The sequence below is a fragment of the Centroberyx gerrardi genome, chromosome 1 (genome assembly GCF_048128805.1).
Source record: "Centroberyx gerrardi isolate f3 chromosome 1, fCenGer3.hap1.cur.20231027, whole genome shotgun sequence".
Lineage (NCBI taxonomy): Eukaryota > Metazoa > Chordata > Actinopteri > Beryciformes > Berycidae > Centroberyx > Centroberyx gerrardi.
In genome coordinates this window covers 22,055,810-22,119,002 of record NC_135997.1, presented here as the reverse complement: position 1 = coordinate 22,119,002, position 63,193 = coordinate 22,055,810, and the positions used below count along the sequence as shown (strand labels likewise).

At 40.7% G+C, this 63,193-nt stretch overlaps 6 protein-coding genes across 10 annotated transcripts in view; 3 read left to right on the top strand and 3 right to left on the bottom strand.

Moving 5' to 3' along the window:
* Positions 1-9,286: 9,286 nt before the first annotated feature.
* zdhhc7 (zDHHC palmitoyltransferase 7) lies at positions 9,287-30,815 on the top strand. Of its 2 annotated transcripts, XR_013504918.1 has the most exons (9): positions 9,287-9,415; positions 10,624-10,726; positions 16,293-16,643; positions 18,935-19,059; positions 23,063-23,159; positions 25,534-25,615; positions 27,103-27,233; positions 28,363-29,423; positions 29,456-30,815. XR_013504918.1 is itself a non-coding variant. In XM_071900019.2 (8 exons), exons 3-8 carry the CDS (start codon positions 16,299-16,301, stop codon positions 28,543-28,545), a joined length of 963 nt encoding a protein of 320 aa, XP_071756120.1. In that variant the 5' UTR covers positions 9,287-9,415; positions 10,624-10,726; positions 16,293-16,298; the 3' UTR covers positions 28,546-30,815. The 2 variants fall into 2 exon arrangements, 1 of the variants encoding a protein (XP_071756120.1); XM_071900019.2 differs by having other exon boundaries at positions 28,363-30,815.
* A 3,475-nt stretch (positions 30,816-34,290) lies between these two features.
* Positions 34,291-47,380, top strand: terfa (telomeric repeat binding factor a). Of its 2 annotated transcripts, XM_071900029.2 has the most exons (13): positions 34,291-34,454; positions 36,105-36,200; positions 36,806-36,936; positions 37,769-37,852; positions 39,022-39,162; positions 39,653-39,783; positions 42,209-42,766; positions 42,997-43,104; positions 44,121-44,243; positions 45,391-45,537; positions 46,111-46,193; positions 46,296-46,354; positions 46,935-47,380. In XM_071900029.2, exons 1-13 carry the CDS (start codon positions 34,292-34,294, stop codon positions 47,091-47,093), a joined length of 1,983 nt encoding a protein of 660 aa, XP_071756130.1. In that variant the 5' UTR covers position 34,291; the 3' UTR covers positions 47,094-47,380. The 2 variants fall into 2 exon arrangements, with proteins under 2 accessions (XP_071756130.1, XP_071756131.1); XM_071900030.2 differs by lacking the exon at positions 37,769-37,852.
* A 319-nt stretch (positions 47,381-47,699) lies between these two features.
* nip7 (NIP7 nucleolar pre-rRNA processing protein) lies at positions 47,700-50,237 on the bottom strand. Its single transcript, XM_071900021.2, has 5 exons — positions 50,098-50,237; positions 49,890-49,976; positions 49,622-49,760; positions 48,823-48,963; positions 47,700-48,412 (listed from the first exon to the last, which is right to left on the bottom strand). Exons 1-5 carry the CDS (start codon positions 50,151-50,153, stop codon positions 48,293-48,295), a joined length of 543 nt encoding a protein of 180 aa, XP_071756122.1. The 5' UTR covers positions 50,154-50,237; the 3' UTR covers positions 47,700-48,292.
* A 71-nt stretch (positions 50,238-50,308) lies between these two features.
* On the top strand, positions 50,309-55,210 carry LOC139912261 (CDC42 small effector protein 2-like). The gene is made up of 5 exons (XM_071900020.2): positions 50,309-50,357; positions 52,660-52,907; positions 53,635-53,736; positions 53,836-53,914; positions 54,547-55,210. The coding sequence occupies exons 2-4, from the start codon at positions 52,854-52,856 to the stop codon at positions 53,908-53,910; spliced, it is 231 nt and encodes a 76-aa protein (XP_071756121.1). The 5' UTR covers positions 50,309-50,357; positions 52,660-52,853; the 3' UTR covers positions 53,911-53,914; positions 54,547-55,210.
* Positions 55,211-56,207: 997 nt separating this feature from the next.
* On the bottom strand, positions 56,208-57,810 carry LOC139912270 (GTPase IMAP family member 7-like). Its single transcript, XM_071900033.2, has 2 exons — positions 57,586-57,810; positions 56,208-57,303 (listed from the first exon to the last, which is right to left on the bottom strand). Exons 1-2 carry the CDS (start codon positions 57,644-57,646, stop codon positions 56,450-56,452), a joined length of 915 nt encoding a protein of 304 aa, XP_071756134.1. The 5' UTR covers positions 57,647-57,810; the 3' UTR covers positions 56,208-56,449.
* Positions 57,811-60,234: 2,424 nt separating this feature from the next.
* The window catches only part of irf1a (interferon regulatory factor 1a), a 10,616-nt gene continuing 7,657 nt past the window's right edge, over positions 60,235-63,193 (bottom strand). For 2 of the 3 annotated variants that reach the window (XM_071900025.2, XM_078283502.1), the window contains one exon: positions 61,140-62,264. The gene's annotated coding sequence lies outside the window, so the exon portion shown is untranslated. Of the gene's footprint in view, positions 60,306-61,139; positions 62,265-63,193 lie in introns of those variants that run through there. The other variant, XM_078283504.1, reaches the window with a different exon arrangement.

The following is a 63,193-nucleotide window of genomic DNA, read 5'->3' as shown; positions in this document are numbered from 1 at the left end:
CGTCACCTCTGGCAACCACTCTTCTGTGCGTTAGAGAAGATTCTCAAGGATATCTCCAGTTATTTTTCACTAGCTATTTAATTACTCAACAGTACAGTAAGTTGCCGCACCAGTCCTCTTTGTCTGCAGTGTTTTGTTTAGACCTGTGAAAAGTCTAGAAGAAAAGAAAGACATCGATGAATAGAAATGAATTAAATGTTGGACCAATCTGACCAATTAAATTTGGTTTGAAGGAGTTTTGAGTGCTAAAATACTGTTACCTTTTACAGTGTAGATGTCTCAAAATTGAAAAAAAAAAAATGTGAAAAAAGTCAACTCAAGTTGTGAGTTTGGAATTATAAAGTCTGACGTTTTTGTCCAAATGTATCTATCCACATATTGATGACCTTTGAATGTTATTCATGTTTGTGTGGTATTATAAAAAATAACTTTTCAGGGTTAAATATTTATAGAAAGAAGTGCGTAACAGTTTTGCCAGATGGGATGCCAAGTCTTTGATGCTCAGTATCTCAGAACTGCGCTTCACCCAGATAAGACCTTCTCACGAAATGGCAGTAAGTCTTTTATTCCAATCCTAAATTAACAAGCATTTAAATCCAGCCTAAGTCAATAAGAGAAAGAAGACCTATGGCCTCCTGACAGCTCCAAACTTGGGAATCCTGTTGTCTGGCCTCTTCTTTTCTTTATCACTTTTACTCGGAACTGTGGATACTGAAAAGGCTGGATTGTAGGATTACTTTGTCAGATTGGCCATGCTGTCTGTCTGTCTGTCTGTCTGTGTGTGTTCCTAGAATAAGACTGATGATAAGCTGGTCGCTCAGATTCAAGCGTTAGGATGAGTCAGACATGCTCTCAGAGTGGACACTTCATGGAAAGCTCATTGTGATTTCCTCTGATGACGCTCACAGTATTTTCCTGTTACACTGAGATGAGCATCGAGATGGGAAGGATTTCAAGGTGCTGTAATGAATTTAAAAAGAAACATTATCACTTGAAATGTAGGTCTCAGTCATTGAAAAACATCCTTAAAAATTTTACTGTTTTGCACATTTATGATTTTACCATAACTCTTTCTGTATTGATCAGGTAAGACCAAGATCAGAGTCAGAGTCCAAGACTTTCAAAACAAGACTAAAACTGGACTCAGGTTCTACTGTTTTGAATATTAGCAATAAAGCATAACCTCCGCATAGGAGGAGAGGCATTAGCTAGTGTTTGTGGCAACAGCTGCCGTGGACTTTTACTCTACTACCTTTTTCATGGTAACTGACAGCTGACACTGGCCTCCATGTGAAGTAAGCATTTCCCTATCCTGTGACCAAGCCAAACTATTGAAATGATTAGAAATTATCAAAATGTATGGGCATCAATGAGAAAAAACAATTACTTTTTCTCTGTTCCTCTGTACCTGTAAAGCTGACTTTTTGGATCTGCAAGGTTTTCGCAGGATATCGACAATTTCAAATGAATCGCAAACAAAAGCAGGAAATGCGATGTAACATGGTTTTTGTTACATTGTATTTCCTGTTTTTGATGGTTGTTTCTTCTGTTTTTTGATGGCCTTTATCTAGCAACTACCAGACCTAGATCAAATAGTATTTGCAAATACTATTATTCTTAAATTCTTCAAGTACCAACAAAATTACCACATCAGCATCATGCAGATAAAATCAGGTGAATGTCAGTCACAAGAAAAGTAAATTGAGTTTTGTTCACTGTGATTGTCTAGACTGTGTGGTTACTGTATCTTCTTATGTGGCAGACTCCATCGACCTGGCACCATAAGTAGGCTAAAACAAACCATAAAAAGTATTTACAGTATTTGTGAATACTGTTCGACGTTGGTCTGCTACACAAACCCACCTCATCCTCTGCTGTGACATTTAAAAACGGGACTTGTTTGTGGGCCACAGAGGACGCCGAACACTTAAAGTGCCTCACATTTTAATGTGCTGGTTGTCTGCTTAGGGAGCCTCTGCCTTTTTGTTTACGCATACAGCCTCAGATCAGTAAGCAGAGCAGGCTGTGAAGATGGAGAGAAAAGAAGATAACTTGGTGTGGGGGGCCAACTGCAGCTATAACATGATCTACCAACTCTATAATCCAGATTATCGGGTTCGAAGGTCCTGGGATTAGCACTATAATGCCCACTAATGTATCTTTTAATGGAGGCTGCTCTCGCTCTCGCCTCTGCATCATATGGAATCAGTGGGCCGTGCAGGAAATGGAGCATGCCACCACTTGAATTCTTGTGAGAGAATTGTCAGAAGGGCACACACACAAATATGTCTCCTCTCAAAGTGAAATAATGTCCTGAGAAAACTCCTGATAACCCCTGTCACCCCTCTTGATAATCCCGCTGAAAACCTGCATAGCTTTTTCCTCTAACATCCAAGTGTGCTGCGTTCTCAGTTGTGTAGAATGGAGCTCTCTACATCTGCTCTCTTTAAAATAGTAAGCATTATCCTACAGATTTACGGATAGTAGATAGCTTCAAAAGATGGAATATTTTGTATACATTGCATGCAATAATGTGCTGCTGCGGCTCCATGCTTGAGCAGGATTGTATTAATTTTTGTTGTTTTTGGAAAAAACCTTTGTTGTCCAGGTCTGACAACCTGTTGGTGGAGGGATATGAGATTTGAATTACAATTTACCTAATAAACTATTTTAAACATTAGGCTTCACTGACCGCTGCAGTAGATGCTTCCTACATTTGTTATTCTGTTGCATTAAGGGAAACAGGCAGATCACCATCCCATGATCCATCAAATATATGAGTGACAGATAAAGTGGCTTTGTGTGGGAGAACTAAACTGCGGTCAAGATATTATCGCCTGCTAAAATGCTCTAAAACGCTGTTCGCTCAACTCCTCCAAGATTGAGGCGACGCTCTCAGCGGTGCCCACATCCCAACTCAAACCAGTGTCTCAAACAGGATTACATAGCACAATGTGTAGCCCTAATCTTACATGATGGTGAAAAGCTGACTGGATGTCTTGTTACGAAAATAGAAAACAATCCCCTAAAAGCCCAGCATTACTTGGGTGTGTCTCAGATTTAGATTTAGAAGTGTGCTGCAGCTTGTTTTAAGTGGTTTGGGACGGTGGGGTTAGCGGGGGGGCAGGTGGGTGAGGGAGCGCAGACACTGAGGAAGTTTATGGAAGTAAGAGGAAGATTCAGTGAGTTAGAAACAGAGGCAGAGCACCAAGGGGAGAGGCGGGGTGGGGGGCCGGGGGGGAGAGAAAGAGGAAGTCTGTCTTTGTTGAATTATTGATGCGCCTCATCCACTATGTGGTCTCTTACACAGCGCAGCAAGCAGCAGCAGGGTGAACCATGAGTCACGCCTCCACTCCACCAAGGTCCTGACTGAGGAGGATCTTCACTCAACCCTAAAACAAACATGCACACACACACACACACACACACACACACACACACACAGATCATGCACACACCCATATGCACAATGCACACAATAATGATCCATATCCCCCTCCCATGAGAAGGAAAGCTAAGCTCACCCTAAAAGCTCTCGTATAAACTTTGTATTGATCGCAGGCAGAATGTGATGCAGCAGTCTGGAAGGAGGAGGGGGGGTGGGGAGGGGGTGAGCGGGGTAGGGTGCCGCCTGAGCGCCTTGATGAAAGCCCCAAAGAGCATACAGTGGTACTTTGGTGGAGGGTTGCCACCCCAAAGATGTTCAAGCCGCCCACTTTAAAACTAATGCTGCACAAACTAACAGAATCCAAATAAAGACAGTCAGGAGGAGCAAGGAATGACGATGCGTCGTCCAGCTGGTTGCAAGACACGGCTTTTGTTGTACTACATGCCTGTTCAGTTCTACTTCGATGATGACTACCACTGCAGAATGGTATTGTCCCATAAAAAGATGCATAGAGAAAGATGCCTGGAGTTCCTTCACCGGAAGCAGTAATGGATGGGCCAACACTCATGCATGTAGGTCTTTTTTTTTAAGTACAGTAGAGTAAGCCTCTCTAGTGTGTTATATAGTAAGCTTCCCATGCTAAACTGAGATGAGCCAAAAGGATCCATGGCATCTGTTGGTTCCAGGCTTAGCTCTAATCCTATCACATCGTGGCAAACTCCGTAGACCCTGAGGAAGGTCTGGCAAGAGCAGAAAGCTGCATGTTTTGGGGGAATAATGGCAGCACAGCGGGCTAAGATGCGTACGAGTTTGAACCTGCTTCATGACCTCTGCTTCAGGTCACCCCGTCTCCGTCTTCGTCCATTTTCCCCGTCTCTGTCCACGCTGTGCTCTCTAATAAGAAGCAAAAATGCGTTACAAAGTAATACATTCCACTGTTCTGCCCATTGCCGCCACCCTCCCCTCTCCCCTTCATCTTCTGTGCCTGTCCTCCAATGTTGGCCGCTGGCATCCTGGTCATGTGGTGTGTGAAGGAGGTACTTGAGGTTTGGCCGTCGGCTCCTTCGGCTGAAGCCTTAATGTGAATCCATTGTAAATTTCCCTTTGTGCAGAAAATAGAACAGCGCAGTGAATGGGGGAAACAGTGAGTGGGTTAAGAAGATGCCCCTCGATGGGCTCAAAAGACGTCCTACTATGCTGCTATATGCAGAGAGTGAATAAACAACAACAACCATGACAAAAGAGTTTACTACAGCGAATAAAAGATAGATTAGTGACCTTTTTCAGTCTTGGGCTGTTTTACCCTACCCATAATGCTCATACTTTAGCCAAGCATTTTGTAATGTGCACACTTGTTTGTGCATTTTTTTTTTCTGTCATTACCCATATTTTTGATTTTAAAATGAAACCGATTGCTTGGATTTTTAATGCTCATCAAGGGACTAGTGTTGGAAATTAGCTCTGGCTATACAGTATATACATGTACAGCACATCAGACGCTGCAACTGTCAACGTTATCTGTACTTGTACCTGTACCGTACAAATAAACTAATAAACTAAACTAAACCATACATGCAAGGAGGCCTGGGAGACTAAAGATCATGGCCTCCACCCATTTTACCCTTTAGAAAAGCCACCAGATTGCCCTTCTTAGAAAATCCCCTCTAAAAGGCTTCTGGGCTGGATTTGTGTGTACGGGAGAGAGTGGGTGGGGCGAAGGTGGATGCGGCAGAGATAAGCCTGTGCGGGGTCAGAGGTCATTCCATCACGGCCAGGGTCTGTGGTGTTTTCGGTGTCACTGGGGACAACAGGCCGTATTGTCACGCCTGTGATACTTTCAGTAAGCCTGCCGTCTCCCAGCCATGTTTGTTTGTTTGTTTGTTTGTCTTGAGGGGAGTTTGCATGCGTACATCGTCTTGGATATTGACCATGTAGACAGATGGGAGCGTATATAGACACTGAGGCAGCAGCAGAGTTGGCACAGTTGCATGGAAATATATGTATATATAATATATATTATAGCTATATAATAGATGATCTCTGTAAGAGTATTCACTCAAGGGCTCGCGAAATATAATTTAGCAAATGTTACAGTGTGTTTGTGTTCAAACATGGTTGTGTTTATTATTATAATATCACGTGTGAGTGATATCACAGCTTGGTGGAGAGATTTGTATTTGTTAATGTAATTGGGACTTCCTGCTTAACAAGAATATAGATTAACTAAATCAATCCCCATCATCCTATGCTTGCATATACCCATCATGCACTGCTCCCAAACACATCTCTCTCTCTCTCTCTCTCTCCCTCTCTCGTGGCATTTAATTCAAAATACCGAGGCAATTTCTCTTGATGTGCTTCTCTTTTTAAGAATTAATGAAGAGGTTTCTACGTACTGCTGCCTCTTCTAAACAAGACGCGTCTGCCCAGTAGTGAGTCTCAGGCGGCCTCCACACACTGCTGCACTCAGTTCTCCCACAGCAGCTCCGCGCAGGGTGGAGACAGTTTGCATGCAATACAATTAGGCTACGGAGAAGGAAGATGTCCAAGTAATGCCTGGTGGTGGGGGAATGGCTGGGGGTTCTGTAATCAAGAATGTTTAAATCTTTTTTTTTTTTTTTTTTCATTAAATAAAATATAACCTAAAAGCACTAGTCCTTAAAGTATCTATTAAGTAGTTTTTTCCTTGTAAAATGTCCTTTATTATCCCACACCTTTCAGTTTCAGCACTGTAATAGAAGTGACTAAACTAGCCCAGTTTTAGCTGTTTGTAGTTCCTGAAGCATTAAATAATACACCATCTTACACCATCTATATTCATTAGAAACAAGAAACAAGACGTTTCTCTCTCTCTTCCTCTCTCTCTCTCTCTCTCCAAAAGTGATCTTGCATCATTCTTACACACAAATGTAGAAGAAACAGACAGTAATGTAATGTAATGTAATGTAATGTAATTATTATATTATATCATATTTCATTATATATTGCTACTAATAGATCTGTGAGTTATGCCATGTGACATAATCCCAGCGGTGGCTCACAGCCTCACACCAGTCAGACTGGAGTGACTTGCAGAGGTGTTTATAGGTGAGGAGATGCCAACAGATTCTTTAAACACCCATATCATCTTAATCTGCCATTATGATATATCTGGGAGACTGGCCAGCCGTGGCTCTGTTCCCAGGCCAAATGAGAATAAGACAGTCACTATTGACAGACCGATTTGTGTGATAATGACTCTTGACATTGGTCTGGGGATCTGCCATCCTGTCATGAACTGTCTCTCTCACTCCACTCATCCCCCACCCCACCCCCCACCCTCCCCCCTCTTACGCTCTCATAGTCTCTCTTTCCCTTTCTCTCATCTGTCCCTTGCTTTCTTTCTTTCTTTCTTTCTTTCTTCCTCTCGCTTTATTTCCCTCTCTCCCTCTTTCATCCCCTCTGATGTAAGCCAAGCTCCACATCTGCCTCTCTCCTTTTGTTCCTGCAGCAGCACACACTGACATGGGGACCAGCTACAGTCACATCACAGACTTGCCTGCCTCCAAACCACTCTGCTCTCCACTATGCTTCACTTCATTTCACTCCAAAAGCCAGCCTGTCAACAAAAAAAAAAAAAAAAAGAAAAAAACCTGTGCCAAAATAATAATGCGCATGGGAACCCTGAGGCCCCCGTCGGGAGATTTTATTTGGTACATGAGCACTTAGCATTCATTATTCAATCGGATACAAGAATCCTGATTACATCAAGAGTAAAAAATCAAATACCGCTGCTCGTCTCGGTGGCTATTGACAGTCTCTAATGCCCCTTCTGGTGCATCCAAGCAGAGGACGTTTTGGGGCATGTATTTTTGCGGAGGTGGGGAGAGCCCAGCAGACAGTTTGCGTGGGCCACTCCGGCTGCTCCTGTGGCAGTCAGTCAGATGCTCATCTTGCCATAATGGAGAGAGAGAGAGAAAGAGATAGAGATGAGAGGTGAGAGCAGTGGTTCTGGAAATGGAAAGGCCTTCAGTCCCCCGATTCAGCCTTTAAGCTGCTTTAGTGGATTGCTGGGTATTTTTTTCTCTCCCTCTCTCTAAAACAGACAGCTGATATTGGCTGTGGACCAGAACAGGAGAGGACAGAAGCGGCGGGTGAGCCGTCACTGCGCAGCTGCAGCCGCGGGGCAGGGAAGGGCCAAGCTGCTTTACCCCGGGTTTATAATCCCCTCCTGGGAGGCACGTGATGGCATGAGGCCGCGACTAGGCGGCTCCTGCTGCTCCCTGCTGGGAAACTCTGCAAAGATCCAAAGGGACACAAAGGCCTACGAAACCAAACCCCTTCATTATAGCCCTGAAATGTCCTTAATTTCCCCATTACATAAATAACATAGTTTTAAAAAATTAAGGTTATTGTATCATGGGTTTTTGAGGCATTTATTCATGGGTTGATTCGTGGAAACACTCGTAATTAAGGGATTTTTCATGCCTTTTATGCAAGGTTTCAAGGGTTATTAATGAGTTATTAATGGCAAGTTCTTGTCTCCCTGAATTTTACATTAAATTGGAAAGTAAGGAGTCAATTAAGGGGTGTTTAAGGTGGTTTTGATGGGGTCTCCTCCATTAATAACTCCCTTAATTAATTTTAAGGGGATTTTGCATGAATTAAGCGGTGAATTCATGTAAATAAGGTTATGGATTACTGGTTCGTAGAGGCTTGGGTCAGGTTGAGCTTCACTTAAGTGCTTGGATTTAGGTTAAGTTCAAGGTTAAGGTCAAGTTTTAAATATATATATATATAGTTGCAATTCATTTTATGTAAACTGTTACTGTTACAAAGTCAAGTCAGATCTTCATTCACACTTCTGCAGCCAGGTATCCTACGAAAAACAAAAAATCTAATTAGATTTTGAGATGAACAGACTGTCTCCCCATGCACCTGAAAAATCAAATTTGACATTATGTCTCAATGGTGCATCCACTCATTGTGTATTTTACAATGGCTGTCATTGCTAATAATTCCTCATATGCTGGTTTTCTTCTTTCTGTTTGTTTTCTGTTCTGTTTGTTTTTCCTTTTAGGTTTTTTTATACATATACATGGCTATGTTGGTTTGTTTTTTACTTTTTTGTAATGTTATTCTAAGACATTCCCTTCATCTATCTACTTCTTTCTGAAGTTTTTCTGTAATTAATGTATATTATTTTTTGTTTGCTATTCTGGAAAATAATAAACAGATTGATTAAACAAAAAAGATTTTGAGATGAAGTCATCTCAGTATAAATCATCATTCATAATCTGTTAACACTACTTTACACAGATAAGGTCGAAGAGGTGCTCAAGCCCCTGGCCTAACCCTTTGCCCTGCCAACACAAAGCAGCTTACCCTCTTAAAATAGATCCAAAATGCATTCTTTTTAGAATTTTGTGTTCATTCTACCTAAAGTAAAACAGGGCAGGATTAGTGAAAGAAAAAAAGTCCCTCCTCCAGGATTTAGTGTGTTACTTAACAGATACAGTAGCCTACATATGAATTTCAGTCGAATTCAGTCAGCAATTCCCATACACACATCTTAAATACACATACATTTTATTCGATGACATTGTGCACGTGTCTTCATACAGGTGATGTCCTGTTACCAAAACTATCTGCAATATTTCAGTAAATAGATCAATAATTGGATGAAAATTGCAGTAGCCTATTTCAATTTTATCCATGCAGTGTAACGTATTTAGCTCAATATCACCCTCTAGTGGACAATTAACGCTATCGCTTTTTTTAATTTTTTTTTTTTGTAGTTGCACGTTTATCTTAATCCACGGGGTGGCGCTGTTCAACCACACATCCCACCACCGGAGATTCACGAGCGAGACGGACGGACGATCGCGAGGCGAATCCGGAAGCTCTGTCGTCAATCTCTGTGTGAGAGATGTGCTGTTGGGGACATGGAGGTGGATATAGGCAACGTCTGAGCTGGAGTTTAGCTCATGTAGGACACCAAAATGTATCGCGAAAGTGTTCTTAACGAAACAAACAAGGAATATTAAGGTAAGCCAGTTAGCTGGCAGTTGGGGAGCCCTGCTTTTGCGTCCATCGCTTGCATTCACTGTTAACGTGTTAGCTAGCCTGCGTTACTAGCAAGCGAGATTTACCAGTCAGTTTGGTCGCGTTCAGGGTTCTGCCAGAGAAATATCAGACTAGCTTCGCCGGCTTTAGCTGGACTGTCTGTGTTTCAGGTGCTCTGTTTTCAGTCACGACCTCAGAGTTACAGTTAATGTTAGAGTAGCAAGGAAAACCTAGCTTGGTGCCTTTAGCTTGCCTTTGTTAAGTGATGGGTTACTATTTACGTTAGTTGTTTTTTTTAAACATCAGCAAGGCAGATTCGATCAGTATTTACGTTAGTGATATGACTAAATATACAATTGACGTATGAATGAATGAGGTTGGTGGTGACATGTAAGCTAACCGATAGGAAGAAAGCCTCTTACCACAGTCGCACCTCGGTAATCTGTTGTAGGCTTCAGTTTGTGTCTGGTGTGTTCAAGCCAAATTACTGGCTAGCTTTAACGTTGATTAGTTGTTAAACTAGCTTCTTCGCGAAATGAATATGGCAGATGAAGGGATGTGACTGCAGCTGGAATGACTGTAATGTATTAGGTAGATACAACACAACAACGTCGTTACACACGCACACCCATACACTGTACATGGGATATTTGTGCTAGGTTAGGTAGCAGCACCGCCAGTGTGGTGGGTTTAGCTTGGGAAAGGGGTAAGACTCCTGACGTTACAACAATATCTAAGAACAATCATGTTATTAGAGCTCATAACTGATGCAAGGAAAAGATGGAGGGCATTTCATGGTGTTTGTTGATATATCAGTAATCACTGTGCATCAGTAAAATACTACTATTACACTTAGATGGTTTAGACTTAAGACCTACATTCAGGTGGCCAAAACACTGTCTCTGTCTACCACCTAAGAGTTTAGTAGACAAGGAAAACGCTGTAATTGTATTGCAGCTTATTAGCAGGAAATTCATGCAGTATCACGAGATTGCTATGAATAGCCAGCATGATGGGTGTGTTATCTGAGAGTAAAAGAGGCCACTTGCAAAATCTTGGATACCACATTCAGCCAGGAAGAACACATTGTACCACTGTGGCAATGTGTTGTAACTAGTAGGTTTATAGTAAGTTTCAGTGACATGTTTACCTCCTCTGCCCAAGACATATATGTGTTTGTCTTTTTTCAGGTATACAGCCTACATGCTAGTCTACATATCTGCTACATCCTGAATGCTGGCCCAGGAGGTGCTACACATCACAGCATGTTATTGTGAGGAGGGAGCAAATTAGGTAGGTTACAGCTGAATAAGGACCAATGTTCTTCTTAAACATCATTTGTTTTTTGTTTTTTCACCCTTATGTAAACGCTGGAAAAGTAGCATTCCTTCCGTTAGCCTTCCCAAACAAAAAGGAAAGCTTTTCCAGGGAGGCACTGAGTAGTTTGATTTAACAGTCTGTACCATGAACAGACAGGATATACATGATAGATAAATTGTGATATGTTTGGATCTTTTTTTTTAATTGCTAGTCCAGAAAAAAGACAACAGCAACACTGAATGCTGACAACATATTTACAACCCAAACATATAATAATGGAAATCTCAGAGGAAGGGGGCTCAGAGCTGACATCCTTCACACCAACAAGGGAAAATAAACCTTCAAAGGTTCAGATGCAATATTGAGAAGAGTTGCAGAATAGCCTGAGTGTAGCAATGGCTCATCAAATGATTTTCAGTATTAGTAGTCATGACGGATGTTCGCTTCAGTTGTGCAAGAAATAGTCTTTTTAAATTCTAAACATGTTTGTAGAGGTTTTGAACTGGATGACTCTTGCTTGTGATCCTTCATGCAAATGTCTTAATTTGGTTGTGGATGGAATTGGTTGAATTGCCATTCTCCTACAGGCTAACAGTCTGTTTATACATAACAGGCCTTATATACATAACAGGTCTTTCTTTTTATTCTATTTGTAATGTTTTTAGCCATTCGATTCCTTCGCGATTTGTTTAGTTGTGTCAACAATCCCAGCCAAGGGTGGTTTTATTTTTGGTGCTTAATGTTTTCAGGAAGAGTGACATTAGATAGGCCATTTGGCTATTCAGCTACTGGATGTGTGACACTGAAAAATAAAACAAAACCACTTAGTCAATCGAAACCTATTTCTCTCAGCAATATTTTTTAATTTAGCTATTTTTTCATCTAATCTTTGTAGACAGTAGACACCAGCTCTCGCTATGATGACTTGGCAAGAAAGTGACCCTGCAAAGTGATCTATGCAGGATGACATTGAGGTGTGGGCTGGTTGTGTGTGTGTGTGTGTGTGTGTGTGTGTGTGTGTGTGTGTGTGTGTGTGAGAGAGAGAGAGAGAGAGAGAGAGGGAGAGAGAGAGAGAGAGAAAGAGAATACTGAGGGAATGGTTGGCCCTTGTGTCCTGTCCTCAAAGAGGGAAGGGGGGACGGCTGGCCAAGCAGCTGGTATGGCTTTAATGGACCTCCCTTTCACTGGCCGTAGAAAAATCAATACGCCTTAAACTGTCCAAGAGCACTTTCTGCCCCTTCAAGAGTGGAGTTCGCTTTTTGGTTTAACAGCAAAACAACATGGCATCCAAAACCAATGGTGTCTGTTAAATAACAGTTTGTAACTGAATACACATCTCAAAGTCATATTGACAGAGAGACCCCTCGGCACATATTCACAAAGCCTCTAAGAATAGCACTGCTGATATGTGTTCACTGGTCAGGTCACAGAAGCAAAACGATAATAATCCTTGACATGTTGAGGTTTTGTTTATTAATTGTCTTCTCCAGACAGTGGACACAATGAAGGGGAAAGGTTTGTGCATTGGCACTTTGTTTATCCAAAAAAAAATGCTTGTTGGCATTGTAAGCATTTTTCATGCAAGGGGATGCCAATCTAACAAGATGCTTGCTGGTCACATCGATTTCTAGCATAGCTGAACAATAAACGCTGGATCTTTTCCCCCATAATGTGACGCATGCCTAGTGAAGAAAATAAACAGAGTAAAATTCAAAAGGTCAAGGTGTCCCTTTTAAAAGTCAAACTGGATGCAAATCAGCACTACTATATATGTATGCATACAACTTGGTATACAGCATGGCATAGTGTACCCCAGTCCTCTAAATTCGTCTTTAAAAGTCCAGTCAGGTGAAAATATTATACTGTGCGTGGCGTTTTGGTATCTATCCACAGCAGGGGTCATTTTGGTTCTGGGACTCTTCTTTCTTTTTCGTTCTTCGTTCTTTTCTAGCCCTATTCACACTACCAATTATAGTACTTGCGTTCATTTAAAGTGACTCCTAATCAACCAACAACAGTGAATGGATTATTGTAAACTACTAAACTTAGCCTAATTGTTTTGGGCAAAGAACAATACCTGTTAGGGTTAGTAAGGGTTAGTTTCCAAAATACTAGCTATATATCAACTTCATAAAAATCATTACCTGAAATTTCTCATTCAGTATTTCAAAAATATGCAGGATCCAGTCTCTGAAGGTGGTGTCATTTTGCCAACCAAGGACCTTAAATTACATACAAAAAGGGTCAGAAATGTTATCAGTCTTTTTTAAGCCTAGTTGTTACTTTTTTCTCAAATTCTAATCAGCCTCTCCAGATGGATTTCAGGGAAACACTAGTTTGTGTGTCCACCCAGAGTGTTTCCACTCAGTACAACTGAATTAGAGATGCCATTGAGAACTGGTCTTCCTGGCACCAAGGTCAGCTTTGGCTGAGACATTGACCCAGCCATGAACCCCCTACTGCTCATTCTCATGTCTGTAGCTGAGGTGGGCTGCCAAGCAATCAGGTCTACCATCCTGACACATTTTCTTCGTGGTATGTTGACACAAAGGGAGTTTGTCGAATAGATTTGTCACAAGACCGCACTTTTACCTTATGATACTACTCCCGCAGTGTTACCCTGAGATAAAATTTGATGTGTGGAGCAGAGTTAGGTCCTGAAGCTGGCTGTTGGCACAAACTCACAGCATAACCAGCCAGATTCAGGGCCTAAACTCTGCTCCACACATTGAATTTTGTCGAATAGGTTTGTCAGAAGACCACAGTTTTACTTTACGATACTATTCCACTCTGTAGATAAAATTTGATGTATGATCAGAGTAAACTCCTGAAGCTGGCTGTTCAAACTCACAGCATAACCAGCCTTTACTAGCTTGTCTTGTCATTATATTATTTAAAATTGATTTTGACATTGGAAGGCATCATCTTTTTCTAATGTTTTAATGCTATAAACAAATATAAAATTGTATGTTCTAAATCTCTCTTTGTTATAGGTATCCTTGGGCTTTGGTATCATGATATTAAAGGTTATAGTAACCAGGGTCCTAAGTTCATGGGGCAGGGATATTGTTGTCAAATGTACGTGATAATGACACATCAATTAGCCTATATTTTCCAAATGTATTTATAGAATGCATCCATTACTTCCAACCCATTCCCTTCAAATCGCTGCGTTCCCTGAATTGGGCTTCTCAGCAGAATAGGGCCCCCTGTGTTCCTGGCCGTCATGCATCCGTCTCCGCTGGTTTTGGCTGTGCAGGGCAATAGTCTATAGTCCCTGTTGGCATTTCCTTTTTGTCCCACACAAGCAAGCCATTCCAATACCCCCCATTGACATGCAAAGTTTTTAAATATCCTTTTTTTGGATGCAAGCAGAAACAAACAGCAGTGTGATGTTTGGAAGGCAGCCTGGCTGGCCAGTCAGCTAAAGACTGACAGCTCGGCTCTGCACCACCCGTCTCAGACCTAATGGAAATGTCTCATTTGATTTAAATGGCTGGCAAAAAGTAGCAGTCGTCTGCTTCAAAGTGTTCTATGAAGGAGTCTACCGGAAAACCACATTAAAAAATGCAATAAGTAGCCCCCACCTAACAACTTGAGTCTTCGAGTTCTTTAGTTCAGTAATGATATAAGTGGTTGGTCAGGTGTGAAAGCATGGCCAACACGAGTCTTGAATGAGAAGCTCTTCTTTCTGCTCCATCATTGACTTGCATTGCTCTATGTGTCACACCCGTCGCTGGATGTTTGAGGAATAGGAATGGAGATACGAAGGAGTGTTTGTGTGTTGGTGGATGGTTGCTAGAGGAGACTGTATCATCACAGCCAGTCAGAATTGGAGATACAACACATGTGCAGAGGAAGTTTATAATGCCTTGGCCCTTGCCTGTATGAGACTGTGAACGAGTGCCAAAGTCAGAGAGGAATCTTACTGCTGTGTCTCATGGTCTGGCTGTTTTTTTATCTTGTCCAGGGAAGTTTGCTGAGCATGCATGCTCTTTTTCAGCAACATCCTGCTTCACAGTTGTACAGTCACACACATTCACACGTAGACATGACATTGACCACATTGATCATCTATGTCAGTGTTTCCACACAAGTCTCCTGAAACAGCATTCCATGTGAATGAAACAGATACTGAAACTGAACTGAAATTCTTTTGGGTGGTTTGGCAGCTTCTCTAGGCAGGGTGGCACACCCTGTTTTTTCAATGGTCAGACAAATACGGATCTCAATAGACATTCATCTGGACCTGGACTAAATGCGTACTATGGCCTAACTGCTAAGTTGATTGGTAGTTAACAGGGATTTTTTTGGCTCTGATGCTAATTTTCAAGCAAAATTTAGGGCAAAATTTTCAATTTCAGTTATATCAATAACTCCACAAATATGTGGGCAGTGACAGATTGAAGTTTTGGCTCTGAGATCTTATTACTCATATTGCAAATTGCAGTTTATTTTGATTCGCAGTCACAAAATTGCTAGCACCTTGAAAGCCAGCTTTGTTGTTAAGGAAGTGTATTTTGGAACTTCTTTGTTCTTTGATTGGTTTACTTTAGCCCAGTGGGTCACCATGAAGCCTGCCAGCAGGAGGTAACTGGGTCTACAGATTATTAATAGCCTGTATTTCTCACACACAGCCACCTCAGCCACAGGATCAGTTTCCTAAAGGGACTAGGGCAGCCATTGATTTATCTTGAAGCAGCGGACATAGTGTCTCAGGTTGGTCCCGAATGTTCTCTTGTGCCCTTGACATGAATACAGAAGAAGCCTCTTCCAATGACTCATGTCTCTTATAATAAAACAACAGCAAGGCTAAAAGGGCCCTAAGCTTGAGGAGTTGATTCCAAGGTTGACTCACCCTTGTAAGTTTCATACATATATACAGTTTTTGTAACAGAGCCTGCAAGACCGCAAGAACTGTGATTGGCCCGTTTCAGTCGCTTCGTATTTCCTCCTACCTGAAGGCTAACCGGTTGACGTCTGTCAATATTGAAGACAATATGGAGCAGATCGAAGAGAGAGTAGCTGAGGAGGTTCACAAATATGTTCATTTGTACGACACCTCATCCCCAAATGGTGAATAAAAAAGTGAATAAACTGAATTCATGGCGAGAAATATCCCAGAACATGGGTTTCGGAGAATGTAAACACTACTACTACTGTTGTTGCCATGTAGCTTTCGGTGGTGTACACACAGAATCACCAACGCAGAACTATAAATGCTCGCAAATCAGCCTTTATTTCTCTCTCTCTATTGCTCTGCCTCCCTCCTTCTGCCTACCCATCTCCCCATCTCTCTCCTTATCTCCATCTTCTCTTCCTCGATCTTTCTGCCTTCCTGTCACCCTATCCATCCATCACTCTCTATAGAATGCGCCTTCCTACTTTTGCATTTTTCCACTGTGTATCAAAACGGGTTTTGTAAGTGGACTGTATGTCTGTGAATACGAAGAAATCATGTCCTTATTTTTATCCTCAACACATTGAGAAAACAGCACTAAATTGAATCTTACATCTTGAATCCTTCCCCTCTCCCTAGGGCAGGATGCAGTCTTCAGGCCACCGACTGCGAGATATGGAGCAGCACCACCCACTGCTGTCGGCCGGTGGGGACGTGGAGGCAGGGAGCCTGGCGGCAGGAGTGATGGTGGGGGGTCCCCACACGGGCCACGCAGCGGGGAACCGCACACTGTGGTTCATCCAGGACAGCTGTGGTATGGTGTGCGCAGGCATGACCTGGTTCCTGGTGCTCTACGCCGAGTTTGTGGTGAATTTCGTCATGCTGCTGCCCGGCAAGAACTTCTGGTACTCGCTGCTGAATGGGGCCGCCTTCAACTCCCTGGCTATGCTCGCGCTGGCCTCGCATCTCCGCACCATGCTGACCGACCCGGTGAGGAAGAGGAGAGAAAGAAGGGGCAAGGTTGAGGATGCAGATGGAGGGAGGAAGAGAGTGGTCGACTGATAGTGGATTTTTAAAGGCCGATATAATAACAATATTTTGGAAAACAAAAAAAGCTGATAATGATTTATCGTCCGATAGGCTTGCATTAACTACTCTGAATGCAATGTAAAACATTGGAATTTATTCACAATTTAAACTGAATATCAAAGTAACACTAATAAACTAAATATTGTTTGCCTCGTCAGGGGCTTATAATGAGGGCCCAATAAAAAAAACTGCTTAATTTTCTTACTAGTAAGAACATAAAAGTGGCTGTCAAAAATAAGATAAGTTACTAGTAACTAAAAAATAAGTAGGCTACAAGTTTGTATTGAATTGTTACTAGTAAAAATAGAAAGTGACTAGTAAAAACCAAATTAGTCACTATAGGCTCAGTCTAATAGGTCAGCCTTAGCTTCATCAGCAGTTACACATAATTATGAAATACGTGATTATCATGTTGGTTAGCCCACAAATGAGCAGCAGTTGTACCGTCTTCATTTTAGGATGTATGTGATTTAGATATGGCCAACAGTTGTGTGCTGGGCTTGCTAACTTGCCAGTAATGTTATGTGAAACAGAGTGACACTAAACAAGTTAGCAGCAGGTAAAAAGGGGATTGAGAGCCCCTTGTTATATGGAAGTTGGAGATTTTACACAAATATTGAGGGACAGGCGTTACTACTTTTTGCCCTAACCACTAATAGCACTATCGTAATTTTGTGACTTTCAAAGTGCTAGCAAAACTGCATGGCATGCTGTCAGAGCAGAGCAGCAGGGGTCACATTAGTAGTCACTAATTCACTAAGACTGTTGTGTAACCCACTATCTGGTAATGTTGATAATTTGCTAATTATGTTTTCCTACTAATAAATTTAATTTACAATATCTAGGACGTGCAACCTTGAGTGTGGAGCAAATAGTGACACGGGTCCGCGAATGTAAGGGAATACCACTATTCATTTTGAACACCAGGGGCATGCGGCCATAATTGGTCACCATCGGCTATCATATCCACCGATAACCAGTTGTTTATAAAACCACCTACCAGCCACAAACCGATAAATTGGTTGACACCTGGAAGAGAGCAATGTTTGAAAGTGAGGAAGAGAGAGCAAGAGGATGGATGGAATCAGGGAATGAGGGAGAGCACCGTTTACAAAACAAGTATGTCACCAAGCCCTCTGTAAAGTTATGAAAGGAGACAAAAAATTCACACCACCTCAGAAAATGATGCAGACCTAATCCTTTACTAGCTGGGGAAGGAGAATGTGTGTGTTTGTGCACACAATCAACTAGCTGAAATTAGCCATTGATATAGCTGCCTGCAGTCTAGACACACATTTGGCGTCAGCAATCACAGTCAGAGTAATATTAGTCAGGTGTTTTTATCCAGTGTGCTCAGGTGCTGTAAAGAGATTACAGTTGCACTTTGTGATTTTGCTCAAGTGTCGTCACAAAACAGAATCTGTGTCCATCATAAATATTATATTAATTTAATGTAACCATAATTGAATCAGTGTAAAATATACTTTCTTCCCTTCAAGGTTAAATTAACGTGATGCATTTTGTTCCTTGGACAGCAGCTCCTTAATTCTCCTATTGTGTGATCCTAAGCTTTGTGACATTTCCCAGCAATCAGTATTTTGGTGTGCCTTTTCTCACCCAAGTGTATCGCGCCACAGGAAATAAAAACAGTGCCACAGGGGTTATTCTGCACTGTTTGTCACTGATGTTTTGTGACTAGTTGTGGTGAATTCAGTCAATTCACTAAAGGCTAAAGTGAGTTGTAGGTCAAACACTGCTAGCGCTGCTGCAATGTTGACTCATGCTTACTCAGAGGAACTAGATGTCTGATGACAGCTCAATCGGTGCCTTCCAGCCCATCAGCCCATCCTTTCCGATTGCTCCACTTAAAAGCCCAAAATAGTACACAGAAGGTTTTGCAGTAGGATAGCAAACTGGCTTCTCATCCAAGCTTTGAAGGTCTTGTATTTATTTATTTGTTTGACTTAAAGTGGCAATTACACATGTATGTCATTCTCATAGCCAGTTCTGCTTCACAAATCTAGAAAATCTGTTGGAACCCTGCAACCAATCAGACAAATCCTGCAACCAGTGACTCATATATTATTTCAAACACAGCTTGACTATCCCAATCCTGTGAGTAACCACATTAATTTTTTGTTTGTGACCCTTGTAACTAAGAGCATTTGTTTGGTCTGTGATCTCCTCCTCAGGGTGCAGTTCCTAAAGGCAACGCGACCAAGGAGTACATGGAGAGCCTGCAGCTGAAGCCTGGTGAGGTCATCTACAAGTGCCCCAAGTGCTGCAGCATCAAGCCTGAGAGGGCGCACCACTGCAGGTCAGAGTCCAACCAAAGAGGATACATAGGGAAGAGAGTCGGCAGGAAATACAAGCCTTGGGAATGTCTGTAGTGCGGTTTGTCGTTTGGCAGTGCCTGACTGCCTGTGCCACGGTCCATATGCAAACTTGTCAATGAGTATTTATAACTTAACCTATTTGCTTGCTACGTAGATTTGATTAGGATGTTTGGGACTGTCACAAGACTTGACAGAAGAAGAACCGATTACAACCCACTTTGAGCTGTAAGCTCTCAGTCTTGAATATTTCTGCAAATACCAGTAGGCAGAGGAGAGAAGATATCATGTATCAACCGATTAATTAGGGGCAATTAGTGCTTTTCTAAACAATCAGTGGAAGTTGGCACCAATTACAGTCTGTGGTGCTGAAAGTAAAAAATAGCGTTCCCAGATTCTGGGAGCTTTCGTTCAATATTTGAGGCGTTTCCGCAGTGTCAGCTCTGCATAGAAGTTTTGACTGGTTGAGGTGGCCACAACTCCCACAATCCTCTTCATGTATTTAGAGACACTTCTCCGCCTCCTGTATCTTTGGCTAATCATGTCAACATCTGAGGAAAAATCTCTTGGGGTTTTTTTATGTATATGATGGCGAAATTATCTTGTTTTATTATTTTAATAGATCTTATTTACCAAAAGGCTGGACTTTTTGGTCACAATGCACAACCCTGTATGACATGGATTATGGCTAATATTTGCACTTTTACAATGTATTTTGAAATTATATTTAGCTAGCTGCAGCTTGCAAAACATTTCACATTTCATAGGACTGTACAGAATATGTACTCTTTGTGTCTTTTGTTGTCCTTCAGCTCACTGAGCCCTTGTGAGCTATCCTGACCACCAAGGTCACAGTGGAAAATCTATTCAACTGGATGGAATTACAAGACTAATTTGTTATTTTGGGGACCTAGAGATGGTTTTTGAAAAATGCCATTTCAAAATAATGACTGTTATGTTGATTAGTGTAAGGTCTCCACCGATTTACCAAACATGAACACCATAAAATTCTAAAAATTACTTGCAGATCCTTTTTAATTGTAAATTCAATTTCATTTTATTGGATACATTTTTTAATACGTGTGAGGGGTCCGGGGTGGAGATGGAGGTCTGCTAGCTAGATCTCATCGCAATCAATGGTAATTGGCTTTTACTGTCTACTAGAAATCAGCCTTCAAGCTTCCATAACCAGTCAATCTCAACTATATAATCAGTGGTCATAATGGTCATAATGTGCTGGAGACGTAGTTCATGTCCTCAGCAACTGGTTTCCTTAAGTTGGAAATCTGGTTCCTCACTATTTTGGGTCTAACCTTACATAACCTTTCCCAGCCTTCATATTAGAATTATATACAGTATACATATTAGAATATTCCCTGTCATAAAAATTGAGCCCCTAACTAACTACCACTGACTATAATATGTATTCTTCAAATACTACCAAAATTGTACATGCTACTGTATATCTAAATATTGTTGTCATTGACCCACTCACAAAAGTGACTTTATTTCTGCCCACCTTCAGAATGAAGAGCTTTTTATGCACTTTTATCATACAGTCGCTCATGCTGTGAAAGATGCACAATTTTCACGTGTTTTACTTGTTGGGTGACAGGACAACCACAACATAATGTCATACCATTTGGTGACGATTTTATCGAAAGCACTTTACAGGAACATGAATACATACATTTTTAACATGGGTGTCCCAAGTGGCCCAAACTGTTCAAAACATTTGCTCGGGTCCACATTTTTTTATTAAACCTCAAAGAATTTGGAGCAGTGATCTGAGGTGGATAGCCTGGTACACCTTTTGATCCCCCTCTCTCTCTCTCTCTCCTTATTGCCTGTAAATTGTGAGAACCGCTCATATTGAAATTCACTGGCCCCAAGTCAAAATACCTACACTTTTTAATATGTTGCTTACATTTTCTTTTGCATCATTTTGTTTCTCTCCACTGGTCTCTCTTGTGTTTTACTGTAATTACAGTAAGTCACTTTTAGCTGCTTAGCAGCCCTGCCGCATGAGCTGCGAACAGTTTGAAAGAGCAGTGAAACAGAGAGGCAATTTGAGCATTGACATTTATCAGTGTCATCATTTCAGTGATGTCATGTTTTTCTGGGGTTTTTTTCAGCATTCCTGTTTTTTTGTTGAACAGAAAGGTCCCATTAATTTCTTGTGGGAGATTATGGTTTTGCTGCTTTTTTCCTGGGTTTGTGTTTTTAATCACATCCCTGTTAAAGGGAGAAAGAGGTGGAAGTGTCTCTCTTCTTTAAGGGGGTAAATGGTGAGGTCCACACCCCAGTAAAGATTCTGCCAGTGTTGTCCATTTTGTTCAACCATTATTTAAACCCTTTAAGAAAGCCTAGTGCTGAAACGTTAATAAATATCACACAAATAAGAGAACTATATGCATCTTTTGTGTGATCCATTAGTCAGCACCTCAGTAATGGTGGCCGTATACAAACAAAGGCAAACAAACAAAGTCAAATCGCACTCAAATACGGCGCCGCATACATATTTATGCATACTCACTGCGGCTTTGTTTTATTTGTTTATTTACACTCCACGCCAGTGGGGGAGCATGAAAATTAAACAGGCGACCATAACCTAGGGAAAACAGGAAATAGTGATGACCAACAAGAACAACAATGGCTTTAGTGAAAGAACATCTTTATAATCCCTGCTTGCTCCGTCATAAAGGAGCAAATGTCCTCTTACAAGCTCAGCAAGTTTAGCCTCGAAACGATTCATTTTGAACTGTTGACCACAAGATGTTCGCACTGAGATGTAAAGAAAGTCAATGAACCGTAAGGGGAAAGGAGAAGCTCTTCCGCAAGGCAGCACAACCAGTTGTGATATTGTAGATCAATCACAGTCACACAGTGGGGGCTGGTGGGTGAAAAATTCGACTATTTCGGCTAGCAAGCCTGTGCACACTGCAGAGTCTGAAACCCGTGTCCTTTTTTTTCGTAAGAACTTGCCAAAATTTGTTTCTGCAACAAGTATACGGCTGACTTAGGTGTGCACTTTTCCTCTGTTTCATTTAACCTGTTTGAGAATCTCTCTCAACAGAAGCCTGGCCGAGTCAGTAAGATAACTCCTAAAGTAACTCCCGAAAAGTGAGGTCAACAATGTGAGAGGGTCACTGAACGACTACTCGGAAGTAAGAGCCTATGTTTGGGTTTTTAGCGCTCATGTTGCTGGAGTGGTCGTTCAGTGACCCTCACAGATTAACCCCCCCAATCCCTTCTGAAGTATTTAGTGGCACCTGGCATTATAAAAGCTGTTCAGTGGCATCATGTCTTGTGATGTGTTACAGAAAACAAATGCCTCTCATTTACAGCATAATGCTGGTTTACTGCAGAGTGGTTGGGTGCTTGTTATCACTGTATTTTCCCACAGTGCATCAGCTTGTTGGCACAGGTTTTCTAAAGTCAGTTTTCCCACCTGTAAGTTGCCCAAACTGTAGGTACGGATTTGATCTTTCTCTGCTGCCTCATCTGCAGTCATTTCATTTTGAGCGCTCCATGTTGGAGCAGCGGATGCTTGAAGATTAAATATGCGGGCTTGTGACCAGAAGTTCTCAGGTTTGAATCCTTGGACCAGCTGGGAAAATCTGCATGGGGCAAATGAATGAGTAACATTCTCCATTTCCTCAAGTACTTCTGAATTTCCTTTGACCAAGCCACTGGACCACCAGTTGCTCCAGTGGATCTGCTCAGTGACTAACGGTACAAAACTGTGACAGCACAGAGGAGCTTGCTCATACCCCTCCTCCCCCACCTGCAACTACTGCTCCAGGCTGTTGCAGTAAATAAGGGTTTAAAACAAAAAAAAAGTGTATACACCCACATTATGCGTGTTGTAAAAGAGTTGGACTGACAGACTTGCACAGGAGCAGTATAGTAAGCGGAATCAGCAGAATGTGTGTGTGAAGGTGAGACTAATTCACTCGTGTTACATCTTCTCTCTCCTGCCTGCAGTATTTGTAAACGATGCATCCGGAAGATGGATCACCACTGTCCCTGGGTGAATAACTGCGTGGGAGAGAAGAATCAGAGATTCTTTGTACTTTTCACGGTAAGTAGACCGAAATCCGCCGTAAGTAATGACAAACGCAGCGGTCAGTTTGTTTGACTTCAACAAGGGGGGTGTGGTGGGGGTGTAAACTACACGTTTTGTCTCAATTTACCCCTGCAAATAGTGGATGAGTGTCATGATTTCTTACCAAAGGAGATGCCATCTGCTTTTATTGCCCCTCAAATTGGCCTTCATTTTTTCAGATCACTTACTAACGTATTTTTCTGGTTGGTTAACCCAGTAATATTACTATTTTATTTAAGTCTACTTCATAGAACCCAAAAACGGATCAGTAGGCTGTAAAGTTGTCTGCTCTTTGGCAACAGCAGAGGAAGATATGCCAGGAATGCTTGAGCAACTTGTATGTAATATGAACAGCATTCCAGTGAAAGTCTAATTAATGGCCTACAAATTGCAGTTTGTTTACTGGCCCGTAGTAACCTCCACCAACAAATGACAACAAACAACAACAAACTTTGTATGACGTTTTGTTTCCCCCGTCTGTTTGTTTGTTAGCAAGATGTCTCAAAAAGTAATGGATCTGGCCAAATTGAATTGAATTTGGTGGACAGATAGCCAAGGATCAGTTGATAAAATGTTGGTGGTGATCCAGATCTGGGATTTCTGCCATTAGACGATTTTTGTTTTTTAGCCATAACTATTATGTTGCATTTATGTGCTGGTGGGAATTTCCATCATCCAGGACTTTCAAGTCAGTTGCTAAACAGCTTTGGAATCACATGCTATTTTGTCGGAAAATCAAACCGGGGAGACAAACGATAAACAAACATAAACTGTTACAGAGGCTGCAGCTTGCCAAGTTGGAGAACTGTTCAGCGTTGGCGGAGGTTTGCCCTCTACCAAGTGCCTTCCAGCTTGGAAGTGGTGTTATCTTCCAGACTTGCCTACTTTTGCACTGCCTCAGGATGATGCTTTCATTTAGTTCCAAGTGGTTTCCTGGCCCGCACTTGGTTTATCAAGTATTACTTTTATCAATAGTTAAACAGATAGCAAACGTGAAAGTATGCTATCTGTTGACCTGGATTACCATCATGGACAACAGTGTGCAGTCATATTAGTTGGTGAATTACTGGGTGATGTACTAATCAACAATTGAAATACTTTAAGGTGCAAGGTGCAAAACGTCATTGTCCTTAATTGGAAAATTGGCCCGTGGCAAGACACAAACACATAATCACAACAATAAATAAGGAGCTACAGAAACATACATGACACAAATGTGGAAATAGCACAAGAAAGATCAAGAAGTGAAAACATTCTTAGACCATCCAAATGTTTGTGTCACTGCGGCATCTTCTACCTCTCTTAGTTCTATAAACACGCTGTATGGGGTCTTGAAAGCCCTCAACCATTCTCTTTCTTAACAAGCGTTTCAAAGGACTTTGTGAATAAAGAGGTCAAAGCAACTTGTCTGAGGTCACTGAGGTCTTTAGGGGGATCTGTTTTTTGCCACCAGTACAGTAGTAGATTGTTTCCACAGCCTTGTAATGTTTTATTTCTTTTCTTTTGATACTTTATCAAAGTTTTGCAATGTAATCACATCCTCCTTAATAAGGCCCTCATGTTTGTCAGGTGCATTCGTATTATATAATGACAAATCATAAATAAGGAGATAAAACTCATGAGGATAATTACATATTAAATCAGTGGAAATGGCCCATGAAAGAAGATCAAACTTTAGGCTAACCTAATTTTTACCTGTAGACCAAGTTGTCGGCACAAAACAAATTTCCATGGCTCATCAATATTAATAAAAATGGTCACTGGGCAAAAATTTAGTCATTATTTGTCACTTAAGCTGTACAGTGGTTTGCATGGTTTTGGCGTATACAATAAAAGCTGGCAATTAGCCTAGTGTTGGGGTTTTCTGTGTTTTAGAATTATTCACAAATGTTCCCAAGCTGTGCAGCCAGTTAGTGAAACTCTCTGAGATGGTAGAACCAGCCAAACTACACAGCTCAGCAGTGGAGCTGTACACCACACGCAGGCCTATAGGAAATTTCCCTCCCTGAGCTATCCGTCACTCTCTTGACAACATCAGCACCTTTCTTTTTATGGCTTCATATGCTGACGGGCACTTTTTTGATGCCTGAAACATAAAACTATCATATATGGCTCAGCAGTGCCTTACATTGCTTGAAAATCTTAAGTTGTTCCAAAAGTGCAGCTCAGCAAAGATTTTAAAATTTTACTAAGAACGTGAAACGAATGACTACATTAATACAGTAGCTGTAAGGCAAACTAACCTGGTGCAGTGAGAGAGTGGAAAGGTTGTTCTCTTTTTTCCCCTCTTTCTCGCTGTCACTTTCTCTCATTATTTCTCTTCTTCCCCTCTCTGATCTTCTCTCTGCAGATGTACATAGCCTTGATTTCTGCCCACGCCCTGGGCCTCAGTGGCATGCACTTCTTCACCTGTGTTAAAGTCCAGTGGAACGGTAAGGCCTCTCTGTCTTGTCTGTGCAGTCGCTGTGTTGACTGTTTAGCTTGTGTTTCAGTGGCAGTTTGTTAGAGAGACACAAACAGGTGAGAGAGATGTGGTTTGAGGGACAAAGAAGTGATAGAAAGTGCTTAGATAGATGGAGAGAGATCGACAGAGTAAGAGTGACACAGAAGTGAGAAAGGAGAGAGATTGTTGTCCTGTTGTAAAAGGAACAGCTGCTCTGCTCAGGTCGTTGGAGTCGTACTGCAGCATCACCACAGAGATGCCATTGATCTTCCCCTGCTCCCTTGTGGGTCTGCCTGTGGAAATTAACCAGGAAATGAAGATACTATTTCACTCCCAAAACTCTCTCAGCTCTGACTGCCATCTAGAGGATAAGACTGTAAAGTGGAGAGTTTCAAACTTTTTTATAGGAAAGATTTTTTCTTTTCAACCCATGCAAACCAATTTTCTAGGCTAGAGTGATGGGTGAAAAAAGCCTGTTTACTTCAAGACAGAGCTGTTCCTTAGTTCCAAAGCTTTGCTGTTGATGGATTTAGCTTTATACAGTAGGTGGTTATAATCAGGCAACAGTTATAGTCAAGTCAAAGTCGCTAAAAGCAGAGAAAGTATACAAGAGGTTTTTTGGGGGGCTGTTGTGTTTGTTAACCAAGTGTAACGTAGTTTCTAGGTTCCTAATGTATTAGTCTATAGATGTTGTGTTTTATCCAGCCTAACTGATGTTGAACGTGGGAGGGCTTTTGCAATATAGCTTGTAACTTCAGAATGTTTTTAATCTTCCCTTGGCTCATCTCTGGGTCCTGAGTCAGACTTTGAAAATCACTGATATAAACAGACACAGGCACAACTGACTCATAAACCTGAAATATTACAAGTATGAAGACTGTAAACAGTCTAACTTGAAGTTAAAATAATTATATATTTAAAATGCTTTTCTGAAACCCTTTTTGCTTGATAAATGGGGCCCAATTCCTCTATTGCCATACAAAGTGGTTAGGAAGTAAGGCAACTGAAAAACATTCTTGTGACTCACAACCCGATGTTGTGACATCCAACAAAAAGTGTGATTTCAGGATTTTGCATCAATTTACCGTAAATTTATGTTAACAATAAATTAAATTCTTGCCATATTCAATGGATTAAAGGCATGTAGAATTTCTTTCGCACAGTGCCATGGTCTTTGTCAGAGTTGACAAAGTGGCACTAAATTTCAACATTTTTTTTATTTAAGTCCTGCATCCACTTCTGGCAGCAGAGAATTGTTGTTGCGCTGCTCTTTATGGGCTGAAAACGGTGTATTTATGCACTTGTGCACTGTTATGATATACTGTAATCTACCCAGGGAAAGTCTCACACATAAGCCTTTGGCGTCTGTCCTCTCCTGCATAATGCTTTGTTTTCATTTGACATTTCAATTGTTATGTGCAAAATAAAAACTCGAGCCTTCTTTTCTTTCTTTGTTCCCCCTTTTCCCGTGAGCAGAGTGCAGCGACTTCTCTCCAGGAGTGTCCGTGCTGCTGCTGATCTTCCTCTGTCTGGAGGCCATCCTCTTCCTCACCTTCACAGCCGTCATGTTTGGTACGCAGATCCACTCCATCTGCAATGACGAGACGGTGAGTTTCCGCCGCACTCCACAAGCTGAGCTCTTCTCAACAAGCTGTCATTATGGAGGGTTATTATATATATGAGCTTAGTGTGTGAATCTAGGGGAACCTTAGTTGTGAGAAATGCCATTGTTTGTTCTAGTAAGGAATAAAATCTGTGTCTGTCTGTCTGTCTGTCCGTCCCTCCGTCCCTCCGTCCCTCCGTCCCTCCGTCTGTCTTAAACATTAAGAATGGAGTTCCCGACAGTGAAATCCCATTTTACCTTCAGGATGAGTCACACAATACTGCAGGGCCTGACTCGCCCTTCATCTGTTGCTCCCTTTGGCTTCTAATTGCTCTTGGCTCACTAACTGCTGGGTCTCCAGACAAATTCTCTAATACTGAGCGTCACCCTGGGCCCATTTCCCCTGATATTCATGAATGAATGAAAGTGCAGACAGGTTTCAGACAGCGTACTACATGTTTAACTGTGATTCAGAATTGATTTGACTTCCAGACCTAGATCATAATGTAACATCCTGCACGTAGGTAGTGTACACAAAGTCAAGAGAAATCCCTCAAGCACAGAGATGATCGTTTTTGTTGTTGTTGTTTGTTTTGTTTTAGTTGTATTTTCTTTCTACAGTGTTTCCCATACAATATTAATATTTGGGTCACCCACCCAGGCAAATTAACAGCCCGTCATTTTTGCTTTGGATTCATTGGGGTGCTGTGATGCATGGGACTGGCAATTCTTGCAGATGTAGTTTTCAAACAATCAAGATTTAATGCTGCCAAGCACCGAAAGCGTGTTGGTGAACTACAATGACCATAATTCATTGCACCTATAACACAGTGCATCTGTGCTCCTTTGAGTCACGGTGTGTCTGTGCTGACACAAACTGAATGGAGAGACAGTTTGAAACATAGCTTCAATCAGATGGAAGAATAATAGTCAGCTAGTGTTGTTTTAATAATGTGTATGCAATTAGTTCATTTTTAATACTTTGTTTTTACAGGTGAGGTCCTCATTGAGCCCCCTCAGGTTTCTTACCTGTCCTGCTCTTTTTTTTTCTCTTAATATAATCCTGTTATATTTGGTGCTAATGAACTAAACTGAACAGATAACTTACAGAATATTGTTTGAATGTCTTGCAGGAAATTGAACGTCTTAAAAACGAGAAGCCCACGTGGGAACGCCGCATGCGCTGGGAGGGAATGAAAGCTGTGTTCGGGGGTTCGCCCTCCCTGCTGTGGTGCAATCCATTCACAGGCCTCCGACTGCGGCGCCTGATGCTGTTGACTCACGGTCGCCGCGGCGGGTCAGAGTTTTCTGTCTGAGAGCCGGGCTGACTGATGCGGCACCGACACTCGGCCGTCCCCACAGCGAGATCTCTTGTCCTGCTCCCCGGATGGCCCTGCGATGGTGACCTGCACCCTGGACTGTCCTTTGTGTCTGGGTGACAGGGAGACGGATGCCAGGCTGCTCCAGCATGAACCCCATGCATCGCCCCCGCCACTCAAACGTTGCGCTCTCACTCTCAGATGCTGATGTAGACCCGCGGCCATACGTCTACATGAGTATGCTAAACAACTACTGGAATTTTGTTTGTAGACTGAGTAGCTTTTCATGTTTTTTGTTTTGTTTTTTAAGCAAAGTTGCAGTATAGAACTCAAATGAGTCTTTTATTCCTCATGAGACCATCCAAGGTGCAGTTTGAACTCCTTCAGCACAGGACTTGAATGCGTAAGGGTTTTCTCTGCACAAATCAGATACATGGGTAGTGTTTGAGATTTTGGGGGGACGGTACGGCTGTGCTCCTAAGTTTAGCAGCATATCTTTCATCATCACTGGACACCAGACAAGTGGACCTAAATGGGAACTACTCGACACATTTCTAGTGGACCCAGACAGCAGAGTCAGAGTCAAGGACATGTACTACATTGATGGCAGTTGAAAAAGCCTGAAAAGGAGCGCAGTGCACATCAGAAGTGGAACTGCGCAGGCTGGATTTGCATGTAGAACAGCTCAATCAGTCAGTATCTCAGCCAGCTAATGAGGCTTTCACTATCTTCATATGGATGAACAGGCTACTGTGAACACAATCCTCATTCTTATTCAAGAGGACCGGGTGGTTTCTGTTATCTGTTCTTCTGTCTTTTTTCATTGTTTTCCTTTCCTGGTCTGTAATTTTTAATCCTTTGAGTTACTTGGGCCAGTAAAACTAAATATTTCCTTTTTTTAAATGAGAACTGCTGGAAAGTCTTTTTTTTTTTTTTACTTTCATGACAGTGGCCACTCCTCATGATGACAATTCAAGAATTGACCGTATTGACTCACTGGAGCCGATTGTACTGTCATACTAATTCTTCATTTTGACAGTTAACAGAGCCTTGTATTAGTCCTCCTTAGAGTCTATGATTGCACCGTTTCACCACTCCTGCTGGTTCCTTCCCATCTCATTGCTGTACAAGCTTTCAGTGGCCGCCTCGGACCGCTGATACGCCACCCTTTGTTTCCATAATGAAGTTTTAACAATGTTGGCTGCTGAAAAGGCTGAATGTTATTGAGTTTGAATTGTCTGATACATAAATCAGTCTTTGTATTCGCGATTTTGGGGTCATATAGGGTGTTTTCTTTTGATCACAGAATACTGCAGAAAACAGTTATTTAATTGCAGTTTTTTGACAAGTGCATTGTAGGTTTTTTATGTGGAAAACTGTGGGGGCTTGTGTGGATAGTTGGAATCCATATACAGGAATACTTGGATAACAGTTGATAGCATTTACACCCTGAGAAACAAAGCAGAACTCTAAGGCAGAACCAAGTCTCAGACAGGGTGGCTTTGTTTGGTCTTTGGCCACCTTGAGGTGCGGTGGAGTGAAAGGGGGAACTTAAAACACTAGCACAACCTCCTTTGGCAAGTTCTGAGCTCTTTCTGATCTACAAAGCCAAGCTCCCTCGTAGACCTTGGCCTGTGGCCTTTCAAAAGGACTGCCTTGCTAAAGGAGGCATAGATGCCAGTCTCATTACACAATCTTCAATATTGAACAAAATCTTGAAGTGCAAAGCAGATGCTTGCTTGTGGAGGCCTTTCCTACTCCTGCTACTCCAGAAATGTCTCTGCATTTTGAATCCTCAGCCCCATAACATCTAATGACAGGACAGCAGCAGGTACATTTGCAGCGTTGCTAGAACATTTATCCATGCCTTGAAAATCATATCAATCAAGTGGATTTATCATCTTGAAAGATTTTATTGCCATATTTATGAAGGTTTTTGCATTTATTGTTGTGACAACTAGTCTTTTATTTGCATTCAGCATAATTAGTGGGGCTCTTTGCACTGGATGAATATGTGGCTTTTTGAATCTAGAGTTGAAGATTCAAAGCTAGAAGCTAAACTACAGGAAATCTATCAATCTATATCTGTCTGTCTGGTCAAATCTGGATTCAGAAAGTCACATTTTTATCAAGTGTTGGAAAATGTATTGCTGTTTGTTCACATCTGTGGTTGTCAGGAGAGGAACTCAGTTTCTCCACTGTTTACACTAAATTATATCTGATGCTCTAAGGCATTGTATTACAAAATAAAATGTTTTTAAGAGGAATTTTGTGATTAGAATGTAAAACCTTTTTGTTTGTTTATTGCAGGACTAAGGGACACAGCACTGAAAGCTAACTGACAATATCACAGCGCCTTTTTTTAATGCTGGCTTCTCATTTACATGTGGTACAATATCATTTACTGCAAATATTCTGTTGGACTGGACTGCATCTCTATTCTGATGTTATATTGGGACACAATCAGCTCAATTACCTTAATTTTAAATATACAATTATCAAAAACTGTTACAAAATTCACTGATCCTAAAATTGCAAAATGAGAAGGAGTAAAGTTGACTAAGGCAACCACACAGCTTGTTCAGAAGTATGAAAGACAGACGAGTCTCGCTCCTATATAAAACCTCTGAGATTACAACAGGAAATACTGTTCAGTTTTGGAGCTACACAAATGTCTTGGTAGACAAGCAACAGCTGTTATAAAAAAAAAAATAGTTGCAGGTGTTTGTGACAAAATGACAGCCAGAGCCAACGAGAAGTGTTTATTACAATAAACAAGAAACTCATTAGAAATGTAATTAGAATATTATAAGAAAATGCCTGTGGCAGGCCTAATGCACTGCCACAGGCAGTTATAGTTATAGCTATAGAAAATAGTAGTATCAAATTTAATTATCGACCATTGATTGACAAACATTGCTACACTGGCTGGGTATACATCTTTTGGGTTGACTATACTAAGAGTAATTTGGGTAAACTTGGTTAATCTATAGCAGTATTGCACAATATAATAGTCCTGTTTCATGACCAAATACAGATATTGTAATCTTAACATCTAAAATTTGGGATTCTGCTACAGGGTATATATCATATTACATATTAATGCTCAGTGTTAGAATCAAGGAGTGCATCATGATGATTTGATGGGTCATGATAGCCTCAGTTTGAGCCTTTCTCCGCCTGCTGCGTGATTTGGAAAAATACAAGTGGCATGAGGAGCGAGAAAGGGTGGGAAAGGCTGGACCGTGTATGATGGATGTGCAAAATTCTGTAAACCTGTTCAGTCAAGGGTTTTCCAGCCGCTAGTTGGAGACAGTAAGATGGAATTTGCACAGAAAATCCAAGAAAAAAGCATTATGTGATGTATTGTCAAGATTATGACCATGATGGATGTGTTTCATCATGAACTTGCCATGAACATTGATTAACAGGTGAAAAAAGTGAGTTTTATGTTTCATATTCTTTTAAGAGAATGTTCTTACAAGAACAAAAATCATTCAGCTTTATAAACAAAGTATACAGGTTACTTATTAACTATATAAATGGAATGTGGAATTATATTGGAGTTTTTTAATTCATGTGTCTCATAATCTTATAATGTCTAATGTCTTTATAATGTCACATTCTTTTACATAATAAACTTGATTGATTTAAAAGTATGAAATGCGATTGTTTTTCATTATGCACAATCAAGCCACTTTTCTCTACTGCCTGGGTTTTAGTGACGCATACTGGGTAACATTACAAGTGGGACGCTGCAGATCTGCGAAGAGCAGATCAGATAGGACAGATACCGATTGGGTTGAATTCAACTCTATATTTAACTGCAGCGAGTGTGTCAGGTAAGTGTCAACGTAATGTTAGAAAATGGAATGTAACTGTTGCAGATATCACAGAGATCAAGACTGGTTTTGTGAGCCAAGAAGGCTGGATAGATTTGGCAAGGATATTAGGGATGGGTGATCAATTCTGGGAATGTAGTGGAGCACTTCTTAATTTCCTTGGAGACGAGATGAGACGAGACGAGATCATGAGAAAAGATGAGGAGAGGAGAGAAGTAGAGAGGAGACATGAGATTTTTTATTTTATGTAACCTTTATTTAACCAGGCAGGTCAAGTAAGAACAAATTCTACAATGATGGCCTGGCAAGAGGCCAAAAGGACCTCTCGAAGGGTAAGGGGAAAGGGAGACAAAACAAAAACAAGTAGTAAAGCAAGCAAAACAAAAACAAAAACAAAAAAACCAATCCAGATAAGACTATCAGACACAAATGTTAAAAGCCATGATTTGGAATACATACTTCACAGAGGCAGAGAAAACCAACACAGTATGGGAACTAGGAAATAATCAAACCACACACCAAACAAATAACCAAATAAAATTACAAGTCATGAAAGGAGAACAGACATAATTGTTTGGAAGTTAAAGGGCTTGGATGCAGTTGCAGGTGTGTGTGAGCATCTCTGCAATAGAGTCCTTAAAAGTAGTGAAGGAGATAATTTTGTACAGTTTCAAAGTATGAGATGAGATGAGATGAGAGATGAGATGAGATGAGATGAGATGCGGCATTAATGCTCACTGCAGGGAAAATGGGCTGCTGTGGCAGCAAAGAGTAAAAGGATACAGCAAAGAACTAGAAAATGTGCTCAGTAGAGCACAGACCTCCGCCATGTGTGACAATCACCTTTTGGTGATATTCCACTCCCAAAACCACGCCCCCTTTTGGCCAATCAACATGAAAAGTTGATCAGTTCTTCCTTGGCCCATAACCAACCTTCATACCAAGTTTTGTGCAAATCCATGCCCAACTTTTTGAGATATCCTGCTAACAGACAGACGGACGGACAAACACACAGACGCAGGCAAAAACATTACCTCCTAGGGTAATGTTTAGGTAACAAGTGAAGCATTTATTGTCTCCCATGAATGATGCAGGAGCCCCTTAAGCCAATCAGTAACAAGATACATCATCCCTCCATGTGACATCAAAACCAGATTGACCTTTAATTATAATGGCCCCATCAATCAGTGAGAGCAAATGGCTTATGTAAATAAACTCAAACAACAATTTCAACACTAGAACATTAGACAGAAATGTATGGATGAAAGCGTGGATTACAGCATTAAGCAGGTGTGCTAAATAGCACCAGCAGTAGTAGCCTACAAGTACAACTTACTGACACGAAAACCCTGTGAAATAATGTGTAGTAAGTAATATGAAAAGTTATAAAAACATCTAAATTTGAGCAATATATAATAAATGAGAGGAGTGTGAGAATGTGAAGGAAAACAATATAAGAAAACTCCTGTATGGATATATGTGCAAAAATGTGTTTGTATTCATATAAATGGATCTACAGAGATCCATGCATTTGTACAGAAAGTGTCTGGGCATGGAGACGTGACACAGATACAGGAGTGGAGAGTAAAGTTTAAAAGGATACTTTGACATTTTGAATATTCACAGGTGATTTTTCTTCACCAGACTGTCACAAGATGTGTCTCATGTGTATTGCCAGAACTGGTGACACTACACTCTTCAGTACATTGGTGGCGGTATGTATCTTGAGGCTGATTTGCGAGCCGCCGATGAATATAGAGAAGAAGAAATAGTTCCACAGCTCTTGCTTGTGATTGGCTGAGGGCTAAATTGGGCGGGGCCGCGGCTGGTGGCTTTGAAGGCATTGGCTCATCTCAGGCATTCGCAGACAAAACTAAGGTCTTTGACCCCGTTGTGTGACTATGGCGGCAAACGAAATCGTCGCGAAGAAAACAAACAACCAGCAGCCAAGTGTCCAATCTATCGTCAACCGCTGGCTCGTGGATTATTATGTGTTTCTGGCGATAAAGTTATTCAAAAATGAGCAATACTCAGATTTCTGTGGAATCAGAGATGTACTTGAGAGTGAGTAGCAAACTGCTTCCTATCCAAGTTGCTAGCTTGCTCCCTCGCCAAGCTGTAACGTTAGTCACTCCTCTGCTCAGCCAAGCAAGCAACTTTAGCTAACTACCTGCTTGACGTTAGCTAACTGTTAGGAAATAAGAGCCCCATTTTAATTCACTGTTTCGTGTTTGTTAGCGACGGTATGATTCTTGTAGGCAGCTAAACATTGGCTAAGTACCCAACAGCTAACTTAGCATGTCTCAATGAACCAAAACACAGGGAGAAGTCTGTAGAAGAGGCTCATTGTCTGACAGGCTGAATGTCTGAATCTCAACAAGAGTCCGAGAGTATCCAGTGTAAAAACACGGAGGGTAAAAGTTCGCAAGACGCGGCTGTAAAAACTGATTTTGACACGATGCCTTCCTCCTTTGAGTATGTTTATCTTAACTAACTCTTATCTTATCTAACTTATGTAAAAACTTAGTATGTCTCACAAACTGACCACTCCATCCAATCAAATGTTACATAGTTATTGTTTTTATTATTAGTTATTGATTTATTTTTTTGTAACACGTGTACACACACGTGTTACAAATGTAAGCAAATTTCAGAGGTGTGATAGCACATTGGTTGTAACTAGGGGCGAACAAAGTATTAGATGAGGTGTAGCCTGTTTTTAAAAAAAATAATTTCTAAAAATGAATTTGGCATTTTACACACGAGATTATATTTTTTTTTTTTACATTTGATGAATTATGCTGTATCCCATCATTTTATAAGCCTGGGGTAAAACAAAAAATATTTATTACTGAAATAAGAATTTGCAGTATCGACAACGTAAAGGTAGGCTTACATCAAGAACCTAATTTAGGAAATTTTAGACATTTAACACCTAAATTGTGTTTACAGTGCAGTAGGGAGTGAGTATGCAGTTCAAAGTCAATAGCAAATATAGAAGAAAGGGCTGTAGAAAACTGAGATGCTAGCAAAGAAACAAAAGCATAGAAACCTCCAGTGAGAAAAAAGTAAACTCCTGATCTGTATGCATGTCTAAAGTCTAAATCCAGTAAGGAGGGAAGAGACTAAAAGCGCAAAATTTAAAAAGCCTTTATTGTCATGGCTTGTTTATATGAGGAATTTGACTAATAAAATATTAGATTTTGGACAGAGTGGCAGTGCAAAATGTGTTTTGTAAATACTCAAGGATGAAGACATTGTATCAGAACCCGCTTTTGACCAGCTGCTGCTTGATGCACAGTATTTTGTCAAGAATTTACTCCTGTACTTTACTCCATTTGGACTCAAGATGCAATGAAATGCAAATAATTGAAATTTTGGGATTCCTTCCTGCCCTGGAACATAACCTGCTCCAGAGCACTGTTGAGGTCCCCTTGAGTGAGGCACTTAATCTGCTTAGAGGCCAACGATACAAGACTGTGGTTGCTGGAAAAGAGCATCCACACTCAGTTCACATTCCCTGGATAATTTTTATATATATATATATATGGACCGAAGTGCTGAGGGTGCTTGTGACTGCTCCACGGTGTATTTTGGAGACAGTAGACAACAGGATAACTGGAGGGCCAGCTATGAATGTTGAAATTACTTATAATCTTCCTGAACTCATAATTTGTTGGGAAAATGACAAGCTAATGAATCCTCCTGTTACAGCTGTCTTACCTCGACCTATGGAATCCACAGAAGTCATGCCGACAAAGATTCGAATAATGCAGTTTCTCTCCCGGATAAACGATGGTGACAAACTAGGTGAGATTTGCTTTCATCCCACAGTCACCTCACTCCCTGACCTAGCCACTAAAGGTGTGATAGTTGCCCCCACATAAAGTCACAAACATGAAGACATTAATGACGGACACTCTAATTTAGTCAACATGAAGAACTGTAAGGAATTTCTTTACATGTCCTGAGTTTATTGAACCTCAATATATGCAATTTTCTGTCTTTATATGGGAGAGAATGTTATGTCAAACTCCATGCCAAAATTTTGAATTTTAATGACCCCATGAAACCGCATCATTATTTCCTTGATTTGGTGTATTTCCTGTTGGGGCGGGGCATAACGCAGTGAGGTTCAAAATCAGTGATATTATATTGGTTGGATTTTTATTTACGCCAACTGGTGCACCATGCGGTCACCATTAAAGATACTCTGTTTTCCATGAAGTAAAGGTAATGGGAGTTCATTTCATGGGGACTTTAATGTTCCTTGCCCACCAGGAAACAATAATACCTTGTAAAATCTGTTTTAAGGCTTTTCCTTAAGTCATAATTTAAGCATACATCCAGTGTCTAGCCCCGTATATATCAGGGCGAGACACTACAATCAATATTGTTGGTCTTTCTGTCTACAGATTTGTCATTTGAGTCCGATGATTCGGTCACTCCATTGGAATCGGCCATGCAGGTGCTGGAGAACATGTGCCAGGAATGCAGTATTCCTCAGCAGGATTTGGAGCAAGTATTCACTTCAATTAAAGAAATGGTGAGTTTGGTGTTTACCTCACATTCATGTCCTGTAGGGATACTAATACCATTCATTCATTCATAAACAACTCTAATAGCCCTAGCTGAACTTTTACATGGTGTAGAAGAAACTTGGATGATTATATAGTTGTTCCAGGAGTAATCTTTAACTGCTGCTACTATGATTATTACTGTTACTACTACCACCACTAATAATAATATCTGGTGACACTTTTATCCAAGGTGCTTTACACGTGCTTTAACAACTGTATACAGTTTTAGTATGGATGGACCCAGAATGAAATGGAAATCCTAATCCTGGCAGTTTTGGTGCCAGGGCTCCTCAGGTCCAGAGAATCGGCACAGTACCCTACAACTAATGACTTGCTGTGGGCTGTTGTGATTTTTTATTTGGTGCTCAGAAGTAAGAGTTCGGGCTCTGTGTGTTCGTTGGTATGCATATTAAAGTATGCACCGTTTCCCTGATCCCTAAGAGACCTACATAAGGGACATGCAGTGTGCACTCGTACACCAGACAGTACGGTAGAAGTCATACAAGTATGAGCCAGCTTCACATTTGTGTGCTGTACATCCACATCCCAAGAAGTAGCTCAGTGATTTTCTGCCCTTAGTGGCTAAGTCAGCACATTAATTAAATAGTTTGGTCAGCGATTCTTAGTTACAACAGCAATGTGCTACCACAGCACTTTGCTGTTAATAAGTTTTTAAAGACAACATAGTTTCCCCACCTAACCCCTCCACCTGAGCACCTAGAAGATGCTAGCTCACTTGTTTAAAAATATTTGCATTCACAAAGTTTCTTGACAAGTTGTTTGTGTTTTGCTCCTTAGCTGGTGGTGATTTGCCTAAAAAATAAAGAATTTGAAAAGGCAAAAGAAGTCCTCCTCAAAATTCCCAAAGGAATGGTTGGCAAGGTGAGGCCACTGAGTGGGAAAGCATGCACACTACATAATTGCATAGTTTCCATTATTTCAATCAGATATGAACTAGTTCTCTCGTGGTTACTGAATTCACATTGAACCTTGATAATTTCTAACTGGATTGAGATTATGTATAATACAGTATAGCCACACAATGCATTGTGATATAGAAAAAATGCAAAGTATGTAGCAGAAAACTGTAATACATTTAAGTATTCATAATGTGATATGACACTACAACTTGGCATCTGTAACTAAAATTCACAAAGTGGAACCACTAACCATGTGCTCACACCAAAAGCATCATGAGCTACAAAAGCGGCCGGCAGTCATTCATTTTCAATGAGAACTGACGACGAGAGGCAGCCGACGCAGCGGTGACCGCCGCGATGCCAGTGATTACAGCGATGAGTTAAAGTTGAGCTGAGGTTACGTTTATGCCAATTAGCAACGATGCGCTGAAGCAGCTACCAATTGCAGAGGGGGACTTTATTTTCTCCTCGCTGTAACATCTCGCAATGTAAGTTCATATCAGATATTTGTCCCATTCTGACAAGGAGGAGAAACTGATTGTTGCTGTCTCCGGTTTCCCAGTTATGATCCGTCTTTGTTTGTTTGTTGTACTGTGAACTGAGTGCAAAGAACCAACGAAGTGATTCTAATTCAGTTACAATGCGCACTATAGTGGAAAGTAAAACAGCATTTAAAAAAAAAAGGAGTGTTGTCTGGAAATATAGACGAGGTACATTTTGCTTGCTAAACAGGGGAAATTGTTAATTTGATAATGCATGTCACAGTTCATGAGCGGCCTGCCGAATAGCTCTACTACAAACCGAACTTGATGTCTGCAGCGCTGCTTGAACAACCCACCCCCTGGCAACAGCCAGCGACCAGAGCACCCGGCACTGTTCATGCCGCTTTTGGTGTGAGCACGCAGCAAGTGGAACATGGCAGTGTAGAGCAAAAATTGAGCCTCAACAGTTACAAATAAATCTTAATGTCCTTGCAGGCTAATAAGACAGTGTTCTTGTGCATTTAATAAATGCATTTAACCAGTTTTAACTTAATTTCTGATATGTTGTATTGTGAACCCTATCATGTGTTGAACCTCACAAGGAACAGTGCAAGTCACTGAGATGACATGAGATGTGTGTTCTCTGCAGAAAGCTATATTCATGGGTCTGATCAATCAGAAGAGTAATACGCATGAAGTCCTGGAGCAAATCACCTTCCGCAAGTTCAAGGAAGAGATGGCGCAGTTTTGTGAAAGCCTCTGTCCGCCCACTGTTCCCTTTCTCCACAAGGTAAATGCTATGTATCAAGCACAAGTTATAGGAATGGTTCAAGATTTTCAAGAATGCTCGTAGGACATTCAAAAAGTTTTCAGATGAGTTTTAGTTACTGAGAAACTTGCACCAGCCTCTTGTTTGCATTTCTTTGCAATGCTAGTGGAAGTCAATGAGGTATGAAACCTGTACACCTTTCAAAATTGCATTGCAAGTCCTTTCAAGCAACTCTATTAATTACAACTAAATATCCAAACAAAAATGTTTTCAACACTGCAAACTGCACCAGAAACAAAATTAGAAGGGATGTGGAACAGAAACCAAAATTTGATCCCCAAGCATCAGTGCTACTTAAAATAACACTGGAAACAATGGGACATTTGCCTGTTTCAGGGCCTCAACCCTAGTTCAGCCCATCAGTGCAAGCAGTTACAACACTGTAGAGTGGCAATGTTGTTGCAGAAGTGCATGTCCTTGTACTCATGTTGCATTATGGTATGTACACCAGGCTGCAAAACAGCTTATCAAGAAAAGACGTATGCAGCAAGAAGACGACGCAGAAGGGTCTACATCTGATGAGCAAGACGAGCCTGACCTGTCCCTCGGTCTGCAAGACAACACCATCCAGCCTGTGCCATGGTAGGCTCTCTGTCTTGTCATTGAGATGCATCAGAGGCAGCATTGCTTTAGTCAGGTTGTACTGGGTCTGCAGAATTATGGCCAAAATTATAATTCTGATAATATTGCTGGATGTTGTGGTTATGATAATCGCAATTATAAGTTTTATATGACTTCCAGGGTTCCCACGGTCATGAAATTCCTGGAAAAGTTATGAAATTAGAAAAACTGGAAATGGTTTGGAATTAACAGAATGTTTTGGAAAAGTTTTGAATATACACTGTTTTTGGCTATTGTTTAAAATATGTTCATAAAAATCCCAAAACATGTCTAACGTCACGCGAAATACATTCCTTGTATTACTAATTTAAAATCTAGTGCTGCGCTGCACAGGCTGCGTGACCGTTGAAACTTCACTAGTATCACGTGATACACATTGGCACATGCATCTAGTTGGCGGCGGGAAACGAGCGAGTAAAGTTAGCAAGTGCTAGCAGTTTGCTTATCCGCAAAAATGCCTGGGAAGTGCGTGTTCAATAATGTATGACTTTCGAACGCCAAATGTAATACATGGCTCAAGAGAGAGGCAGACCCTAGCCGCGCTGGATGTAGGCTCTGCACCAAAACGTTTGACATTGGCAACATGGGGGAAGCGGCTCTGGTCAGCCATGCTAAAGGGGAAAAAGCATGAAGACAACCAAAAGGTGGCTCAACAGACTGCCAGCGTCGGCACATATTTCACGCCTGCCATAGCCAGGCCAGATAACGTTACCGCTTCTACCAGCACGGCAAGCATCGGTATAGCTGCGAGACAACTTCAACCGACGCTCAACCAATCCATTGCCGCATCCAATGATCTGCTATCGGCTGAAGTGATGTGGGTACTGAAGACGATGGACTCACATTATTCGTACAGCTCGTGTGCTAACACAGGTGAGCTTTTCAGAGCTATGTTTCCCGACAGCGGAATAGCGGCCGGAATGAAAGGAAAGAACCTTGTGCAGCTATCAACTTGGTGAATTGAAAAAAAAGAGAGCTAGAGTTGAGGCTGATGCCAAAGCCCTGGAGAAAGCGGACAAGGCGGAGACCACTAGCAAACTTACCTTCATCGCAAAGTCCAACAGCCTCCGCCATTCAGCCAGAGAAAAGAAAACAAGTCTGCTGGACAGTGAAAAGCAAACTGATGAGAAACTAAGAGAAATGAAAGAATGAGAATGCCCACTTACTAGGCACAGTTTAGTACTTTTAATTACCATAGTTAATTGCTGTAAATAAACAGGAACACAGCCCATCTCTCCAGGCATTACTTGAACAGATTCGCCATGGGAATGACCTGAAGCATTGACTGCTGTTTATCTTGTGGTGCTCCTGTACCACACAAATGGGGCAATTTCAATCATTTGGTGTATTGTTTTACCTGTTAGGAAGTTTGATTATCACTGTGCTTACCAGGATTAAACACACACGTTTATTTATTTATTTTATTTTTTTAATTTACATTTTTGATTACAACATTTTTTATTTATTTATTTATAATTTATTTATTTTATTGATTCCTTATTTAAGCAGGGGAAGCCATTCTGATTAATACTTTAAATTGGAAATGCAGTAATTGAGTATCCGGTTATGTTTGTCTCAAAATAATTAAATGTTATCCGTTACCTCTTCAATGTTTTTGCTTTCTTGAGCATTCAAATATTGTGGTTATTTGTTTGAAAGATCTGTATGCTCTCAAAGGAGCAGTGGCTATTTGGAACATATTGAAAATACTAGCCTGTATTTTTTTAAAAAGTCTAACAACTGTCCGCCCTCAAAGGACTGTTCATACAATAAATGACACTTATGTTTACTACTCTTGGTATGTTTTTCATATGTTCTTCCCTCCTCGTGTCTCACAGTATCCTCTTGTTGAAATTAACTTTTAGATAGGCAAACCAACAAAAAAAACTGTAATTTAAAACTTCTATGCATCATTACTTTTAAATTGATAAATGCGGCAAATGCTTACATTCACTTAAGCCAATGCAAGATTAGTGAAAATAAAAGAATATGGGTGCCATAATGAGGCTCTTACTCCAGTGCGCTATGCCCTAGGATAGGTGGTGTTATGGAAAAGTTTTGAAAATTCATTGGTAAAAATGTGTGGGAACCCTGGACTTCAGGAACACATTTTTTACAGCTCTGCTGACATCTGATATCAACATCTTGACTATTTTACATCTAATGGTAAAAAGCATGCTACTGAAATTGCCATCTGCTATTGGCTGATCATTGGTGCTGACTTGCCCTAAACCCTAACCCTCTCTCCCCACCATTTACTTTTTTATTAAAACAAACTCCATTAAAAGCATTTAAAAAATATAATTTCAGCTGATGGGAGTAAATGTAATCTACCCTGTTTGTTAACAAAGGTACAACATAAAAAATCTTCTTTCCCTGTCTATAGCTCATCCACCAGTAATCAGACAGTTATCCAGAGGACAAGACTGGAGGCGGCCTACAAGGCTTTAGCTACAGATTCAGGTGAGAGAACACTTGCCCAGCTGGAGGAGCAAGTGGAGCACGAGGAGCAGAACGTGACAAGAAAAGATGATCTTTCCCTGCGCCTCTCAGCCAACCCCTTGCAGGGCGCTGACGTGGAGCCAGAGCAGGACGGTTCCTCTCAGAGAGACTTGGGCAGCCCCCTGGAGGCCTCCGTAGCAGACCAGGTACCAGCGACAGATGCTGTTCCCCAAACAGAGACAGGTCCTCTCTCAAAGGCAACGTCGCTGCAGAGGAACAAGCAGCTGTATACTGTAGCTCTGCTGGTGATGGAGCCAGACAGCCAGGGGAGCTCGCAGTGCTCAGCAGCCTCTCAGGAGCTGGAAGCTGAAGTCAGAACAGAGGAGCCAGCGCAGCCCTTGGCAACATCCAATGAAGGGGACGTACGGAGCCCAGTAACGGAGAAGGAAGGCACCAAATCCACACAGAAGCGCCACAGACGGGCCTGCAAAACACTCAGCAAGTAAGTTCAAATGGCCTCTAGTTTTTGGGCTTTTTTAAGAAGTAATTTCTTCAAGAGACAGACTTTGAGAACACTTCACTTAGTACATCAAGAAAAAACTATTTTTATCCCTGCCCTTTGTCCTAGCACTGCCTTATTGTATTTAGAACTTTGTAATATTAGTTAGCAGCTTGTGGTCCTGCATAGCTCAGTGTGTGCATGGCACTAACACTGCTGGGTCTGTCATGCAGAGACTCAGCTGCGTTGACACAGTTGTCAGCAGACAGTGAGGAGGACCCACTCGGCTCTGTGGCCCCCAGAGAAATCCCTGTACGGAAACTCCGTAAACGGGCCAGCAGGTAAGTCCAAATGCATTATCCTATATTCATTTGTTGTAGGCTCAATGTTAATGACTTTTTTCATCACCCACTTGTGGAAAAGCTCTTCGCATTAAATGTTGAAAAGGCCCAACCTGTCATTGCAACATGGTGCCAGCTATTGAAAGGTTGTCCTTGTGTTCATAGCAATTTATTGGATTGAAGATACTTTTCGCTTTGACATTTATAGAAGTAATGCTGCGACAGTGATGTATGGCAGTAACAGGAATGATGTGTCTAGTTTGGAAAAGTATTCACTCCCTGTACTCACTTGGGTTATCCAAGGAATCCAAGGAAAAAGAAACAGGTTAATTACTCAGAGGAAGGCAAGCATACTAAAAAAGAAAACCAAAACTAGAGTGAACGGCATGAGAAGGAATGACTGAGTGATGCAGATGCATCTGTTTTTCTTTTGGACTGGTAGATTTTGCCATTGTTCTACTAGCTGCAGTCCACATTGAGTGTCTTTATAATGTTGGGCCAGTGACTACATTGAGTTGCAAATTCAAGACAGCCAACTTTTGAAGGACAACTCTGGTAATTTTTTAAACATTGGTTAAATGTTTCACAGCTAATCCAAACAACAGCTGGTTTTGTAAGTTTAATGTTTTTTTTATATATTCAGGAAGCCTATTTATTTGCTTTAGCCCAGCTGATGGAAATGTACCTAAGTTCTTTTTTTTGTGACATTTCACTTTGTGTAAAATTCGCTTGACAGTTCGATGGAAACATAGCTACTGATTTTGACTGAAACAAAAAACAAGCACATTATCCGTGATGAGCTGTGAACCAGTTTGGAGCTTGCTAAATTGACTCACCCAGGATCTGAACTCGGGGTCTCTGGAGTGGCAAACCTAGCGTATGCTTTACCGACCGAGCTGACTTATACTAGCTGCTGGTTGCAGCCACAAACTTCTGAAAAGAGCAGAGCATGATTCTAGTCGGATCCCTCATTTATATGTAAGATGTTTGACTGAGCATGGATTCTTGTCATGCAGTAACTCAACTAAGTCGACACGGTTGTCAGAAGACAGTGAGGAGGACCCACTGGGCTCTGTGGCCACCCGCAAAACCCCCGTTCGGAAACCCTGTAAACAACAGGCCAGCAGTCCGCTCAGCAAGTAAGTCCAAATGCAGTAGCAGCATCGTTTGATGTAGGTGTTTTTCATCACCACTTGTAGAAAAACTCTTTAAGAAATGTTTTAAAGGCCCAGTCCACAATAGCAGTATGGTGTCCCTTTTTAAAACGCTACTGCCCAACTGCCTTTTACCTTTATTGTCATTTATTGGATTGAATTAATTTTTCCATTCTGAAATGTATTGTATAAGCTTCTGATACAAGGACTGACAAAATACATACATGCACTCACTGGCCAAAATAATTGGTACACCAGTTTTCCATAAAACAGCTGTCACATTTGTTAAGCAAAACCTGCATCCCTTGTTTTTAATCTGATTGTCTATGCTGTTTTGTGACTTTCAATTCATGTGCAACTTTTATATTATGGCTCAGTAATTAACTGTTAATCATATTATTATCAAATAATACTAATTTGAGTGGGTACGTGGAGTGAGAAACTAAACCACAACAAAAAAAAAAAAAGGGGGTAATAGTTTGGGCCATAATCCAACACTTGCACATGACATGAGTCACAAACATTTCATGCTCAATTTCAATTACTTTTTTTTTAGTTCAGTTTTTCACTGCTCACTAACCGGACTCCACATGGAGCAGAGGTCCGCTGCACAACTCCAGTCACTGGAGACCAAAGTGTTTGCTAGTTTTGTCCAGATTAGCTGGAGACTATACTCACTTGTTGGAAAAATATCAGCATTTGATTCATAAATTATTATTATTTGATAATATGATCACCAGTCAATTATGATTAACTTTTATGCTCATGAAAAAACCGAGCCATAATCTAAAAGTTTTGCTGACAGGCAGCTCTTTCTTGTTTTATGGAAAACTGGTGTTCCAATTATTTTGCCCAGTGAGTGTATACAGTACATATGATAGAGAAAGTGATAGAAACAGCACAACATAGAGCGTTTTAAAAAGGTTTGCTCACATTTGTAAGGTTTGTAATCATTACATTACACACGGGACTAAAACAGACCTAAAACAGCATTTTGAGCTGTAATGGGTTAAAATGTTTTTATGGACAACTCTTCAGAAACAAGCGAATGTACCAAAAATTGGGATTGGTTGAATTCAACTTAAGATCAAGTCCTACCGAAGACGTGATTAACATGCATTTCTTTATGCAGGAGTCCAGGGAATAGCAATGAGATCTGTATCCAAGACTCTATGTTGGACAGCTCTCCCAGTCCACTCCCTGTTCACCCCGCCCCTCATAAGAGCTCCACTCCTCAGAAGGACTCGGCTCCAGGCAAAGGTGCCTCCCACACCAAATGGTTAGTAAGATCATACCAGCAGCTTTAGCTAAGAATGGATCAACTTATCTTGGCTGTAGTGAATTAATCCTCTATAACAATCAACAATAATGTTAAAAAAAAGACTGAAGAAATGATGCCCCAAACTTGGGTCTAGAAGACAATTCTCTGTATTTTTTCATTTTGATTAGTGCATGTTCTCATGGACTGAAGGTTCACATGCTGGTCCTTTTTTCCCACGGTGCGCCATGCGGCCGGAGGCAGAAAGTGGTACATTCAGGTCACTCGCTCTCTCGCTCGCTCACGCACTTCGTCAGATGGCCTCTAGAGGGCGTCTACACACTGTGGGTCTGCACAGGAGCTGTGCTTGTTTTTGCTTCCACTTCTTCCTCTGGGAGTGGGTGAAAGTACCACATTTTAATGGCTATTAGCCATAAAAATGTAGGTACTTAGTGGTGATTAAAGTGTGTGTGTGATTTTTTTTAAATTTTTTATTTATATTCATTTGTGCAGCTTTATCAACTACCTGTTATGGATCGGTTCACAAAACATAAAAAGCAACTCACTTGAAAACCTGCCTGTTCTTGTTCACAGGAAACAGCTTTACAATGATGCGAAGGAAACTAGGGATACGTGGAGTGATGAAGAGTCGCTATTCGACTCTAATAAGAAAAATGGTAATATTCTATCGGTTATGTAAATATGTAAATTCTAGTTGTCTAAATCCTGTTGGTACACTAATATATCATTTTTGTTTGTTTTTCCTAATCAATGCATAGGGGCATGTAGAAGGAACAGCAACAACAGCAGCATTTCAAATTCAGGCCGCAAGAAGAGGGTAAGAAAAAAATGTTTTTCTTAGACAATATGTCTGCATTTTTTTCCTGGAACCTTCTACAGACAGTTCCTACATGAGTGTGTAAAATCTTAGTGTAGAAAATGTCTTTTACAATTTACAGGTCTTAAATTTTTGGAACTGCACAAAGTTTGGAAGATAAAGTTTAGTCCTGGATATGAATAAACATTAAGTAGTCACTACTAGCATACATCATGTTGAAAACTGGTCAAAATCTTCAAGTAGTTAAGAAGTTGCAGCCTGGAAAAACTGGATTTTGAAATGAAAAATGTTACGGTACCCTTTATATTAGCCTTGCTTTGAGCCGTGCAGGAGTGCCTTCGGTTGTGCTCTGGTGTACCCTGAGATGTCACTCATATTTATTGAAAATGGTTGAATGGAAATGGCACATTTCATTTGAAACTCAAATAAAAGTATCCGATCACCGAGTTTATAAATGTTGCACCTTTTTATATTGAATTTGTATGTGCAACCCCTGCGATCATTATGCCTTATGTGGCATTTCCATTAGTCATTGTATTGGAAAAGCTGAATAACCTCTCTTGTACCCATTATGTTGCAGGCGTGGAGTGACGAAGAGACCCAGATGTTGAAAAATGCAGTTGCCAAGTTTGGTGAGGGAAACTGGTCTAAAATCCATGCATACTACCACTTCAATGATCGAACAAATGTCAACCTCAAGGACAGATGGAGGACCATGAAGAAACTAAATATGGTCTGAAAGGAGAGTGACTGTCAAGAGTGAAAATTGGTAACATTACGACACAATGGACATTTTTTCCCCTCCACATTGGTTTCTTGGTTCTTCAAGGGGAATACCACTCAACTGAAGAGTTGAGGAGGGTTTTTTTTGGCATGGAGGAATCATGCTTTGTTTGTTTTATTTAATTTTTTTTCATATACATATACTGTTAGGGATGTCCAGGACATTAAGTATAATATTTCTTCTAAAATTATGTGGTATTGCCATTAAACATTACATCATTTGTTTTGTTTGTCTTGTCATATGGAGCTCATGCTACAGATATTTCTCACCGGTTTTTCTGCTGCAAGAATATGAATGAAAATCCAGTTTGGATGAGTTATTGAAAATTTGCATATACATGCCTAGGGTGTTAATGTTCCATTTTCAGTTTATGTACTATTTCGTGACATAACTGTTTTGGTTATTAGTTTTCTTCTATTGATATTACATTGTCTTTGCATTTAGAAAGGGGAATATCCCATCTTTTGTTCAGGTGCTCACTTTAAAGATAAAAATCAGATTTGTGTTGCAAGGAAAAACAATTTCAGTTCATAATGCCTTCTAGTTTTCCAACTTTTTGGGGTTTAATTTGCAGGATAGTAATGTCTGTTGCTAAAGTTGGTTATGAAAATAAAAAAAAATGTGCAAGTTCTCTCACACTACAGTCTGTCTGAATATATGCAATCTGACTGCAGTCCAATTTAGCAAGCTCCTGAGTCCAAAATCAGAAATACAAGGACAATGTGGATTTATTTCAAAGACAAAATGACACTTACAAAAGAAAGACAAGGAGAAACAAGCCCTCCACTTTCACAAGATCTCACACAAAGCAGGGTGAAATGGAATATGTTTGTGGGCTGCTGATGGTCCTCGACACCTGAGGAGACTCCTAGTCACTGGCACTGTGGGCAGTCCCATAGAAAGTTCCTGGTTTCAATCCCCGGACTGGGAAGGGAAATACAGTATGTGCCGGTCTTAAAGTCTCCTGTCAAGCTGCCGCTGAGCCAGGCACTTTATTCCAACTACTCCGCTGGAGCTGCTTAGTAGCAGGCAGGTGAAGACGGCAGTTGTAATGGGCAGCCTCTGGGTGTGAGTGTAACTAGGTGTGAACTGGACCGTTTCTGAGCAAGGGTAAAGAAAATGTGGTTGACAGTCCAGTTGGTGATACACCCCATCTATGTTAATGTGTCCTCACTCCTGATGAACTCCCCTACATCTGCCTGATGGAACACGACGATGGTCATGGGGTCGACTCGCCGGCACTCCTGGGTCGTCTTTGCTGCCACTCCAAACCCCTGAGAAAGAAAAACACTTCTTTATCAGGAGCAAAGTGAGAGAATTTATTTTTTTCCCTTTAACTCCCCTGGGTGAACAAAGACTAGGATCTATGATGCTATGTTGGCAGCATATTATCCTAAAAATACACTGATAACTTATAACTTGACATATGTGTCAATATAACTGAACTGAAAAAAGGAAAGTTGGAATTCTTGAATTTAAACAATTTGGTACCACTGTGGAGCCCTGAAGGTTGTGCTACAGCTCATCTAACATTTGGTGGACACCTTTACACAACGCATGTCACTGCACCATGTATACGTACGTTTTCAGCATGAGTGGCCCCAGTGGGAGTCAAACCCCTAGTCCTGGTAGAGCGCTGTGCCCTCCCAACTGAGCAATATACCACCATAGTTCCAGGACTTACCAGAGGCACATCTGCCATGGAGTAGACCACAACTCCCTGGTACTGCATTGTGTTCTCTGTGATTCTCCCAAGCCCAGATTTCATCACATGGTTCCCATAAAGGAAGGACTGCTCTGCTCCAGGTTTCACCCACACCTTGAACTGAAGATATTACAAGGAGATTTAAGTTATGCGAACATGCATGGATTACTAAGTAGGCCTATATGAAATTTAGCGTGCATTGTGTGGATGTAACTTGCAGTCGCAACTTACAAGCCAATTTATTTCAATAGAAACATGTGCCTTTGACAATACGTTTGAAGCTGTGAGATGTGAACCCTGATACTCCCATCTCTGCTGTATCATTTTGTGGCCATTCATTGTCTTTATGTTGGTAATGATTCTTTTAGTTACCCTAATATACAAATGTACATACTGTTGCAGTTGTCTTCAATAATTTGTATTGTTTGCATAAAGTACTTGATGGATAGATCATTTTTGACCAGGGAGTCCGCTATCGTGGCACATCCCATCCATGTAATCAGATGCTCACGTTTGGCCCGTTCAGATATACTCACAAACTCAGTTTACTCTCATACAGTATTTTATGGATCTTAATATTTAGGGTACATAAAGCAAAATCGCACTCAGTCACATAATTGGACACAGGGGCTACTATCAAACCACAGTGTACAACTTACACAATCCAAAACTTTTCAAAAATGTTCAGAAAGCAGATGTGTGCACATGCATAATTTTATAGCATCACTGCAGTATAATAATAAATGAGTTTAGAGGTCCAGTGTTGCATTTTAGTTACCTTTGCATAGGGCGCCAGGAAATCCAGAGCAGTGATGTGCAGGCGGAACTTCTGGGTCTTGGTGAACTTTCCGAAACAGGTGCCGACAGACACGAGCTTGTCACGGGATATGTTTGTGGCCAACTTCAGAATTTTTTCACTGTAGGCATGAGATGCACAGTGGTCACAAATGCAAGTAATGCTGATCCTTGAAATGTTCCAGTTTCTACTGCTGCAACCCAGGCTAGTAATAAAATAATGTGGGTGTAAACAAACAATGTTGAATTACCTCATGTAGTACACACGGTCATTGTGAAGCCTGAAGCAGTAGGTACCGTCAGGTCGATCCACGAGGAGTTTGATGTTTTCACCGATGCTGTTGGGGGAAAGACATGGGTCAGACAGACAGGCTAACAAGCAAGCTAAGGTTAGCTTAGTTGATCGTCTTTGTATAATGTGAAAGACAAGGTACCAAAATGTCGTCCAAGTTCACTCACTATTTCGACAGTTTCTCAAACATCGTTTTCGTCTCTTCGTCTGTTAATGGCCTCATCTTGAGTAATTACAAGGCAACTCCAATGTGATCAATGTGGTAATTTACTCTCCTGTGAAAACGTGGGTCAATACGGAAGCCGTCACGCTTCAAAACGGAAAACGATCTACGTAATCATCAAGCGCAGTTCCTGGTATTTTGCAGAAGCATTCTTTAGCTACCAGTCGATCGTTGCTTTTACTTCGGCAAGTGAACCATCATCTGGTAAGTTTTATTTAATTTGAAATAATTACAAGAGGAAACAGCCTTAATATTTAGACTGTAAACAGTTAAATGCACATATCTGTAATTATTTATTGTTAACATTCAAATACACTTTGAAAAACGAGCTAGTTAACGTTAGCTACCTGTCAGTTAAAAACCACGAACTTGCTGCTACTAGCTAACTAGCTAGCTAGCAAACGTTAGCTATCATCGTTAGCAATTGTTAACGCTAACGTTAGTTCATTGCAGTCAACGGCCTTGTTGTTTTAAACTAGTCTAACCTATCAGAAAAAAATAATTTTAATAAAAATGCAACACAAATTGTGCACAGATAGTAATTTTAGCCACAATAATAGCCGTGTGAAGAGAAAATCTTAGCGGTAGTTGTGTAAAGTTACGTAATGTTCATTTGTTTGTAAATACCGATTACGTTAGTGTAATCCGAGATCAAAAGCAGGGTAAATCCTCTTCGAATTTCAACAGTCATTAAGATCAACATTAAGTACTTCTGCATCTATTCTCTGGTGTCTAACGTTAACTGTATTATTCACCTTCCTGTTTGGGTGTATGGGAGTTGTATGCCAGTGGTATGTAGGTGGATTGCCGGAGTTGCAAATCACGATATCTCCGATGTCGGCGAGCTGTTTGCCTTTGGCAAATCATTTGATTCTCCTGTCACCTCCTGTCTGAATGCCAAGATGGCTGAAAAGAAAAATGTTCCTGATACTAACAACGTCCCTGTTCCTCTGATGTTGCCAAGCGCATTTCCACAGAGCTTTATATATTATCCGGCATGACCTATCTCAACATTTCTGAAGCAGGTGCTATTTGATCCTACTCTAAAAAACTGAAATGTAGAATAGAATGCCTTGCATTGGCTAAATTTCATGTAATTCCATAGACAGCCATAAATTATTCATCCTTTTTACAAACTTGAGAAAGCAAAACGTTTAGCCCGTGGTTCAGCTCTTCCGTGTCTTAACTTATCTGTTGCTTACAGCCTAACTATTAAGATTAGAATAGCGATTGATTTCCTCTTTCTCTGGCCCCTTCACCTTGTTTCTTCTTGTTGCACTTCTTGTGTAGCCTATGCCCAATAGCACTCTACATTTTAACATGTATATTGTTAAAACTGGTTATGCTGTACCACCATTTTGAGAGCCTATGCTTCTGAAAACAATTTGTTCACTTAAAAAATGAAACCGGAGCAATTGTGCAACACAATATGTCAAATAGGCATAGGCATTTTCACGCATTTTGTCAGATAATGCAACCAAAAACATGTCCTGTGCTCTTTTGTCTGTCACTTTTGGTTAGTAAAATCATTGATCATTTTTTAAACTTCTAAATTCCTTCAGCTCCACAGAGCTTTAGTGAGGATACCTGATCGATGATGCTGTGCTAATTTGAGTTAACCGAAAACAAATTGTCTGATGTATGTAGGTTTATCAGTGACCATTACTGGAATAAAATGAAAAGTTCAGAAGTATTAGCACTATTGATGACCAGGACAACCAGTGTTAGGTGATTGCTTAGGGACTCATCTGAAAACATAAACACTCACAGCTACAAACATCATTCCATGGTCAAATGTTATTGTAAAAGACTTCTACATTCCAACAATATTTCCAAGCTCACACAGACTTGACACTTTTACTTACAACTGTCCCAATAATTTAAGGAATTTAAGCTATTACTGTGTCAGGGAAGTATCACCAGAATACATGCAATGTATTTAATAGCATGTCTTATAGGACTTAAAATTAATCATGGTGAATATTATGATCCAGCTGCCAAACAGTAGTGAAAGACAAAAGTAAACTAACTTGTAAAATAACTTGGGAAAGCAGGCACACTAATATACGTGTTTACTTTTAGCTAGATAACAAAACAACCATGGAATTAAGTTTCAGAAGCAGAGCTGTATGTACACCACTTTTCCTTCTTCTCTATAGATGTAGCGTTTGTCTCATTAGCTGTGAGTCTTGCCACAGTAAGGCACAGTAGGCAAGAATTTGGTTATAAAATCAGCCAGCAACAAATTGAGTATCCTGCATTTCACTACGATTCAGTTTATTTCTGTGGTAGTAACCAACTCTTTTTATCCAATCGGAAATGAGACATTGCCTTGCAAGCAGGTGCCCGCAGGTTGCTAATCCAAATCTATGATCGTTTGACAAGAAAAACAAACCACTGACATGATAGCTAATGTTGACAATAACTGCTAACGTGACATATATGTGTCAATATTCAAGAGAGGAAAAACAAATGTGTATTTTTCCCAACTTGTTTGTGTCCACAGGAGTGTGTTGCCCAAGGTCTGGAGGACGGTTGCCTTTGTGTCGACTGTTTGCCCCAGAGAAACCAGCGTTCGTGTCTGTCATCAGCTTCCGGCGTGGGCTTGTGGCATTGGTAACACTGAGAACAGGAAGACAGACAGAGAGAGACGACTGAACTGAGAGAGGAAGCTGCCGCGGCCTCTTTGTTAGCCTCAGGATGACTGAGTTCTGGGTGTGTTTCAGCTGCTGCATTGCAGAGCAGCCACAACCTGTGAGTATGAAATTAACTGGAAAACCTAATTGTAAATTATTGCAAATTGATCTCCTCAATTTTCACTGTGGCTGCCTTTTTGTAAGTGAGAATCAGTGGGAAAAGTGCTTCAGATGGCTACAACGTGTTCAACAACAACATGTTCTGGTGTTACGCAGAGTCCTGGCTCAAAAATAAAAAATCTTTCATTGTAATCAAACTGTCCAAATCTTAAATATTCAGTATGCTCATAGAAATTACTTAATAAAAGATTGTGGTTGTATCCTACTTGAGAGCACACAATATATAATGCGTTTACCCTAAACTACAGGTTTAGCAAAAATGCAGGGGGTTCCCCATCTCCCCAAAACCCTCTGTCTGCAACCATGTTTCTCGTATTTACTATCAGTAAGGCTTATTATTGTGAGAGTAGACAACCAGCCTGTATGTGGCCTCCCATTCTACTTCCTAACAGATGAGAAGACATTCAGTGACATACAGGCAAAGGACGATCATGAGTGTCAACCCACGTCTCATTTTAACTCCCATTTTTAATTCCCATTTAAACTCCCATCGCATCTGCACATTTTTTTCAGTGTTTCAGACTGATGAACGGCATTTCTCTCAGCTTGTTGTTTACTTTTGCTCCATCGACTATAATTAGTGACATTACCTTACCTTGAGAATGATGAGACCGATGGTAAATTTTAAAAAAACCCCTCTTTTTATGTTTTTTTTTCATTTTCAGAAGCGGCGGCGGCGAATAGATCGCTCCATGATCGGGGAGCCAACAAACTTCGTTCACACCACACATGTAGGCTCAGGGGACATGGGCCTGGGACTGGCATCAGTAAGTGTTGGGCTTCTCTTCAGAATACACAGCAGACGGAATACATCAAATACACATTTTCACTCGGCTATTTTGAACTAAATTTTGTTTTTTTTATAGGTGGACCTTGTTCAGGCCCAGATGAAATCTAAAGGTGGCTACGCACACGGAGGCTCTGAAGGTTCTCAGTTATAACAAGGTGAGAAATACTGCTTAGTCCCTCCTAATATTCTTAGAATCCACATCCCAAGTTTTTCAGTGTACACAGAATTTTCACGAATAGTAGCTAATGGTGTCAATAGGGGAAACCACCAGCACTGCCAGAAAAGTTAACACAGCACTCTTGCGGGTTCTATGTGTGAAAAGGGCTTTTTAAGTGTGCAAAAATATATAACATTGACCAAAAAAACGTGTTGCAGGCTTGGTGAACAGTTTGATAAGCAATCTATAAGAGTGGAAGTTTCATGTTGAAGAAAGCAAGTAGTTCCTGTAATTTCTCATCCCAGCCCCAGCTTTTACCTGTTAATATAATCGGTCAAAAGGAGTAGAAACATTGCAACTGGAGGTCTTAACAGTTCTAAAGTTTGAGCCTCTCCCTGAGTAAGAGCCGTGACTCCAAGCCAGGCTCTGTCATAACAGGTGATGGCAAGTTATGCGTACACACACACACACACACACAGCAGCAAGCAGCGCACGGATCATTTGTCTAAGCCCACTGAGCCCTCAACTCGTCAAAAGGGCTCCAGTGAGAAACTCTAGCTGAGGGGATGAACAGCAGTGAGACAAGCTGCTGAGATCCTAACACATGTTTCACTTATTTCCCCCTTACAGACCATCAAAGACGCTTGTGGAAACTACTGTTGTTGATATGAGGAAGCATTTTCAAAAGCAGTTCTGTCTGTAATGGACACAGGACCAAAAGATGAAATTACTGCTTTTCCATAATGTTGTGTATATATTTTTATTTTCCTTTTCCTTTTTTTTTTAATGAAAGCACTGCTATCCATTGGCTGCCATACTGTTGCACTGTAAAGAGTAGATAAGAGGGTGTAGAAAGCTCATAATCTCAGTCAGATGTATGCTTGTGTGTATGCATGAGGAGAATATTTTCAAAATATTTGCTGTTTTAGCCCATTTGGATGCCTGTATTTATTATCTGATTTGTAAACGGACCTCATGGTGGCTGGGCCACTCTGGAGATTTGAAACGTTCTGTTTCCTTCTATATTCTCAGAGGTTTTTCAAAAGACAGGTAGAGGTAGCAAGGCAAAAAGCGATATGTTCACCATTTTATTCTGGAAAATACTCATGATTCTCTGAGTTGCATTCAGGGGTAAAGAATGCTGTTGTGTAATAAACTTGAAATGAGTAGAGTACACTGGACCATATATTGTACACTCACAATTGCTTAGGAATTTCGCATTGATTTCAACTGTTTTTTTTATACCCATTTAGAGTTAACCATATAGAATTTTAATAAACTATGATCTTCCTAATCTGCCTCTTTGAAGTCATTTTTATTATTTTGTCTGATCAGTGTGGTCTCAAGGCGATGCAGGAGGGTAAATAGTTGGTCGGTACTTTCCAGGGCTGACGAAGGAGGAAGTGGGAAACATAGCAACTTTTTAAGGAAACCCTGGTTCCCTAGTGTGAATCCTAAGTAGAATCAATGCAGTGAGAGCTACATTAGATAAGATGATGTGTGATATGGTGACACTGGTGAAATCTCACCAGCACCTGCAGTGTGAGAAGAGATTTTATCACAGCAAAGATCTGAAGTCACATGACAGCTCACTGCAGTGACAGTCTTGTGAGTCATGTGATGAGACCTAAATAAATAATCCAAATCAGAAGAATCGCCTGAGGGCAATTCATGAGTTATGATGGGTTGGTTAAGAACCTAGTTGCAGAATGCCTACTTGCCACTTGCAAGATAAGCTCATCATATATTAAAATGTCCCAAATTTAGATGATCAAATACATTTCCACAGGTCAAATGTTTCTTGACATTAGAATTTTACATGAACGAAGGGTTTCATCTTTTAAACATAGACACACAATTAATGGATGACTCAAAACTTTATTCAACATTAATCCAGTCTAGTTACAGGCCTCCACTGCAGACAACTACACTACAATGAAACCACCTACTCCTTTAACACCAGTATGGTGAAGAGTTGTTGAATCATTTTCTGCAATAAAATGCACTCAACACCAGTACAGAACCACAAGATCTCTTCATTTTGGTGGGATTTTATGTTATTTCCCTTCTTTTTTTACCTTGTAAGTGCGTAGTCATGTGTCCACCTGTAAACTGCTATAAGCAATCATGAATGTTGAGTATCCGCAGTAAATTGATTGAAGTTATTTTTCTGCACTCTAAACTATTCATTGGTTAAACTTTACCTGATTTGTGGTAGTATTTTTTTCTTTGAATACAATAGAAGAAAAAGATAAACTATAAAATACAGAGATGAATAAGGTGTTGCAGTGTTATTTCCATCCTGCAGAAAAAAATGTCTAGCAATAGCCTGTGTGAATCAACTGTAATTTCACTTTCAAGTCTCATGTTTTTTTTCACATTCTACAGATAGATAAAAAAAAAATTTTATTTTGAGAGAGAATACTTTCACTTTCCTTCCACTCTTTCAGCCCGGCCTTCCTCTCCTGCTATCCCTCCTCTAAATGCTCCCACACTGTGTTTTACTGTTCCTGCTGCTGCGGCTACTACTTTTTCACAATGAACTCAACTCTGACAGCATGTGTATCAACAGTCTAGATGCCAGAGGGACTCCAAGAAATGCTTCCAACAACACTGCCGCTGTTACAAGTAAACATTTCTTCAGGATCTTGTTCAGTACTTTGTCCCTTGCCATCCTTGTCATCTCCTCCTCTGACATCTCTCCTGCTGACGTCTTCTTTATCTGCTCTTTCTCTGCCAGCGCTTCTCGCCTCACTACGTCGAGCATCTCGTTGGTGTAGCATCCGTTCTCCTCCACCATCTTGTCAATCGTGTTGAGTAGCTGTTCCACCTGGAACGCGTTGTTCATCACCCGTCCCTGCTGGGTTTTGTTCCAGAATTCATTGTCAAAGACTTGGTGCCGTCCGCCACACTTCTGCACCAGATCCCTCAGCCCCTCGTTCTCATTGACAAACTCCTCGATACTCCTTCCTTTGAGCTCATATCCGTGTGTGAAGAGGACCGTGGCGTGTCTGAGGGCCTCTTCTGAAACACACTGCAGTATCTTAGCAACGGTCTCTTTTTCCTGAGTCGTGAACCTGCCCACCTGGAGCACGATGACAAAAGCGTGCGGCCCTGGAGCATCCTCCGCGACGCACTCTATGTTAAACTTCAGTATTTCCTTTTTCAACTCCTCTTCTGGGACGTCGGTGTCAAAGAATCCCGGCGTGTCAATCAAGGTGATCTCTCTACCGTGTATGAATCTGGTGTGTGCCTCGCACCTCCTTGTTACTGAGTTGGAAGAACTGGCAGTAACGAACACCTTCTCGCCCAGAATGGTGTTCCCTGTGCTGCTCTTACCCACTCCTGTTTTCCCCAGCAACACAATCTTTCGTTTGCCTGCAGAGGCTGTGAGGAGGAAGCACATAGTTATGATTCAGAATAACTTTACAAAGGAGATATGAGGCAACGCGTGTGACTCTTGTTACTTCAGCCTTAAATGAAGGAAGATGTGTTTCTTAAATAAAAACTTAAAATATAATCAAATGAAAGCAGTCACCAATGATTTGAGAAAATCTCATGAACTGTCCCCAGTGATCAGTGACAACCATTTAGTTATCAAGTTACACATCAGCAAAGAAAAAGAAAGAGCAAGCTTATCTCAGTTAGCATGTTCATCAACATACTCACCAAATTTTAAGGAACGTGATAGAACTTGACCACTCCTCAGTGCTCTTGATAGACCGCTCATTCTCCCGTCAAGATGAAATGCAGGAGCCCAAGGATGATTTAGTCAGTTATTATTATTTTGAATTTAACTGATTCATTTAATTACTTTTGTCACAAAAATATGCAGCCTATATTTTAGTCAGTGTTGGTGTAATCCTCGGTTTCGTATGCATCAAGTCCAATTTCGTGATTTCTTCCTTGTATGAATGCAGGAATCACAAGACCGTCTGAATGCAGCCACAGCTAAATAAAAGAAGCACAGGTATAAAATGAATCTGAAACCAAACTATGACAGATTGCGTCAGATTCCTGTTTATCCTGAGTAGCAAGTGGAGCAAGGAGCTGTGAATTAAAGGGAGGGGTATGGAAATGTTCATTAAAAATAGAAGGCGCTCGGACAGTGCAAACATCTGTGAAAGCTGAACTATTCTCCAACTTGCTGTTACACCCAAAGACATCGCTCCTATCACTTCAGTTTTAAAGTCGAGATGAAACGGCATTTCGAGAGTATCTAACTTCCGTATCGTGACGTATTTCCGAGTGAAACAGGAAAGACAGGCGGGACATAACGTTGGGAGGAATTTGATTTGAACGTTGAAAAGTGGGTGTGTCATAACACCCGAAGACACACAGAAGTACCATGCTGTTGCTAGCTAGCTAACTAATGAATCTTAGCCTCTTAGCTCTGTGCGCTTAAAGTTGAAGATTGATTGATGGGTGGATGTCATGATATTATTGGTTGACATTAGTTACGGGCATGCTTACGTAAGCACACGGCATATTTTGTTTTACAGGAAGAAAACATGATTGAATTTTGATATAAGAATACAATGAAATTGATTTTTGGTATTTTTTTTGGCATATATTGTTAAATAGGTGCACAGTATGACCGGGGATGTGATCTAAAAGGGTTAAAAAGGCATTTTTCATTTCATCTCATCTTTAAGTTCAATTGGTTTCTTGACTCTGCAACATACCTTTAAGATTTGGGATCAAGTCTCTGTCACTGTTAGTGTCATAGTTATGGCTACCAAAAAATAACAGTGGAAATCCCAGATCTGGATCACCACCTTAAATCTAATCAATTGTTCCTTGGCCAAAGGCCGATCTGTCCACCAAATTTCATAGATTCCTTTCATAAATTTTTTAGATGTCCTGCTGACAGACACACAGACAAACTAACAGGGATGAAAACATAACTTCCTTGGCAGAGGTAAAAATAACAAAGGCTGTGTCTTAGGCTACACTTATGACGGTATGGAAATGTTATTTTGATTCACGGTAAGACGAGACAAGACGAAACAAAACAAAATAAATTATATTAATCTATATCTATTCTATTCTATTAAAATGTATTGTGGACATACAAACAGCCAGACCAAAAACCCAGATGAAGGCCATGAGCCGAAACGCGTTGTTTTTTACTAATAAACGTTTGTTCCCAGTACTGCAAGTGTTGCTGTAATCGATTCTTTTCCAGTGTTCGCTGCACCTTGTCAGTAGGTGAAGTTGTGCCAGAATTCCTTCTCGACTTCCCATCCTGGAAGATGACGGGTCACCTCTTTGGGTCAGAGTCTGGTCAGGACCAGGCTAAAGTACTGCTACCTCTAGTCTGAATTTAACAGTTAAAGACACAAGCAAGGAATCAGTTGATGCATTTAGGCAGATAATTCCTCATATCTTCCATATATGCAGGCCTCTGCATTCCCTCTCACAGATACGCTCATACAGTATTCTCTTGCTCATTCACACTCCCTCCTAACAGTCAAACAGTGGCAGTCTATAAGCTTAAGGCTAAAATTCTGTTATGCAGTGCATGTAACATGATTGTTCAAAAGCATCACGTCACATCATCTGGCAAATCTGGCCATTGTGTCCCCTAAACCCTCCTGGTTTTTGATGGAAACAGAACCTTGCCGCAGAATATTTGGAGAGTCTTTCCCAATGATTACATGGGACGTTACGCCATGTTGGAAGAGAGACGACAGAATGAAGCATTGTCATGTTATTGCATCTTCCTGTAGAATACCAACATCGTGAGCGACCAGCTCTGCCAGGAATCAAGCGGCGATGAAGTTACAATCTTTGGTTTTGTTGTCGCTCTTCCGGCATCATGGAATGTCCCTTGTAACCATTGGCAACCGCCCTCCAAACATTCACTGACAGGTTTCTTAATTCCATCCGTTCTGTTTTTGTGACACAATTTTACTGTGAAAAGTGATCATGTTATCTATTCTTGACTGGTATGCAGTCGTCACATTTTGAAGGCATGTATCGGTCCTCTTCAGGTGTGTTGGCCCAAGTTATGTGTGTTATTTTTCAGTAATTTCCTCATGTCAATTGGGATTGGGATTGCACTTCGATGTTTGCCCAGCAGGTCGTGCTGGTCTGCTATCTTTACATATATTTTGTGTCTTAATAGTATACTATTTTGGTTTGATGTAATAGAGTGTGAGGTGTTGTTCAAAAATCCAGTTTACATTGGGATTCTTCCGATACTGACTTTTGATACTGTAAACACAAAAAAAAAAAGTGGTTAAGAAGTCTATTTAAAGTTTTGTCTTAAACTTTTGTCTTTATTCTTCAGAATAAACAATGAAAAACAAATGCTGCATCTGTCATCCGTCTGTGATCGACTGTGCACCACTGTGCAACTAGCATCCCTGCTGGTTGAGTTCATTCTGGAGAAAAACACAAATGATTTCCCATTGAAAAATGCCAACTAAATTCTTGGGAATAATTAACTGTATCAACTGTTGTTAACAGTTGTTTCTGGATAGATGTTATGAAGAACTGTGACTATAACCTACAATGAAGTACATTGTAAAAAACACTGTAAAAATTCATTTTTATGTTTAGCAGCGCTTAAGAAATTATAATCAATGTTCATATTTATGTTATATTTGCAATCTGATCAAAAAGTTTAGATTTCATGAGCTCACATTACTGTGCATAGCCACCTGAAAATGTCTGTTTTGTGTTTCTTTTGGCTGTGTTTAATTATATTATACATTTCTTTTTCCCTCTTCCTCCCCTTCTCTTTTCTCTCATATGAGCCTTATGGCTGGATTGCATCCAGACTATGTGGAATTAAGCTACAATCAGTGTGGGTCTGACCACTTCCCACTCTGGTTTGCAACTCTGATAGCATTGTGAGCAAAAGAGCTTTACTTGGTGCTTCCTGGTGTGATGGGATGACAAACAGGTCTTTGAAAAAGCAGCTGTAGCTTGTTTAATTATTTCAGTTTGTAAAGCAGTCTTTTTGTCTAGTCCCACCTTCAGGGCCAGGCCAGCGTTCCTTCACAGAAAAATATGGATCTATTGCTTTCCTCCTGTCTCAGATAGAGCCTCTGCTCCCAGTGCTGCTGCTGTAGTGAGCCTCATGTTAATGTGTTAAAACACGCACACACACACACACACACACACACACACACACACACACACACACACACACACACACACACACACACACACACACACACACAGGTTGAGCAATGAAGTTCCATATTGTTGAAAATGTTTTACTGAAAACTGTTTAGGAAGGCAAACTGAATGCACAAGTTTATAAAAGTGAGCATGATTAAAGGCACACAGCACAGTCCTACTGCCATGCTGCCTTTGCATCTTTTCATTTATTTCAATTTGTTGCTGTGCAAAACAGCATCCTGCTAGTGTGAATCCTATCTATTCAGGGGATGATTTACAGTATGTGGGGATGACGGTGGATGACACCTCTTTGTTAACACAAATCTAATGTATCCCCCTGTTACACTGTCTCATACAAGAGACAAGATATATAGCATTAGTAACTCTTATATAAGGGACAGTGTAAAACATAGACAGCAGACTATACATATAATTGTACATATATTCACTCAACATTCAGTCACTCCACACTGAACATTCAATCACTGTATATTCAGGCAGCATAGCATACAGTATGGTTGTTGTTCATGGTTTCTCAGTGACCACAGTGCATAGTGTGGCACGGTTGGTTTTCTCAGTTCCCAAGCTCCCAAGCACACTAGTTTTTGTTTCATTGCTCTATCTTTAAAGATACAATCAACAATTTACTTGACCATCTAAATTCTGGCTATAGTCACATACTGCATGTTCTTGTAGTTTGACTTGTAGTGGGAAAATACTTTATAAACCATTAACAACTGAAAATACAGTTGTATTTTAGTCCATTGTTAACAAACAGAAATATAATGCCTTTTTTGGCCTGAAAGTACATGTGAAAGTCATGTTTGGTTGTCACATACTGTCAATCCTTGTAACAAAATGTCAGACAAATTTCAGGGCAAAGAAATAGCTTATGTCCAATAAATGAATGCAAGTGCCAGCTTTTTAACAGGGTGGCATACAATAATTCCAGATAACAGTTGCAAAGATAATGCAGATAATGCAGCACACAAACATAAAGAAAAACAAAATGAAACAAAACAAACAAATATGCACAGCAAACACAATACAGGTGCAGGATACAGAGACACCCAATAAGGCACTGTGCTTGTACTAGCTTTTTACATTCTGCAACTGCAGAATTATTCGCAAAAAGTAGCTTGTATCACAGAAAATTTGCAGCATCTCCGCCAATAATCCTCCATTGGAATGAGTGACTTCTGTTTTCTGTAAATCTGACAATGTGAAAATATATAAATAAGGCATTAGTACCTCATGGAGCAATTTTAAAAACTTGCCAAACCCAAAAGTCAAAAGGTATAGCGAATATTTCTGCAGTCTTACAGACAAAAACTATGGCAACTGAAGAGAGGAAAATGAGCAAAGTTTTGCTATTCCCAACTAAATTACTAGTAACATGAGTTAGATTTGTGTTGCTGCTATCAAGCTCACTGCATGCAGGCAGACGGCTAGCTTCTCCTGTTAGGCAGAGACACAGCACTGCCAGCTACCCTGAAACTCCTGTGTCTGCTTTGCTGGCCTGGCAACACTGGATATGAATGAGCAAATGAGCATATACATTTGATATGAGTGAAGCCAAACTGATCACATCATCTCCAATAAAGTGTATGTGCGTGTGAGTTGTGTGCATGCATGTGCGAATGTGTAGAGGTTCATATTTTGGTGCCTTTCAATGACTGATATGAATTATGGTCACACTGTTTCCTGGTGCAGAAAACATAAGGAGTTTGTTTTAGTTCTGCATCGCTCTTCACTGCAGCCTACAGGCACAGATTGTGTTTCACTGTACGAGTCGTTGGGTAAACGTAACACTTACAGCGAGGCTCAGTCAGCGGAGCAGTAACTGACTCTCTACTGAGCTGTAACCAGTGAAATGAGATCTGCGGTCTGAGCTTGGTATTATTTCAGCAAGAGTGTGACAGTGAACCACAGTGAACCGGAGTGATGATGACAGATGTAAAGCTTGGCTTGGAACAGGATCTTTATCTCAGCATGCTCAGCTCAGCAGAGGATGATCCACTGACTGACAGATCAATACTCCCTGTCAGCCCTTTCTCTCTTATTTCTCTCTCTCAGTGGTCAGACAGGCAGGATGAGAAAAGTCAGCGAGAAAGCCAACAGGAAAAGCCTTTTTTGGTATCGA

Coding starts and splice junctions, on each gene's coding strand:
- LOC139912261 (XM_071900020.2), top strand. CDS start 52,854: ATGACTGAGTTCTGGGTGTGTTTCAGCTGCTGCATTGCAGAGCAGCCA. Junction 52,908..53,634: donor TTGCAGAGCAGCCACAACCT/GTGAGTATGAAA, acceptor TTTCATTTTCAG/AAGCGGCGGCGGCGAATAGA. Junction 53,737..53,835: donor TGGGCCTGGGACTGGCATCA/GTAAGTGTTGGG, acceptor TTTTTTTTATAG/GTGGACCTTGTTCAGGCCCA.
- terfa (XM_071900029.2), top strand. CDS start 34,292: ATGGCGGCAAACGAAATCGTCGCGAAGAAAACAAACAACCAGCAGCCA. Junction 36,201..36,805: donor AAACGATGGTGACAAACTAG/GTGAGATTTGCT, acceptor TTCTGTCTACAG/ATTTGTCATTTGAGTCCGAT. Junction 44,244..45,390: donor GCCAGCAGTCCGCTCAGCAA/GTAAGTCCAAAT, acceptor TTCTTTATGCAG/GAGTCCAGGGAATAGCAATG.
- LOC139912270 (XM_071900033.2), bottom strand. CDS start 57,646: ATGAGCGGTCTATCAAGAGCACTGAGGAGTGGTCAAGTTCTATCACGT. Junction 57,304..57,585: donor ATCACGTTCCTTAAAATTTG/GTGAGTATGTTG, acceptor TCCTCCTCACAG/CCTCTGCAGGCAAACGAAAG.
- nip7 (XM_071900021.2), bottom strand. CDS start 50,153: ATGAGGCCATTAACAGACGAAGAGACGAAAACGATGTTTGAGAAACTG. Junction 49,977..50,097: donor TTTGAGAAACTGTCGAAATA/GTGAGTGAACTT, acceptor TTCCCCCAACAG/CATCGGTGAAAACATCAAAC. Junction 48,964..49,621: donor TCCTGGCGCCCTATGCAAAG/GTAACTAAAATG, acceptor TAATATCTTCAG/TTCAAGGTGTGGGTGAAACC.
- zdhhc7 (XM_071900019.2), top strand. CDS start 16,299: ATGCAGTCTTCAGGCCACCGACTGCGAGATATGGAGCAGCACCACCCA. Junction 19,060..23,062: donor GAGAGGGCGCACCACTGCAG/GTCAGAGTCCAA, acceptor TCCTGCCTGCAG/TATTTGTAAACGATGCATCC. Junction 25,616..27,102: donor TGTTAAAGTCCAGTGGAACG/GTAAGGCCTCTC, acceptor TCCCGTGAGCAG/AGTGCAGCGACTTCTCTCCA.